This window comes from Mytilus galloprovincialis, chromosome 3, assembly GCF_965363235.1.
Source record: "Mytilus galloprovincialis chromosome 3, xbMytGall1.hap1.1, whole genome shotgun sequence".
In the NCBI taxonomy this organism is placed as follows: Eukaryota; Metazoa; Mollusca; class Bivalvia; order Mytilida; family Mytilidae; genus Mytilus; species Mytilus galloprovincialis.
The window spans coordinates 18876589-18930433 of NC_134840.1; the positions used below are offsets into that span (position 1 = coordinate 18876589).

At 32.6% G+C, this 53845-nt stretch overlaps 2 protein-coding genes across 6 annotated transcripts; one reads left to right on the forward strand and one right to left on the reverse strand.

The window, feature by feature from the left end:
* Window positions 1-5372: 5372 nt before the first annotated feature.
* On the reverse strand, window positions 5373-38529 carry LOC143067336 (tetratricopeptide repeat protein 38-like). 2 transcript variants are annotated; one of them, XM_076240505.1, is made up of 14 exons: window positions 38440-38529; window positions 24699-24776; window positions 23515-23596; window positions 21241-21412; window positions 20350-20523; window positions 19642-19717; window positions 18009-18128; window positions 17064-17123; window positions 13758-13796; window positions 12937-13018; window positions 10053-10218; window positions 7644-7800; window positions 6612-6685; window positions 5373-5531 (listed from the first exon to the last, which is right to left on the reverse strand). In XM_076240505.1, exons 1-14 carry the CDS (start codon window positions 38443-38445, stop codon window positions 5444-5446), a joined length of 1374 nt encoding a protein of 457 aa, XP_076096620.1. In that variant the 5' UTR covers window positions 38446-38529; the 3' UTR covers window positions 5373-5443. The 2 variants fall into 2 exon arrangements, with proteins under 2 accessions (XP_076096620.1, XP_076096619.1); XM_076240504.1 differs by lacking the exon at window positions 38440-38529 and adding an exon at window positions 38296-38438.
* Window positions 38530-38555: 26 nt separating this feature from the next.
* Window positions 38556-44693, forward strand: LOC143067337 (histidine N-alpha-methyltransferase-like). 4 transcript variants are annotated; one of them, XM_076240506.1, is made up of 8 exons: window positions 38557-38690; window positions 40123-40327; window positions 40778-40916; window positions 41620-41722; window positions 42254-42357; window positions 42675-42752; window positions 43454-43630; window positions 44160-44693. In XM_076240506.1, exons 2-8 carry the CDS (start codon window positions 40157-40159, stop codon window positions 44339-44341), a joined length of 954 nt encoding a protein of 317 aa, XP_076096621.1. In that variant the 5' UTR covers window positions 38557-38690; window positions 40123-40156; the 3' UTR covers window positions 44342-44693. The 4 variants fall into 4 exon arrangements, with proteins under 4 accessions (XP_076096622.1, XP_076096624.1, XP_076096621.1 ...); XM_076240508.1 differs by having other exon boundaries at window positions 43454-43543; XM_076240507.1 differs by lacking the exon at window positions 42675-42752 and having other exon boundaries at window positions 38556-38690.
* The last annotated feature ends 9152 nt before the right edge of the window (window positions 44694-53845 follow it).

Genomic DNA, 53845 nt, shown 5'->3' on the forward strand with positions numbered 1-53845 from the left:
GTCAGGTGTTAGACCACCAATTAAAAATCCCTGTTTGTTAATCAAATTTTGCAATTTCACAGCTATCTAAATTTTCTATCTCAAGTTTAACTTCATAAAAACCTGATATAACCTGAATTGTACATGTATCAGCTTTCTACATGCCAATTTTCAACATACCTTTAAGGCCTTATAGGAAAAAACTGTCCTTCGAGTAAAGGTACTCCAAAAAAAAAAAAAAAAAACACCTGGTTTTTTGGATATCTTTAATTGTCATACTATGAAGAGCATTAATCCTCAATTTTCAATGCTGACTCATTGACAAGTAAATTTGAGCTAAAATGGTCTAAATATATTTGTCTTTCATCAAAAGTTTCATTTCTGCAAATTTGATGGTTAACTTAGTTTAAGTAAAAAAGGACATTAAAAGCAATATTGTGTGTCAGTGTAGGGCTACTTTAACATATTAAGTTCGAGATTGGAGGGAGTAATTGGTGGTGTGGTACCTGTCAGCTAAACGTCGACAGAGTAACAGTACTTTAATGAAATCGCTTTTTTGTCAATTCAAGCTCCACAATACAAATTTAACTCGTACATAAGTATTTTGATAAATGCCTTTTAATGGTTGATACATATTCGAGAATTAAAGAAATATATTGTTCATATATAGAGGAAACGACTAAATAAAATTGAGAATGGAAATGGGGAATGTGCCAAAGAGACAACAGCCCGACCATAGAGAGGACAACAGCAGAAGGTCACCAACAGGTCTTCAATGCAACCATATATTCTCGCACCCGGAGGCGTCCTTCAGCTGGCCCCTAAACAAATATATACTGGCTCAGTGATAATGAACACCATAATAAACTCAAAATTGTACACAAGAAACTAAAAGTTAAAATAATACAAGAATAACAAAGGCCAGAGGCTCCTGACTTGGGACAGGCGCAAAAATGCGGCGGGGTTAAACATGTTTGTGAGATCTCAACCCTCCCCCTATACCTCTAGCCAATGCAGAAAAGTAAACGCATAACAATACGCACATTAAAATTCAGTTCAAGAGAAGTCCGAGTTTGATGTCAGAAGATGTAACCATAGAAAATAAACAAAATGACAATAATACATAAATAACATCAGACTACTAGCAGTTAACTGACATGCCAGCTCCGGACCTCAATTAAACTGATTGAAAAATTATGTCTTCATCATATGAATATCAGGCACAATCCTCCCCGTGAGGGGTTTAGTATTATACCATCATAACATATATGAGAAGAACATAACCCGTGTCATGCCAACAACTGGTTTATTAATAATAAATGCGTTTAGTTCCGATGCAAATATCCTATACGTGAATCAATATTAACGCCAAAATACGCAATCTTTAATGACCTGACAACAGTATCGTAACTATATCCCTTCTTAATAAGTCTATTTAAAGGTTTTGTTAGCTTCTGAGGTGAATACTGACATTTTTGTGCTTTATAAAGAATATTTCCATAAATTATTGGATGTGAAATACCTGAACGTATAAGAAGTCTGCATGTTGAGTTATATTTACGAATGATGTCATTATACCGAAGATAAAATTTAGTAAATGTTTTGACTAGTTTGTAATATCGAAAACCCTGGTGTAATAATTTTTCAGTAATACATAAATTTCTCTCGTTAAAATCTAAAACATTGTTACATACACGAGCGAATCGTACAAGTTGCGATATATAGACACCGTAAGATGGTGACAAGGGAACGTCACCATCTAAAAATGGATAATTAACGATAGGAAATGAGAAATCATCTCTTTTATCATAAATTTTAGTATGAAGCTTTCCGTTAATGATATATATCAAGATCGAGGAAAGGGCAGTGGTCATTATTAGTATTAGCTTTATTTAAAGTAAATTCAACAGAATAAATTTCTTTAGTATACATACTGAAGTCGTCATTACTGAGAGCTAAAATATCATCCAAATATCTAAAAGTATTATTAAATTTGTGTATCAGATGATGTTTCGATGGGTCTTTGCTGATTTTTGTCATAAATTGTAACTCATAGCAATACAAAAACAGGTCCGCAATAAGTGGTGCACAGTTAGTCCCCATTGGAATTCCGATAACCTGACGATATGCGGAATCTCCAAAGCGAACAAAAATGTTATCTAGTAAAAATTCAATGGCACATATAGTATCAAAGCATGTCCAATTGACATAGTTTTTTAGTTTATTGCTACTAAAAAATGACCTAAAAGAGTTTGAACATATATATTCACATTCTGGCTTTTTAAATGCCCATTTAATTAGGTGTGTGATTTTTTTCTTAATGAGAATGTCAGGCAATGTGGTATATAGGGTAGAAAAATCAAAACTTTGAACAGATTCAAAATCACAAATAAAAGCATGCAATTTATCAAGTACTTCCAACGAGTTTTTGACACTCCAAAAGTAATCAATTCCACTATTTTCGAAGGCCTTATTTGAAAAATTTATTATCAGGTTTTTGATTGTACCAAGTGTACTGGTAAGAAGAATAGATAATTTAGTAGTGGAACAATGGCTTGAAGACGAAATAAATCTATATTTGTAAGGTGTTTTGTGTAGTTTTGGAAGCCAATACATAGTTGGGACTTTTATTGTTTTTGGTTCTGCTTGTAAAGCGGTAGCTAAAAGTTTATGTTTGTTACAGATGTCGTTTTCTGAAAATGGAGTCAGTTGGAATGTTGGTGAATAGGTGATTTCTTCTTGTAGAACCTCAATGTAAAATTTACGTCAAACAATAATAATATTTTTAGCAGCTTTATCGGTCGGGACAAAAACAAATTCCTTGGCTAGTTCTTTTAGTTTATGTTTGGTACGAGAAATAGGTTTATTGTGGTTATTGTTAAGAGTAAAATGTTCTTTAAAATGTTGAATACGTATATCAACAATGTTTATTACTGAATTAAAAAAAGAGTCCAAAGATTTTTTGTCAGCTTTTTCCCGTTTTATCCATTTCAAACAGTAAGTACGGAGTGAGTCGTGGATGATATCACGACACTCATTCCAATTAATAGTTGAAAGGGGGCGATATTTAGGTCCTTTACTGGGGAATGATTTCAACTCTCGGTCTTGAACGATGTTAAGATCTCCTGTTATAACATGGGAAATGGGTCCATAAATGTATTTGGAATTACTGCAATTACATGAAGTAGGTATATGTTCACTGATGTTAACATCTTTACACAATTTGCTGTAATTAAACACAAATTTCCGGGTAGATTTCTTGTAAATATAACAAATAAGAGGGAGCTCAGTATTATCAAAATATCCAGGAATTTGTTCTTTAACAGAATGGTCGTTAAAAATACCAGCAATATTAACAAAATCAAAACCTTTATTGACATACTTTATTTTAATAAAATGTTTTTTTATGATCTTCAGGACGATCAATTTTAGGATACAGTTTAGAATAACAATATGCCATTATAATTTGAACGATTTCATACTTAGGACTGCTATATGAAATTGTGTTGCAATCCTCTAAAATTTTATTTAACTTATTAATCGGTAATGAACAGAGCTTTGTTAACAGATAATGTCTGCCGTTGTTTTTTGAAATAGAAATTAGGTCCGAAATATTGGTATGATTTGTCCGAAATTTTCTTTGATTGCGATTTTTTCTACGACCATGAGAGCGGTTTTTTCGAACAGTTTTAGAAACAATATCCAAAATGTTAACAGAATCAGTTCTTGATATATTGCCAATTCCCATGATATTATCATTAAGACCGAGAAGGTAGACTGTCTGTAATTTTTTAATCCAATTTAATTCAATTATTTTCCATGATCGTACAAACTTTGAATGAGATTCACCAGGCTGCTTATTTACTACTTCCAAAGGTTGAACTGCTAAATATTTAATAGGATGATTGCGCTTCTTAAGGTGTTGATAAATGATACTTTTGAATTTATTGGGTCTTTTAAAACGATACAGATGTTCTTGAGTGCGTTTAGATAAATACCTTTCAGTTTCACCTACGTACTGAATACCGCATCCCGGTTTGTTTCATGTGAGTAAATAAATAAGACTGTTTGTTTTTCAAGTTATATCAGTTTCAAATTTTAAAGAAAACGTGCGACCATTAAATGTGGACCTTACCGTATTGTTGGTGGAAAGACGGGGACATGTAAGTCATTTTTTGGCATGACACTTATGTTGACTTTAAATTAACAACACGATGGGTACCACATACAGAGTTGATCATGATCATTATAATTCTTTTTAGAGTATGTGTGCTTACAAGAGAGCGGATAAGCTAGCTATAAAACCAGGTGTAGTACATCATTTTCTACGTAAGAAAATACATGTATGGAATATGACCGTTGTTATAATTCGCTTTATGTGTTTTGGCTTGGATTTTGCCATGCATTTGATTATGGACTTCCCATTTTTAATTTTTCTCGGAGTTCATCATTTTTGTAATTTTACTTTTTACACTCGGTCCTGTCAATCTGTTTACCTTTGGTCATGGTGATTTCTAAATTTCTTTGACTAACAATGCTTAGTTTTCCGCTTTGTATTTTTTAATTCATTTTCAGTATTATTATAGGTTGGTGTTTATAATGTAATACTCACTGAGGTGTCTGATTTCATGATTCCCTATTTACAATGTATATATAAAAAAGAAGATGTGGTATGATTGCCAATGAGACAACTTTCCACAAGAGACCAAAATGACACAGACATTAACAACGGCCTTCAACAATGAACAAAGCCCATACCGCATAGTTAACTATAAAGGCCCCGATATGGTATATGCTCATTGTTATTCTCACTGAGGTGTCCGATTTCGTGATTCCCCATTTACCTGGTATATGCTTTTTTTTTTAATAAAAATTAAGCCTAAGGTTTGAATTTTCTTGCAAATGAAAATATGTTAGTCTCATGAGGACACATTGTATTAAATTTTGTTTATGTCATGAAATAATTTAAATACCAAATTTCGTCAATGTCAACAATGCCCGGGCTTTGTTACAACAAAGTGCTATACCAAAGGTCCAATCGCAACAGTATATTGAAATATTTATTAATAGATGTTCGAGAATAAAGACTAGCTATCAAAAATCTTATAATAATAATAATAAAAAAAACTTTCTAAAAGATTTCTCTTTGTTTTTAGTTTGTCGAGTGTATACTTTGTTTAGTGTTAAGGGTTTTTAAATTTATATTTTTCATTTTAATGGTTTTGCAATTGCTCTGTATGGAATGACTTTTTTTAAAGGGGCTAAAAATAGGCAAATAATCTTTTCGTTTGAAATCTTCATTCTTTTATGCAAATTATATTTATGAAACGCTTTATCATTAAATGTTGAGCATTTACAGGATATGCATATCAATAAACTAAAAACAAATTAAATTCATTATTATTTGAGACTGAACAGTATTTTATTTCTAAGTTGATCAACCAACACAGAATTTTCGATGACGTCAGATTGACGTATTGTACATTTTTGCCTTCAGCCTTGTAGTGAGTGGTGAATTTGCCTTCAAACAGTCTCTTTCTGATATCAACATTCTGAAAAAGAAAATAATTGTTGTTGTTGTTGTTATTTTTCGCATGACGTTATTCCCACGTTTATTATACATAGACTGATATACTTTTAAGAAAAGTTGAACAACTTTAATTTTATATATATTGACAAAATGATGTTCATTTTTATTTGATGTTTTGTTTTTAGGTATTTATTTAAGAATTGAATGCTTCTTTTTGTAACTTCATTGGGATGCAAAAGCGTTGACCGAAGTACATTTTGTATGAAGCGCTTCTGCTTCATTTTAAAATGTGTGCTCGGCAACGCCTTTACACCCCAATGAAGTTACAAAAAGAAGCATTCAATACTTATAATTACATTTTTTTAGTTAGGATCATGAAAACACTATTTTTATCAAGTTTTTATTTAATTTACATGTTCACTTTATTGTAGGACATCGTGTCATTATGAATGATACATTTTATTGTGTTATGAAGTTGATTAAGGAATAACGCGTTAAGGACAAAGGCTAGACAAGTCAAGGAATAACGCGTTTGAAAAATAAACCATCACAAATAATTCATAAATCCAGCTACAATGAGTTGAGGAAACATATTTAATACTTTTTAGTGAATATGTAAACGATAAAAATGACAAAGCATGTAAGTTATCAGAAGAAATAATACCAAAACTAATTAGAATGGTACTTACATTTTCTTATGTAGAAAATAGTGGATTAAACCTGTTTTTAAAAGTACCTAAACCTCTCACTTGTTTGACATGTCGCATCAAATTCCACTATATTGACAACGATGTGTGAACAAAACAAAGATGCATAATCGGTAAAAATGTCAAAAATAGGGGTACAGCAGTCAACATTGTGTTTTAATTTTAATCACTATAAAAACAAACAAAAATGTAACAAAGAAGCATAAAATGGCATATAGACCAAGCATAGTAGCAAAGATAAAAGACAAGAATACAAAATGTTACTATAATACAATAACGCAATGACGAGATGTTTAAGTACAGAGCCACGTCATATATGTATACTTTAAGCGCTCCCTTAAGCTTCTGTGTAAAAACAATTGCATCAAATGACAAAATATGTACATATATCCTACCTGGCTAAATTTTGATGTTTCTTGTCATCTGATTTAAGTGCAGCATGGATAATAAATAAATTGAAAACATCTCTCTGAAAATAAATATTTGTGAATATCACAGTCATTTCTTGTTGACTACACATGAATAGTTTTCGGTTGTTATTGGTTCCAGTACCTTTTAAATGTTTAATTTGTTTAATATTATGTTTAGTTTCTTGTTGTCTGATAACATCTGATGAAAAAAGAGGTTTTATTGCTTTAGCCTCCTATGTTTTATAGTTTTTTGGCCAATTTCCTGAATGAAAAACACGATTTCAAAGAAGTATTTCTTAGTAATTTTTTTTCTGATTGCCCTAATTTCAGTTCGGTACACCTTAAAAATGTCTGCTATTGCCATCTATAATGAAGTTGATTTGAAAAATAATGTTTAAAGCTGCAGTTATTTGGGTTTAAATAGATATATAAAAACGGCGAATATGTGACCCCCATTGACAAAATATCAGTCAATTAATTGCAAACACCCTTTAATCTAACTTTTTAGATGATTATTTTCAAACAAACACGTTTTCAAGCTTAAGAATATTTTGCATTTGAAGTTATCTTCATATAGAAATATCAGTATACTTCAAAAACATATAGACCTGAACATAAACTGTAGAAAACATGGAAAGATATGGCGAAAATGAGCACCCCACTCTATCATTTTTTTTTACAACAAAAAAAATAAAATTGTCTGACACGTAGAAATGTGTATGCGCGTCAGACAAATGTAATTGAAATTTGCATTCTGAATATTCATGTCACATTTTTCATTATATGTAAATCGTTCCTTATCAAACAACGAATATTTCAATTAACTACAAAGCTGCGGTCACACCTTACAAAATGCACCGGATAGCTCAAACGGACGCCGAAGGGATAAAAAATGTTTACATACAACGAAATTGATTTCCTGTACTATAAATTAATATACTAGTAGTTAACTTTGTCTACAAAGATATAAAATGTACTTAATTAAATGTTTTTGAAAGTATTAATATCCCATTGTACCTGTGCATTACTTCCCCCTAATTTGACTATTTGATATCGTTTAGGATAAATGATGTTAACAGCATCACTGAACTGTTGGTTCTCGTAAGCTGTGAACGCTTCACACAGATCTAGACCAACTGTGTTCATGGCATCACGTGTGTCACCGTTCCCGCATCTGTAATATAAACACAATTAATAATGCTTCAAAATTATCGATCTGACAGTTTAGTTTTAAGTTTTAGTTTTATATATTCCAGAAGGATTATTAACCAATTGTTGACATCGATTAACCATTGTGGCGAGGCAAAACCAAGAACTTTTTATGTCCAACAACATAACTTTAGGTATTATACACATAGCAAATAAAAATATAAAATATAAAAAGACGAAGATGAGATATGATCGCCAATGAGTCAACTCACAAGAGATCAAATGGCACAGAAATTAACAACTATTATAATAATATGTCACTATTAGGCAATAACTAAAACTCATACCGCATAGTCATCTATAAAAGAACACGAAATGAAAAACAATTCAAAAGAGAACACAAACGGCCTGATTTATGCATAAAATAATATTAAATGAAAACAGATAGGATGTACATGTACAACAACAAATGACAACTACTGAATATCTAACCTGGGACAGTATTGCAACAGTACAATATAAGAACAAACTACAAAAAGTCAGTTAATAAGGACTGTCTAAACTCATTACTTAGATACAAAACAGAAATACATCTAACAAAACACAGAGTGGACATGACCGGGTACTTTAACATCCCACAACAAAAAGACATTAATTACAGATATGAGAGTACTCCCAGTTACTGACAGCTAGTTTAAAGCCAATAACAACTAAAAACACATTTTAATGCATGTTATATATGTTCCGGACCATATGAGTATTTGGACAATACGTTTATGGTCATGTGAGTATAATACTCGTTTGGTTATTAACAGGCCGGACCAGATAGGTATATTTTTTTTTAAAATTACATTATAAAAGTTTCATTAATACAAAAAACTTTATCTAAAAAAACAATCATGGTAACATGACAATGTATTATTTTTATAATTCAAATACTACGTAAAAACTAAATACTGATGCCATATATAGCTAGTTTTCATCGCTAATTACATTCTTGCATGTAGGCTTGGGTGATATTTACTTCCACACGGTATCTGTTTTGCATTTGCAAGTATTGGTTGTGCACGATCCTTTTCATTTAGACCTTTTGTTTGCGAGTGAAAAGCTAGCCTTTTTGTAGCTGCGTACAGTGATACCAAGGTCTTGGGCCATTCCGATAAGTCTACGGTGTTTTAAAAAATCTCTAGATCTCAAATATCGTAGCATGATACCATACTCACAAGATAACTTAGATAAACTATGTTACTTACCAGTGACTTCTTGTGTAACAGTTCATTAAGAAATTTTTGGAATTTATTTTTTTAAGTCGACATAATGCCATTCACTCGTAATAACAAATCGGTAATGACCATCGGTATAAATTGTGTTTATTATGGTTTTGACAAGTAAGTAAAATTAACTGTGTGAAACTTCTAATTTTTATTTAGCTAATCGTTTTATTATAATATAATAATAAAATTACCTATATATTATCTTTTTAATGAACGGTCATACCCTATGAAGAGTTTAGAGGTATTAAAAGTAAACTGTAACAGAGTGTTGATTACCCCAACTATACGCGTATGGTCGGACCATATGAGTATATACCCATATGGTCATCACCATACGCGTATGGTCCAGATACTCATATGGTCCGGAACATATACACACAACTTCATACCAAAATTATGATAGTTGTGTATAAGGTTGGTTTTTTTTAGTTTTTCATTTTCTTTTCCTTTTTAAAATTAAATGTTTAGTGTGTCATTCTCTACTTTAATAGTTTATCGGAACGACAATGCAATGAATAATTTAAAACAAATTTTCAAATTTATCGCTACATTGAAGACCTGTTGGTGACCTTCTGCTGTTAATTTTCTATGGTCGGGTTGTTGTCTCTTTGACACATTCCCCATTTCCATTCTCAATTGTACATGTAGTAAACTTGACCTTTATGTTTTATTTGTCATCACATTGAGCGATTCTTATCGTTCAAATAAAGTTTGATCAAACATTCTACTACTCGGAGTCTCCTTCTTACTTTGTACATGGTATGTAAGTTCTGACAGATCATTTAATATCTTTGAGAATATGTAAAGCAACGTACATGTGTTGTGTGCTAGAATGTTTTGTACGTGTATAATTGTGAATACAAAGATATGTTGATATAAAGAGATGTTAGATAGTACCTCAACAAGATGAGTCATCAAAACAAAAATTCAAATGACTAGTAAAGGGCAACATACATATGCAAATGTTCTTTGTGAAGATAGATCGTCCTTTCAATTATATTACCTTATAAATTCTTTAATTGAATCCTTAAAATTCCTTGCAGATTTTGTATCATCGACTCCGAGGCAAGCCATCATATAGTGTACATCATTGAAACCCAATACGTGGTCATCTAAATGGTTTTTACAAACTTCATTGAAGTCGTACAGCTTTTCCTTTACTGGTACTCCTGTATGGTTTGATTACATTGACTTGGCAAATTAATATTTTTGCATTGTGTGTCAAAGAACATCTTAAACAACAAAGCACGTAAAAAAACATTTTTTTTAAAAGATATAAAAGATAAAAAAAATATTATTTAAAAAAACAACAGCGATAAAGAGTTCAATGCTTTTTTTTGTGTTTTTTTGCTCTAACGATGATGACCGTTTTCCCATATTTAGTATGATTTCTTCTCCATTTAATATTTTTTCTCTCAGTATGACGCGTAGATTGTGTATTTACTTTATTACAACTAGAAATCGCGGGCATTTAGAGCTTGGTTGAAAGTATGTATAAACTGCTGTAGGGAGAATTTTTGTAAATTATGTTTTGTCTGGAGAATTTCGGAAAAGTTATCAAAATTCTTGGAGACAGGACAATTATATTAAGCCCTCTAACTTTTTTTTTTTTACCAAAGTCCGTTATTTTTTGTTTTCTGTCAAATAACATTTTTTTCGCGTTTCTGTATACTATGAACATTTGTATACTATAAATAAAGTATATTTGCTATTAACTATACCTATTTCAAGTTTCTTCTCCAAGGCGATTACTGTTCTATTATATTTAAAGAGTCTCTATCAAGGAGAAAATTATTGTCCTTTCCCCCGAGTACTTGACATACGTCGATTCGTCCGATTCGGGTCGACTCGAGTTAAAAGATTGGTGCGGCAAATTTTCCGATTCGAAGTCAAAACTCTTTCATCGAGTTGACTAACATAAGGGAAGTGAAAACAGTATCTATTGAGTATTAAAATACATTATGTTTCCGAGAAATAAAAGTCCTGATCGGTATGCTTTAGAGAAAAAAAATCGTTCTGAGAAAAAAAATGTTCATTTATAAACATCACCGACAGTTGAACACTATTTGTTTTATTAAAAAAAAAACAGGCAAAAATTAAATTCCCCTGGTCAGTCCCAAAAACCAGTTATTTTGTATCAATGTTTTGTGTTTAATTGACAATTATATGCAAGTTCAAAACCGGAAGTCTTGTATGACTTATAAGTTGGTCCGATGTCGGGAGTAATATCCGGACGCCTTTTGGTGTCATACCACCAATTACTCCCTCAAATTTAGAACGTATGTGAAAGTAGGCCTACTCGGACAAAAAATAGTGCATTTGATGTCATTGTTCACCTAAACTAACCAACAAATTTGCAGAAATGAAACTTTTGTTGAAAGAGAAATATATTAAGACCACTGTGAGCCAAATTTTACCTGTCTAGGAGTATGCATTTAAAATTGAGGATTAATGCGCTCCATGGTATACTAATTTAAGATTTCCAGAAAACCAGGGGTTATTTTTAGTGGTACCTCCTTTCGGGAGCTCTCTTCTTTCTTATATGATTTTGAATGTATGTTGAAAATTGGCATGCAGAAAGGTGACACCTGTACAATTCAGGATATACCTAGTTTCTAGGAAGTTAAACTTAAGGTAAAATATTTAGAAAGCTGTGAAAATTGCAAAATTTGGTTGAACAGATAGGGACTTTTAATTGGTGGAATGACACCTTTAATTTCGTTTTTCTCCCAAAATAACCCAAACTGAATAGTCATAAGAATAGATGACCAATGCGACTATGCATGCTACCTATAGAACACAAAGGCATAATGATAAATTTATTGTGGAAGGAAGAGAAGCGACACACAAAATTAGGTCTTCTCGTTTAATAGTATAGATTACAGAAAATTCAAAAGAAATTTAGTGGAAACATATTTTATTAATTACATGCAGGTAAAGTAATGTACACAAATAGGCATTTACATAATATAATGCCGACGTCACACATTGTCGTATAGACCGGCGTGCACCAAACGTACAGAGAAAAATTACAAAGTCGGTATACGTTTGTTGCACGCCAGAGGACCGCTAAGCAATCGTTAAACGCGCGTTGCACAAGATTGAAGTACATCGAAATACAAAGGTATACGCTTGGTGAACGCTAAAAGTCGAGGAAATTTTTATGCAGCATAAAAATTTTTATCAAACTCAAGCGTGTGTCTAGCGTATACAGGTACGCTACACGCACTTTATATATATACGCTACAAGCGCGTTTGACGCGCTACAGATAAGTTGGAGGCACGTATAGGGCACGTTGTATACGCTTCAGGATCGTTTGACTTTAACTAAAACGTATGCAGGTGTGTTTGTAACAAACACTCCATAATAGAACGTCCAAGATACGACCGGGACGCGTCTCAAATACGTTCAAGAAACTTTTTTCCTTCGTAGCGTGCATTTCATCTACGTTAGACAAACGCCAGGCATACGCAACCATACGTTTCGTAAAAGCCCGATAAACACTTGGGTACGCTTCTCGTACTCCAAATACACGCTTAAAGCTCATTGTGCACACGTTACAGATATGATTGACAGGTTGAATGCATCCAAAATTACTAGCGTATTGGCCGCGTACATGATTTTTAATACGCCCGGCGTAAGTCGGCGCTATACGCTGATGTGTGACGTTGGTATTACAAGTGAATAATTAATAGGATCCAGAAACAAGCAGTTAACTTAATATATTAATCCGTTTCCAATGGAAAATAGAAATTTTGACGGAATCACCTACCTCCCACTACCTTGCCAAAAATAAAATGATGAGAGAAAACTTCAACAAGACAAGGCAAGGCAAAAGAAAACTATGTGTACTAATATTAATATGAAAACGGAAAAATCCTTTTACCTTCGAATTTGATTCTGTACAAAAAGGACACGGAATTAACAATTTCCATTGTTGACTTGGACTGGAGGGATCTTTTGCCTATCTGTATGAATTGATAAAAAAAAATACCGGTTATCTATTTTTTATACTGGTGGTATAAGAATAAGAGTCGTATGATTGCCAATGAAACAACTACTCAAGAGATAAAAGCACATATCTTAAAAGTTAAAATTTCAAGATTTTTTTTAATATTTAGATTTAGATTTCTAATTTGAACAATCTACATTCCACAAATAACTTACATGCCAGAACTAGTAATTGTAAAAATAATCAAACATTCTAAAACTTTATATCTAAAGGTTTTATACACGAATAGTTTATGTTTGTTATATGTGTATGCATACTTGACCATTTGTTCACACATGACCATTCCATGAACCAAAAAGCAAGAGTTTAAACAATGATCCCAAGTATATTTCAAATTGACTTGCATTAACATTTTTACAATAACTAGTATAAGGGTAAGTTAAAAGATCGTTATGTGTTAACAATTTGGGGGTCGAACCCTTGTTGGATTTAACCAATGATTTGGCATTTGTCACTTCAGCTCTGAATCAGCACCATTAATGAGTAAGAACACATACTCGGTCGACTCGGAATCAGATCAGAATTATGTGTCACTGACATTTATTTAATTCCAATAAAATGAATGCATACCTCTCAGTCACATTAAAGAACAAAACTTACAGTAATCTTTTCGTCGCAATAGTATTGCACAGAACATGTAAACGTTACATAGAAAATAAGAATGCTTTGTTAGCTCTGCTATTTATAATATTTACCTCTTTTTCGAAAAGTCGAAAAGCATCTTCAAAGTTACCCTAGGAATAAAAAGATTCAGTTTTATTGAATCATGACTTATAATGTGTGAAATAAAATATCTAATATATAAACAATGAATGATATGTAACTTTCTAGCTTCCCAATTAGAGAAAGTGCTAGGAGTATTTATGATTTGAATGTGCTTCCTAATCAGAAAAGGTCGTAGGGTATATGTTATTTTAATGTGCTTAACAATCAGCTAAAATGCCAGGAGTATATGTTAGTTGAGTGTGATTTCCAATTAGAGAAAGTACTAGGGGTATATATTATTTAAATGTGCTTCCTAATCAGAAAAAGTGTTAGGATATTACCAATATATGTTATTTTAGTGTGCTTAACAATCAGCTAAAATGACAGGGATACATGTTATTTGAGTGTGCTTCCAAATCAGACACAGTACTAGGGGGTATATGTTTTTTAAGTGCTTCCCAATCAGAGACTGTGCTTAAGATATATGTTATTTAAGTGTGCTTCACAATCAAAAGAAATCGTAGGGTATATGCTATTTTAGTGTGCTTAACAATCAGCTAAAATGCCAGGAATATATTTTAGTTGCGTGTGCTTCTTAATCAGAGACAGTGATCAGGGTAAATACTATTCAAGTGTGCTTCAAATAAAAGTAATCCCTATAGTATGTGTTATTTGAGTGTGCTTCCCAATCAGATACAGTGCTAAGGGTATATACTATACAAGTGTGCTTCAAATAAAAGACAAACCCTATGGTATGTGCTATTTGAGTGTGCTTCCCAATCAGAGACAGTGATCAGGGTATATACTATTCAAGTATGCTTCAAATAAAAGAAATCCCTATGGTATGTGTTATTTGAGTGTGCTTCCCAATCAGATACAGTGATAAGGGTATATATTATTTAGTTTGCTTTCCGATCAGAGACAGACTTAGGGGTATATGTCATTTGAGTATGATTCTCAATCAGAGACAGTGCTAGGAGTACATGTTATTTAAGTGTGATTCCCAATCCGAGAAAGTGCTAGGAGTATATGCTATTTGAGTATGTTGCCCAATCAGAGAAAGTTCAAGGAGTATATGCTATTTGAGTATGCTGCCCAATCAGAGAAAGAGCTAGGAGTATATGTTATTTTAGTGTGCTTTCCAACCAGAGAAAGTGCTAGGACTATATGTTATTTTAGTATGTTCCCCAATCAGAGAATGTGCTAGGATTATATGTTATTTGAGTGTGCTGCCCAATCAGAGAAAGACCTAAGAGTATATGCTATTTGAGTGTGCTTTCCATTCAGAGAAAGTGGAGTATATGTTATTTGAGTATGCTGCCCAATCAGAGAAAGTGCAAGGAGTATATACTATTTGAGTATGCTGCACAATCAGAGAAAGTGCTAGGAGTATATACTATTTGAGTGTGCTTTCCAACCAGAGACAGTGCTATGAGTATACGTTATTTAAGTGTGATTCCAAATCAGAGAAAGTGCAAGGAGTATATGTTGTTTGAGTTTGCTGCCCAACCAGAGAAAGTACTAGGAGTATATAATGTTTGAGTATGCTGCCCAAAGAAAGTGCTAGGAGCATATGTTGTTTGAGTGTGCTGCCCAACCAGAGAAAGTACTAGGAGTATATGTTGTTTGAGTATGCTGCCCAAAGAAAGTGCTAGGAGTATATTTTATTTGAGTGTGCTATCCAACCAGAGAAATTGCTAGGAGTATATGCTATTTGAGTATGCTGCCCAATCAGAGAAAGTGCTAGGAGTATATACTATTTGTGTATGCTGCCCAATCAGAGAAAGTGCTAGGAGTATATATTCCAATTGAGTGTGCTTTCCAACCAGAGAAAGTGCTAGGAGTATATGCTATTTGAGTATGCTGCCCAATCGGAGAAAGTGCTAGGAGTATATGTCATTTGAGTGTGCTTTTCAACCAGAGAAAGTGCTAGGAGTATATGCTATTTGTGTATGCTGCTCAATCAGAGAAAGTGCTAGGAGTATATGCTATTTGAGTGTGCTTTCCAACCAGAAAAAGTGCTAGAAGTATATGTTGTTTGAGTATACTGCCAAACCAGAGAAAGTTCTAAGAGTATATGTTGTTTGAGTGTGCTGCACAACCAGAGAAAGTGCTAGTAGTATATGTTGTTTAAGTATGCTGCCCAATCAAAGAAAGTGCTAGGAGTATATGTTATTTGAGTGTGGTGCCCAATCAGAGAAAGTGCTAGGAGTATATGTTGTTTGTGTATGCTGCCCAATCAGAGAAAGTTCTAGGACTATAAGTTATTTGAGTATGCTTTCCAATCAGAGAAAGTGCTAGGAGTATATGCTATTTGAGTATGCTGCCCAATAAGAGAAAGTGCTAGGAGTATATGTTATTTGAGTGTGCTGCCCAATCAGAGAAAGTGCTAGGAGTATATGTTGTTTATGTATGCTGCCCAACCAGAGAAAGTGCAAGGAGTATATGTTGTTTGAGTATGCTGCCCAATCAGAGAAAATGCTACAAGTTATATGTTGTTTGAGCATGCTGCCCAATCAGAGAAAGTGCTAGGAGTATATGTTATTTGAGTGTGCTTTCCAATCAGAAAAAGTGCTAGAAGTATATACTATTTGTGTATGCTGCCCAATCAGAGAAAGTGCTAGGAGTGTATATTCCAATTGAGTGTGCTTTCCAACCAGAGAAGGTGCTAGGAGTATATGCTATTTGAGTGTACTGCCCAACCAGAGAAAGTGCTAGGATTATATGTTATTTGAGTGTGCTTTCCAATCAGAGAAAGTGCTAGAAGTATATGTTATTAGAGTGTGCTTTCCAATCAGAGAAAGTGCTAGGAGTATATGCTATATGAGTGATACGTGTATCTTTCCTTTGTTGCTTACATGTCACACAGAAAATGTCCCTTAAATTTGTTTTTCGTGTACAAATAAACCATATCACCTTGTTCCCGATTCATAAAAAATCAAAATCAAAAAGTTGGTAAAATGGATATTTTCGGCAGTTCACGTTGACAAAAAACTAATAATTTTAAAGCCTGCATTAAAGTATAAAAAGGATTTTTTTTTGGGGGGGGGGGGGGCACAAGTATAATACTAAATTGAGTATATACAAATATCAAAACATGCACGTGCTTTGTTGTCCAATCAAAACAGTTTTATTTTAAAAATCGTTTTAACTGATAACAGTAAACAATTAATTATTTAATAGTATAAACTTGCACATTACTATACGTTTTATAAGTTCTCCCTGTATTATAAGTAACGTTTATTTCCTACCAATGTATCCCCATATTTTTACACTGATGTTACAAAACTGCGTACCTGTTCGATATGATAAAGTCCATAGTGCCAGTAGTTATGACAAGCAGTCAATCCACAAACCTGTCAAGTATTGGAAGAATGTTTTGGGTAAACCACTATTTTCACGACTTTGAATCTGCATATCAAGTTTAATTTATAATTTGGGATTCACTAAGTTTGTTATGTGTAACTAGAAGGTCCCTGTTCTAATCAATTTTCATATTGGATGATGTTAATCCTTCAGAATTTAATTTGAAAAAATTATAGATTTATGTAAAAACATCATGTTTTTTCATTCTATGTTTTATATGACAACATATCACGGAATCATGGTGTAGAGATATCCTACATTAAAAACATATCATTGTTAAAGGCTAATAGTTAACTGAGACAAGCTATATTAATGTTAATTTTTGATACATCGTCTTTTGATTGAGTTAAGCTCTTCCAATGTATATTTTATAGTGTGTCTTTCTATGTTGTGATGTTACACTTTTATTTAAGATAAGGTAAAGGTTTGATACCGTTAAAACGTTTAAACCCACTGCAATTGCACCTGTCCTAGTAAGTCTAGAATCAGATGTTCAGTAATAGTGGTTCATAAGTGTTTCTCGTTTCTCATTTTTTTTTATAGATTAGACCGTTGGTTTTGCTCGTTTGAATATTTTTACGCTTGTTATTTTTTTAGCCCTTTATAGCTTTCTGTTCGGTGTAAGCCAAAGCTCCGTGTTAAAGACCTTACCCTGACCTACAATGTATAATGGTTTGCTTTTATAAATTGTGACTTGGATGGAGAGCTGTCTCATTGGCACTCATACCACATTTTCCGATATCTATATATTTATATATACATTGATATATGTGTAAAGGGAACAGAAAATGCCTAACCTTGCATGTTTTGCATTTTTTCTTTTACATTTGTAACAAACATAATATAACGGATTTGTTATGTTAAGGAATGCTTACCTTCCAGTCATTTTCAGTACTTGACATGAAGTCTAATCCTTTAACATGCTGTCCTGTCATTTCATACACGTGTGACAAAGCATGAGTAGCCCAACCATCATGTTTATTTATTTCTAAAGCCTATAATAGAAACAAAAGGCGATAAGTGTATCATATAAGTGTTTAAATTCATTTTCCAACATGCATTTGAATCAAAAACAACATTTTCAAACATAATGCGATCAGATAAAGCAGAATTGCATTATTTGTTGTATAAACCGATGTTACCAGATCCAACAGATTTTCCAAATAGTGTCCTTATATTTTGTCATGTTACACTACTGTCTCAGATTAGGGTGTAGGTCGGTGCCTGCTAAAACGATTAAACCTGTTGCATTTTTATACATCTGTCCTAAGTGAGGAGCATGTTGGTCAATACACCTTATCGCTAATCCCGGCTGACCCGGCCGCTTGAACTTTTGACGTCAACAACAATCACTTTTCCATTGTGGCGTCAGATATTTTGTTTTATGACGTCAACATTTTACGGGAACCTGTGTGATATCCAGAAATGGCGGACAAATAGCGATAAGGTGTATGGTTTTGACAGTCGTTTTATGGAGTGGTTTTAATATGTGCTTTTTGTTTCTCCTTTTTGGTGTTTTCCACCTTTTCTAATTTTTTAACCGTGAGCATATCTTCCGCCATACGATCTCAAAGTTTACTCAGTAGACAGTGTCCAAGAAAGTTGTCAGTATTTCATACAAAAAAAACTTGATGTGAAGATTTTCCTCGTGTATACCTTATCTTTTAGGTACTATTGATATGCAAATACATCACTGCAAATCAATGACCAAGTGAGAGAGCATCATCACCTTATATCAAATGTTATTTAAAAGGACTCGACGAAATCATAAAACATCTTCTTTTTTTTATATATTAACGTCATAATCTGTTTTTATTTTCAATATGAAAATTAAGCGATGTTGTATAATTGTCAACGAAACACGTTCAACCATACCTCATGGCGTACATAACGTAGTTAGCAACTATAAATCATAAAATCATTCCGCATAGTACGATTAAAAAACACCCAGACACGACAAATGTAAAACAATTCAAATAGAAAATCTATAAAGCCTTCTTTTTGTAAAATACAATAAACAAAATCAAACGTGGTTAAATATGTTTGCGGGAGCCCAACCCAGAGGCGGATTTAAGGGGGGGGGGGGCGCCAAAATTCCTTATTGGGAAAAAATTTGGTTGCTTATATAGGGAATCATTGAAACGTGACTGAAGCGGGCCCCCCTTAGGTCAGTCAGTGGGTCCCCACTTATGTAAATTTCTTGATCCGCCACTGCAACCCTCCAATGACTTTTGAAAGTGGTGTAATATCACAACCCAAGAACAACTACAAGTCTGTCAGTAAAGTCTGCCGGTAAGTCGCACAATTTGAAGTACTAATAACAGTTTTTGACTAGATACTAGTCCCCCTGATCACGAACACAAAAGTCACAAGTTTAACAAACTTCAACACTGAAGGGTTGTCTTTAAACTCCTTTTTATGTATCAAACAAATAATTGACAGATATAATCAGAATGTTATTTCTTGTTATTATATAATACATTAAACTAAAAGATAAAAATGACCTACCTTTTTAGCTTGCTTTTCAGCTTCATCATACAGATGTGTTTCCTCAAGACCGAAAGCATGCATTCCCAAGAGGTATCTACAATGAATCATTTGTAAATGTTATATCGATTGCTGTAGTGCACATCTTTTGTGCAATCACATATATTTGTTCCTGTGAAACACACCGATGAATAAGATCATTTTGATCATTTTTTCGTTCAATGTCCAGCAGTTTAATGGTCAGGCATTTTGTCTGTATACATTGTGCGTAAAGATAATTCTATAAGATGCATTTGGTTCTTTTAAATATCTTAAAGAATTATTTTGATTTTTTTTCGTCTTGGTTTGTTTTGAATACGACTCGCTTGATATTTTTTGAATATAATTATTGTTCAATCAAAATTATATTTTTTGTAATTTTCTCATTTTTCAAAACTCATTTTAACAGGATTTATTCTGCAATCAGTAATTGAACTCTTTAAAAGGACACACACGGTGAGATTGGCTCATATTGAATAACATTTATTTTTACATATTAATGGAATTGCAAAAAAAGTATACGTCAATGAAATAACAAAAACAAACAACACCCCCCCCCTTCCCCCCCCCAAAAAAAAAACAACCAAACTATATGAAAAGATTGCAATGTAACAGTATTATATCTATTGTAGTTTTTATCCTAATGAAGGTAGTGATGTTTTAACAGTATTATTTCTGTTGTATATTTACCCGTATAACGGTAGGGATGTTTCCCAGAAAGGTAAGACACGTGCCACAGAGTCTCTCATTTGTTCATGGGACGACAAACAGAAATAACAATCATGAGCAAATTTCAGCGCCAACATATCAGTAGGTGTCTCAATCAAAATGTCCTCCCAAATTTCACATGCCTGTGTTAGTTTTCTGAAAATGAATTAAAAAACACATGGATTTGAAAGGTCGGTGTAGATATAATAATTAAATCAAAAACTATATAAAAAAGTAATTATCGTTATAATATAAATTCCTTAATGATGTAGATCGGATGCACATGACACTATATCAATGTGACTATATGAAATAATGTGAAGTTGTATTATTGCCATTGAGACAACTATCCAACAGACTCTAAATGAAGCGGATTTAATAAACTACGTTTTTTACTGAAAAATAATGGCTATTTTAGTGGTCATAATCACAGACGTAAGAGTTATTCTAAGTTTGAAACTTGCATCATGGTAATATTTATTGATATAGTGTTGTTACTGTAAACAACTTGTTTGTTGTTATTTGATTAGTTGAATGATTTTTGTTTACTTCAATTTCAGTACACGCAATGTGTGAGTATAGTCTTAGAGCTTCACCACAAACATACAAATGTCATATGATATTTTTATGTGAAAACATTTGAGATAAATTATGGACAGAGAGCCTATCTAACAATCAAAAGAAAAGACATGAACAACACCAACTAAATACTTTCCAGGGCAGGAGCTATTTTCTGTACATGAATTATAAATACACTATTTGATTAATATTTCTAACATGCCTTGCATCATATATCTAATAGGAGAAATAATACCTACGAGACAATATTTGTTGACTGGTAAAGATACATTTATTAAGTTTATATTAAAATACCCTTCTGCCCATAAAGCTACAGCAGACACGTGTTTCTTTTCCCTGTCTGAAATTGCTTGCTTCTTTGCTATATCCAGCATGTAGTTGATTGTCTCTCTGAATTCCGAATTTAATTCCATATTTGTTGAAAGGCCTGATAATTTAATACCATTTTTCACAACGTGACCTAGAACTGCAAATATATACATTTAAGGAATGACTGTAATATTTTTTCTGTCTATGAAGAAATAACATAAAAAATTTGGTGCACACTGAATAACGCGCGTAGCGGGTTATTTAACAGTGTGCACCACATTTTTTATGTTATTTCGAATAGACAGAAAAAATATTACAGTCATTTCTTATAATTTAATTCTAAATTCCGTTTAAAATCGTAGAAAACCATGAAAAAACGTTGATGACGTCACGGTCACATGACTAAATTATGTCTATGGGCTCATAACAAAATAACGTCAGCCAATCAGAAGACGCGTTACATCCAAAATTAAATCATTTATTTATAAGAAACAGTTACATATTTGGATATGACTTAATGTCATCAATTATAATTCCTTATATAAGTAAGAAGATGCACGTGCTTGTGGTTGTATATTATATACTTTTCCGGAATCATCTGTTTCATATGAAATAGACGTTACAACTGGTTTATCATTATTTCATAATTAATTCCTTTGATTATATTTCCTTCTAAAAGAAATATATAGTTTACACGGAATTAGCTTTTTTATTTATTTATTTAATTTCCTAAAAGTTAAACAAACTTTTAGGGAAAACTTCTGTCACAGAAGACCACGGATATATGACACAATCCAGTCTTCCTGACCCAGTTCATGACTCCCAGTAAAGGCTCGTAGATTGTAATTTTTTGCCACGTTGCTATTAGCTTATCTTCGACTTGACAGTCCCTTTCGGATCTTCTTCCTTTTTGTTCTTTCTTTATGGAATTTTTATTTTGGCTACTACTGGCAGTAGTTATGGTGGTGCAGGAATTGCTTACTCTTCCAGAAAATCTGAGTGTCATCTCCGTTTTTTGTTTGTAAGAGATAGTATTTTTTGTGTTGTTTTTATTCGTTTTTTTTTATTTTATATACTGAACGACTTTAAAAACGCAACACTCATTTTGTTCATTTTTTTTTTTTTTACCAATTTTGAAATCTTGTTTGATTATCTTACTACTACTTTTCATGCTTACCATACTTCTTTCTCTTTACCTGTGGTTATTGAACATACCGAATTTGTGAAGTCGCACGAATTTCTTAAATCGAAATTTTGGACCCATGAAAGATTGTTTCAGTTTTCTTTTGCTTTGTGAAACAGTTCTTTCAATCCTTTGCCACACTTAAATCAGTTAAAAAATGATGCATCTCCATATTGTCAAGACTGAGATATTAAAAACTGAATCAGACCTGAAGAATACTGCAAACAGGAAAACATAAACGTGCTGCAACCATACTCTATGACTTCAGAAACTCGTTTTACTGTCCTTCCGACAACGATACAAGTAGACAAGATTTGTTGCTGGCAATCAATGAACAGATCAACGTGAAGTGACACTGTAATGTCAACAGAATTTGATTACGCAACGTCATTTGCCAGACATGTTTACGGCCACAACGTCAACTGTCATTACGTACAGATGCATGCCATAAATGTTTCCAATCAACTGAATTGCCAAAGAATCAACTGAAGGAAAACCTTTAAAGCCCTCAAGTTCCAATCGCATAATTGCCAAAACCAATTAATGGGTCGAACAAATGCAAAACCAGAAGGTGTCAAACAGAACCCAAAACATGTCAGACAGAATTTGTTGACCTATCTGACAATCGCTTTGGCGTTTGTAACAGGCAGTCATCACTTTTGAAGGTTACACATTCATTCAAAAATAACTACAAAATAATCTAGCGTTTCTAAAGTCGGTCAGTATAGTCTTGGTGTTTTTATCCTTTGGCTACGAATTTGATTGGCACTTTGTATAATTTTACTTTCTTTGTAAAAAAATACACAACTATGTTCTTGTGGTTCCAAAATATAGCAAAAGTGATAAAATAGTATTCAAATTATCGTCACTCTCAAACTAAGTTATAAAGCTTTTATGATAAACACTATTTGAAAGAAATGATTTTATTTCAGCTAAGAATGATTTTTAATATCAACGCAAATTGAATTCTGATCGAACGAAGCATGAGTTATGGTGTCTATTCTACACCTTGAACAGGGTTTAGTGTGGTAAGTGCCATATTAAAGCATATTACACACAATTCTATAATCCTTTACCAAAGTCTTGATCTGCATCAACCATTTTATTTATACTATTTTCTATTCCTCCTAGTGAACTGTCTTCGTACCATCCCACGTACTGAAAGTGAACAATGTTACGAATATATGAATATGGTATGAATTTTGTTTAATATATAGTGATGATATTTGATATGATTGTAATATCCACCAGAGTACAAATGAAGAAGATTTAAGCAACTATAATAGTTCACCGTATTTGACCTTCAACCATGACCAAAAGCCACACCGTATATATTCTGCTATAAAAGTCAACGCCAAGTCCATGCTTTTTTATTTGAAAACCGAATGTTAGTCGGACGTTAAGTGTTTTATCAGAAAAAGGATTAGCAAAGTAGAACGTGTGATGGTCCGGGTTTTGCCAATAGTAATGTTAAATATGCTTATCAGAGCATTTAACGGGCTTTAGCCGATATTAGCATGTCGGGTGGTGCATAATCCATAGGATGAGACGCCTACCATGTCAATGCACCTTTTTTGTCACAGTTAACAACTGTCGCATTAATTCATCATATTAGAGCTTTACGGCTGTGCAGATGTATAAAATTAATGCAAGGTAACTTTTATGTCCCTACCCAACATTTCAAGCGGCAGTCAAAATTCCTGTCCTGTTCACGGGTCAATCCATTACAGAACTTACCTCTTTGATCAATTATCAATTGGTTCTCGTCTTGAATGTGGATAAAATATGTAGTATGCAAACAACAATTCGGTAAATGTTGTAAGAAAACTAATGAAGCTAATAAACTTTCGAGTTTTGGTGTCTTCGTTTATTGATCGTGACATTAATTTACAACAAACACAGTATTTAGTAGCACTTTCATACCAGTTGAGATGGTAGAACAATGTTAATTTATTGTGTTTTTTTATTGTTTCCATTCGGTTCCAATTTTTAAAAGTAAACTTTGTCATACATGTGTTTGCTTTCAGAATTAATTAATACTTTACTTTAATTAAACGTTCGTTTACTTTTTTCCATCAAAGTGTTCCCTTTTGAACTTGCAATATACAAGCCCAGACGAATGGATAGTCATCTAAATTAACCTCGAAATGACAAATGTAAATCAATTCAAACAACCTGTAATAAATTGGAAAGGATTTTGCGGAAGACATTTGTATCCAATATACAGATTTTTTAAAAAGTTATTGTTAGCTTTTCTTACTTGAGATAAAACTGCATCGAACATTTTACTAGCTTCATCACTTGTAGTCGTAATTGGAACTCCTTCATTTGCCCATTCCTTTAAATAAAGTGTACACGTAAATTTGTGCATTTTAAAAGTAAATTGCAATAAAGATTTCTCCACACTCAGCTTAAAAGGTATTTAATATATCCATTGATATATGTAAAATGATTCCGTCATAAAACAAAGCGACAACTGAAATATTTGAGTGTCCACTTGTCTCAGCCCACAACTTTAATGTAAACATAAGCAACATAACGGCTACCACTTGTAACGCAGAACCGGCTTAACCTTTCGGAGCACATGCGATCACACCGGGTTTTGTTTAGGTTCGTATTGTTCTGTATTTAGTTTTCTGTGTAGTCTTTTATCGATAGGTTTAAATTTTATTTTTGGTCATGGTATTGTCTGTTTTTCTTCAACTTTATAATTTTGATTGTCTCTTTTGTAATCATAATATAATCTACCACTTTTATAATGCATTTTCAAATTGTCCCAAAAAACAAACTTTGATTTCATCAAAATTAATATTACTCAAGGAGCTAGGAAAATCATTTCAAGCGGCAGTCATCCGCATATGCAACCTTCTTTTTTTCCCAACAGAATGGTTTTGGATTTTCTAAACAGCAAACAGTTTTACTGAGAATTGTTTAAAAAGAAGAGACTAAAGAGAGAATCAAAACACAAAAGTCGATGAGAGTCCACACAATCATGGTAAAAACGAAAAAAGAGATAAAAATACGTCTGCGCAAAAAAATAATATAAGAAAAACCAACGACTACTGCACAAAAAAAAAACACCCCAACAAACACAGGGAGTGACATCAATCTTACAATTGTTATCGCTAAATTGTTTTGGTCATCCGCATATGCCACGCTCCTGAAACCACTTTATTAATTTAGTTAAGCTTTACAGGAAAATCTTCAGGTGCATCTGCTGTAAACCAACTTTTTTTCGCGAGTGATTTAGTTTCGAACCTTTCGCAATAGAATAAATTACACGCATATAAATCGTCGAAAACTATAAAACTTTGTTCTTCCCTTTTACAAATAGGTCATTAGAATGGGTAAATTTCTAAAATAAATTTGCTGCAAAGTCGGCTACAAAGGGCAAAACGAAAAATAAAGTATAGGCAGAAATAAGTATGTTTACACTCTTGTACCTATTTATATAAACGAATGGACGATGTTATAAATGGTATAAGACAATGTATTCCTAAACTGGGTATCTTCTTGTGAAAAGATTTATCAAAACCCTTCACATAATCCTCAACACTTCATGGTACTGTTTACATTTTACCTTAATTTCAACTTTAATCACAAGTTAAAGAATGCTTATATAGGTTACCTAGACACTTTCGGAAATAGGTATGAGTATTTATAAATTTTTGGATGCATAACTTTTGGGCACGTTAATATTTGATTAATTTGATTTAAGAAATGCAAGATAACATGATGTTCAACATGTCATGTTGTTTTTTTTGTTTTGCAACAAAGTTGATTACTAGCTATTGAGTTCAATTATTTCATGTTCTTTTTGTTAAACTTCCCTTTGATGAACATTCGATCTCACTCATTTGAAATATGAAAAGCTTCGGATATGGCAAAAAGCGGTGTTAAAAACAAAATTATCCAGCTGTTTGGTTGGTGGTCCACGTTTCTTGTGTTCGCTATTTTCGTATTTTAAGGGCATACGCTACAGTTTTGATCCCATAATTAAAATTTGATGAATTTGAAAAATATGCTATTTTTTACCTGATTAAATCAAATATGTAATAAAAAATATATCTGCATGTGCTACTTTTTGAATAAAATGAAATCAAAATTTCAGACAATTTCTCAAAAATCGGATATTTGGATGAATTTTCTTTCCGACAGAAAGGCATATTTCTTTTGATTAGAAATAACTAAAATTTATCAAACTTTCATGAATGTAGAAAAAAACGTCACTTTTTCTGTATATTTATCAAATTTAAAAAAAAAATGCATTATTGACTTTTTCATGAAAATTGGAATTAATAATCTTCATACGTAACCAAACCGAATGTCATTTTAAACACGTGTTTTCAGATCACAGCAGAATTTCAATCTTCACAATCCTACCAAAAAAACCGTTTTACGTTCATATTGATCATATTGTTGTAAAATGAATAAAATAAAATAAGTGTTTTAGAATACAATAACTATCTTAAACTGGAATTGTTTAACGCTGCAGACAATTTGATGAGAATGGAAAGATAACAAAAAAGGGTCAATTGATTTACTTTTTTGATTTGGAAATGAGTAGACTTTGGCATAATTTGCATCATTAAAGAGCCATTAATTGTCGAAATGTTCATCTCGTGCAGTAAAACTGTTATTGTAAATGGTACTGTATGGGGCAGATATTCCTAAACATAATAATATTTATTCTCATAAACCATAAGGTACAACGGTACAGAGATATACATACATACAGCAATGAAAACAAACTTATTTATAATAACATCTTATACACAAACATACATACACACAGGCATACACTAACTATCGTTAAATACACACATACACATATATCAGTATGTACAGAATATACAAAATGGGGGTTATGTTATTGCCTAGAGAACAAATGATTTATTTATTTGGCGTATAAATCTACATAGTTTTTCTAATTTAAACTTGTTAGTACAACTCATTATTTCTTTGAATTTCAAAATATTTGGCCTTTGCCACAAATTTTTTTCAATTAGTTTTTTTCTGTCATTTTCAAATAATTTACATTCAAGAATATAATGATATTCGTCACCAATACAGTTATTATTACATTTCAAACATTTTCTATTTTCCCTATCTATACATGTATATAGGTTTAATATTTCCAATTAGCCAAATATCGGGCAAAACGCCGGAGTCAAATATGAGATTAAATAGCTTCTCATAGATCGGAAGAAATAAATCTGCAGTAGATTTCATGTATTCATTTACTGCATAATCTTCACCGCAGGCTTTGTTATTCTTCAGATTTTTAATGCATTTAGCTATTTCTTCTCTGGAAATGTAGGCATTAATTTGATCGTTTAAATGATCAATATCAACATTATCAAATATATCTGTACTAGACATTTCTCGATTAGGGGGTTCTTCGACCGTTTGGTTCAGTTTTTTAAAAAAGTCGAATAAGTCCTCGAGCGGAAGATTTGGTTGCTTTTTCTGTTTACCCCTATTCAAAAGATTCCAATACTCTTTCGGGTCGGAAGTTTTCATATTTTTAAGTTTACTACGCATTTGCTTTCTATACTTTTTACTATTCGCATCGAGTGTCTTTTTATATCGTTTCTCTGCTTCTGAAACCTCTCGTTTAAGTGTATCTGTTTTTCTAAACTTAAGCTTTCTTTTTAGTTTACGATAGTTTTGTCTTTCGAATCTACATTCTTCGTTAAACCAAGGTTTATCTCCCTTAGGCTTCTTATTTGTAGATTTTCGTTTTTGCGTATCTTTTCGGGAACCAAAAGTATTCTTTGCACTTTCGATAAAAAGATTGCTGAATTTGCTAACAAAAGAATTAACTTTATCCTTATCTAAATTGTCACTCAAAGTTTCTTCCAAATCAGTATACAAAACTTGAAGTTTTTCTTTATCTATATTATCAACATAAGAAGTTTTTTTTTGACACGTCCCACTTTTTAACTCTACAGCCAACTGAACTATCGCATGTATTGTCAATTTGGTCATTGACAGCGGTAAATTCATTCATGTGTAAAGTAGTGGTAATTGGAGAGTGAACATCTGAGTATAAACGTGAAAACTCTTTAACTTTAAAGTTTGATACAAATTTAAGAAAATCATAAGTCACGCTGGGTATGGTTGTCCTGCGAGAGAACGTTCTGTGCTGGTGATTTGGTCCTGTCAGGTGCTGGTGGGTCCTGATTCTGTGCTGGTGGGTTTGTTTACATTGTATCAGAACGGCAATAAAACGACTCTTTTGTTGCTTAATTTTTCTCTGATGCGTCATAAGTACCATGCAAAGTATATTACAACAATATTATATTGCAAAAGTCGTGCAAGTTCGTTAAACGGAATTGTCCTGACGCTGTGCTGGTGATAAGAAAAACGGTCCTGTTCTGTGCTCCTATGTCCTGGTTCTGTGCCTTTATATTTAAGTTAAAAGTGGCATATATTCAAGATCATTGATGCTGTACTGTTATTGACTAATTAACTGTTGTCTGCTTTCTTGAAATTGACATTGTTGTGAATATGTTTACTGTTATTATGAGAGAAAAAAATACCCCTATTTTTTTATTTTTTTTTTTCAAATTAACTGTAATCTTGTTTATTGGCCTGTTAATGGAACCCTTCTTGCCTCCTTTTAAGATAAGAAAATATGTTTACGACTTTCGGGATTACGATCATTTTGCAAGATCATATATAAGCTCACCTGTGTCGAGGGGTCGTGTGAGGTTCATGTATTGTCTTGGTGTCCGCAATTACAAAAAGATCTTTTCTGAAATTACTTGACCAAATGTTACCAAATGATTTTTCAAGAGTGAATCTAGATAAAACAATATTCATCAACAAGCATGACCACTGTCTGTTAAAATGTATTTGAGTTTTTAGTGACAGCCGATTCCATTGAGTATGTAGGCAAAGGTAATATCTTTGGTTAGCTTGCTTGTTAGCTAAACCGTGAAGTCATTGTTAGGTAAGGTGTACTACCCTCCTTTCGAAGAAGCCTGGTCCTACAGACAGAAAGATGTGTCATTTGTCGGACTAGTCTACTCTTAAAGTAGGGTAGTTTACATAACCTAACAATGACTTTTCTGTTCAGCAAGCAAGATAACCAAAGATATTCCCTTTGTCTACACACTCATTGAAATCGGCTTTAATATTGCAAAAGTTCAAGCAATTAGGGCAAAACTTACCGAGTAATAAAAAATCAAAAGGCCAATGTCTATCTACCTTGCAAATTTCAGAAAATTCAGATCAGATAACGAAACTGGGTCCAGCAACATTTATAAGCAATTTAAGATTTTGACCCTCACAGTTTCCATTCACCACAAATATTCTCGTTACAACGAATCATTTTAAATACAAAAATACCAGTTGCAGCCTTTTGTTTATCTATTAATATATGTATACGGATAAAGTTACTAAAGGCAGCAGGGTCACCAGGGTGAGGAGTCTATGTCATCTGAAATAAATGCTAAGCATAGATCTAGAAAGCGACAGATAATCATGACATTAAAAAAACTCTCTTCTTTTCGACTTTTTTCGAACAAATTGACACATAAAATGAATTATATAGTATTTTTAACTTGTGTTCAATTCATTGGTTACACCTTTTACTAGGATAACAATCCTGTCAAGTATGAGCTGGGTAAAATATTTCAGAAAAGAAGATGGAAATGTGAAAGTTTCCATGCGTCAGGTGCAACAGTATACGAACAGCTAACATGCCTCGTCAGGATGGAAGCTAAAAAGTCCACGAAAATTTGATTTAAAACCTTTATTTGTTCCAACAAAGTTATTGAGATTTTGTTGAGGATTTAACCATCTACGACAACAAGAATTTTCTTTTTAGAATTTACAGCTCTTCTATAAATATATGCAAAGCAAACCATTGATCAAATTGCTTGCTATGATTGTTTGGATATTTGTAAACTACAGGTAAGTAGTCTGTTTACTATATACTAGAATTTGTTTGGACAATAAACATTGACTTTAATTCCTGTCAGTTTGTATTTGTCCAATCAAATCCCAGTATGTATTGAAACTCCGCCTACCTATTGTTTGAAAACATCCAAGAAAACATAGCAAGCAAGTCAATCAAAGTTTCTATGCTTTTATAGAAGAGCTGTACTATATAATGCAAAGAAGCGTTTAAGTCTTTCGCCAAAAAATACTATCAATTTCTTTTTGTCCTATGTAAACTTCCGTACCATTTCCTTCCATTCATGATCATTAAATTGAACTGTAAAATATTTCTTGGTACCTTCTTAATTCCTTTATAAGTCTTATGTAAACATAATTATGACAATAACTGTTGTGAGCACAAGATTCACTGCACACTTTTAAAGTTCTGTTTCATCAAACATTAAAAAGTGAACTTAAGTTTTGAGACTTTTTAAATCGACACGATTGGGATTTTTGTATATGAGAACATGGTTTATTTATTAGTTGAAAATGCGGCTTTGAACTAGCTTTCAGTACCTGCGAGCATTCGTTGTTCAGTAATGTGTGTCTTTGTGTTATTATTTTATGTGATAAGTTGTTGTGTTGGTACACCACTGTAACAATGAAGGAGGAAATGAGGAGGGTTGGTTGGTAGGAAGTGGGGAGGGGTATGCGGAGCGCTAACAAACATGTATATGCGGCATAGGCTTTGGTCATTGTTGAAGCATCAATGTAAGGGGCATTTAATATCTTAATAAAACTATTCTTATTTTAGATACTATATATTGTTATCTGATATTGGACGAAAGATGTTGCCCTTTTATGTAATTATGTAATACAAGTTACGATCATTTGAAAACACACATTAAACAGTCAAATGGATGCACAAGAGCTAAAATAGGAGTCATAGATCCTATTGACAACAATTATCTGCCCAATTTTATTGATTTTATAACATTTGTTACAAATATGACCAACTTCTTATCCAAAATTACCAGCACCGTATCAGGACCCACCAGCACAATGACAGGACCCACCAGCACAGTATCAGGACATGAATAAATTGAGAAAATGCTAAATTTTAATAAATTTCAATGTTTTTTCACAAAATAGTTTTGTCGTGTGGATTGCGGTATAGAAAGCGGACTCTATGAGCATTTTTGTTTTATTTTTTCAGTTCTAGATTTTCTGAAAATGAGCATTTTTGTGTTACGCTTACTGAAACAGTTTAGAGGGTCAACTTTTTAATGGTTTACATATGAATCCATAAGAAACAAAATTGAAAAATCTCAACTGTTTTCTTCCATTTTATATGAGTGAAAACGTCAAAAATCATCATTTTCGTCTTTGTTTACATTTTTTCATTGATCACCAGCACCCGTCAGGACCGAATCACCAGCACAGAACGTTCTTTCGCAGGACAACCATACCCACCGTGTATGTACAAATACAGTAATCAATAACGCTGGTATTTTTACATGTTAATTTACCAAGATTCTTTATTTCTCAAACACCATAAAATTACAATGGTACAAAGAAGTTCATCAAAAGTTATATAACATAACACAAACAAAATGACAAGATGAGATGAAAATATCAAATCAAATAAAATAAACAGTATAGTAGAGAAGAGTGGTGATTAACCAGGAAGACTCACTTGAAAAGTTATAACCCTGATAAATTTGCACAGCTTTTTCAACTTATTTTTTATTTTTAACTGAAATAGTTTTTCAAATTTTAGTATGTTACATCTGTGCAAGAAAAAAGTATCCAAATATTGTGCTCGAAAATTTGCCAAAGAACTACACTGCAAAGTGTAATGAAATTCATCACCAATCTCGTTACAATGACATAAGTTACAATATCTAAGGTTTCGCTCAATCTTGTTCCATCTACCAGTTTCGATAGGTAACTTATGGTTACCCGTTCGAAATCTACAATATGTTATTCTATCTTTATCACTTAAAATATTCAGATATTCCTCAAATTCAAAATTTTGTTTGTACAATTTGTAGGCCAAACCTTTTGACGAACAGTCAATATCAGCTCTCCATTTCTGTTGAAACTGATCAAATAACTTTTGTTTTAAACTAATACCCAACCACTTAGAATTAAAATTTCCTTGTGACAACCATATATTGCTGTATCCACATTTATCTAATATATCTTTAACGTATTTCAACCAATCTGACCTAAATTGGTTGTCAGAATTTTTCAAGAACATGTATTTGTATATTATTTTATACCCCAGTCCCACTAGGCCACGATCGCACTACGATCTGTGAAAAAAATGCAAATTTTGATGATCGTGGTACGATCGTGTAGGTCGCAGTAAGGTCGTACCACGGTCGTGGTGAGGTCTTCAAGATCGTGAAGAGCGTGACCAACTTTGAACATGTTCAAAACAATCGTGGTGCGGTCGTGGCGAAATTAGGTCGTAGTATAGAAGCGTAGTGAGAGCGCACTAAGATCGTAGTAAGACCGCAAAGGTCGTTGTACAATCGTAGCGAGAGCGTAGCGAAAGCGTGATTCTATTCGGAGAGATTGCGCTACGATCTCACAGCGACGTTATCACGACCTTACTAAGACCATCACGTTCTCACCGCGACCGAACTACGCTTCCACAACGACTTTACCACGCTGTTCACGACCATAGTACGATTCTAGCACGCCCTTGCCGTCCTCATCACGCTCTTCTCACGACCTTACTACGTTCACACTACGACCATCATTTTTATTGTCATTTTCACATAAAATATATAAAAAAAACTCCCTAGATTTTGTTTGTCTGAATGTATTTATCCATTTGCTCTAACAGCTCAACCATGCTTCTCGTTTTTATATAGATTAGACCGTTGGTTTTTCCCGTTTAAATGGTTTAACATTAGTATTTTTTTGGGCCCTTTATAGCGTGCTGTTCGGTGTGAGCCAAGGCTCCGTATTGAAGGCCGTACCTTGGTCTATAATGGTTTACTTTTATAGATTTTTACGTTGATGGAGAGTTGTCTCATTGGCACTCATACCACATCTTCCTATATATATTGACACATCTGTGTCATCTCTGCTATCGTTCACTAAAATATCGTCATTTGAGCTTTATGGACCAGCAATAGGTTGTAATTTAGGTTTGATTGGTCGTTCCGACATCTCTTGATGACAAGTATTATACTACTTATGTGTATAGTATCAGTTTAATTAGGTCTGGAGCTGGCATGTCAGTTGACTGCTAGTAGTTTGTTGTTATTTATGTATTATTGTCATTTTGTTTATTTTCTTTAGTCCCATCTTCTGACTTCTGACATCAGACTCGGACTTCTCTTGAACTGAATTTTAATGTGCGTATTGTTATGCGTTTACTTTTCTTCATTGGCTAGAGGTATAGGGGGAGGGTTGAGATCTCACAAACATGTTTAACCCCACTATTTTTGCGTCTGTCCCAAGTCAGGAGCCTTTGTTAGTCTTGTATTATTTTTAATTTTAGTTTCTTGTGTACTATTTGGAGTTTAGTATGGCGTTTATACTTTGCTCCCTCTGCCTCTACATCAACCCCTACCACCATGCCCACGTGTTCTAGTAGATTTCGGTGGCATGACTGTATTGTTTCCGAGAAATCTCCGTTTTAATCAGAAATAGAAGGAATGGAACTATATTGATATGAAACACGATATTGACGGTATTGCTGAGAACGTAGTAAGATCGGGGTATGAACGTAGTATAATCGTGGTAAGAACGTGCTATAATCGCAGTAAGATCGTGTTGCAATCGGATAACTCGTGGTATGGTCGTAGTGAGAACGTAAAGAGCGTAGAAAGATCTTTATAAGCGTAGTGAGGTCGCAGAATAAGCGCGGTTTGAACGTGGTTTAGTCGTAGCGGGATCGTTGTAGAAGCGTAATTAGGACGTAGTAGCATCGTGAAAGCAACGAAAAGTAACATTTTTATGCCGCTCATACCGCGACCTCACCACGATCTAAATTTGTTTTAGATCGCCGTGAGCGTGGTGCGATCGTGGTCTAGTGGGACTGGGGCTTAAGCAATCCTGTTATCATCCCCATTTACCATTTTTGACCAAAAATTAACCATACGCAGCCGTTTATATAAAGACATGGGATAAATACCAAGTTCACCATAAATCATAAAATTGGGTGTCGACTTCTTGAGGTTTAATAATAGTTTACAAAATTTTAAGTGCACTTTTTCTATAATATCAGTATTACTGAAACCCCAAATCTCACACCCATACAGGAGAATTGGTTTCACAATTTTATCAAAAAGATCATATTGTGATTTCACTGACAAGTTGTGCAACCTCCCCTTTTTCAATACTTCATACATTGCTTTATATGCTTTTCTAACTAAAATTTTCTTAGCACTCATAAAGCTACCTGTTCTTGAAAAATTCAACCCAAGATATGTCAATTCATTGACTATCTCCAATGCATTTCCGTCATATGTAAAGTTAATATTTTTGGGTAATCTACCACCAGAAAAAATTATAATCTTAGTTTTACTTGTGTTAACTTTTAGTTTCCAGGTACTGCAATATTCAAAGAACATATCTAATTGCAACTGTAGATCGGATGCATTATCCGAAAATAACACTGTATCATCTGCGTACAATAACACAAACAGTTTTAAGTAGATATCAAACTCATTCTCTATTTCATCAGTAATACAATTTAAACCACATACATTTTTTTCTGCAATAAACTGTTGAAGATCGTTCATATACAATGAAAATAAAAAAGGAGACATATTTTCACCCTGTCTTACACCGATATTGCATGAAAAGTATTCTGACATTTCACCATTATACACAATACGAGATTTAATACCAGTGTACATATTAAAAATTACATTATACATTTGATACCAGCTTGATTCTGACATAGTAAACAAAAATCATCAGAAAATTTATTCAAACGTGAATTCAAAATAGAAGTAAATAATTTCCCAAAGCAGCTTATAACTGTTATAGGTCTAAAATTGCTAGGATCGTGTTTGTTACCTTTATTTTTAAATAAAGGTATTATATTTCCGGAAAGCCAATTATCAGGAACAGTTCCACTGTCAAATATAATATTAAAAAGTTTCACAAACACCTGTGACATAACACTAAAAGAGTGTTTTAAATATTCATTTACAATCATATCATCACCAGAGGATTTATTATTTTTTAACTTTCTCAAAGATTTTTCAATTTCCTCGTCTGTAATAGGTGAGTTTAATATAACATTTAAATTTTTTACGTTGTTCTGATTTTCTAAAACAATCTCCTCATCTTCAGAATTTCCTAAATTTAAATTCTTAAAATAATCAAACAAAATATTAATAGGTACACATGGATTGTTTCCCCTTTTACCACCGTTCAAAATTTTCCAGTTTTCTTTCGGGTTAATCGATTTTAAGTTTTTTATCTTATGTCTAATTTTCTTTCTATGTTTCTACCAGATTCATGTTTATCATCACCAATGCGACCATTAACAATTAACAGGTCGTTACCTTTACATAATTCTAATAATTTCTGACCAGAACGGTTTTTTACAGTATCCATACTCTTTCTTTTTCTGTCAATATTAAGAGTCTCTAAGCAATTTCAATTATCTTCTATAAATTCCGAAAAATCTTGCTCGTGTTCATGTGTTTCGATCTCAAAATAATCTGGTTCATCTGCAGTTCTGCCATTAAAATCGCCCAATAAACAAATATATTTAAAATTTTGAGAAAAGCTACGTATTTCATTTTCAACTTTATCGAAAGTATCTGGCTGGTGATATACGGAGTTTTCTGGTGGGATGTATACTATACCAAAGACAACATCCTCATCTATTTTTGAAAAAACCGAAGAGAGTTTGAACCAGAATGTATATTTTGAATCTGTTTCTAATAGTTCTAAATAATTATTAAGTTTTTCTTTATATGCTAGAATAATACCACCAGATTTTTTCCCATATTTTTGTCTGTTTTTCATATGAAAAATAAAACCAGGAAGATTTATTGTATCTAAATCATCAGTCTTTGTTTCTTGCAGACAAATTATATCATGATCATATAAAAGTTCACAAAATTCAGGGTACTGAAGACGCTTATTTATACCACAACAGTTCAGACTTAAAATATCTAATTTACATTTGTTTTCAATAATACAGTTTGTGTCACTATTTTCTACTACAGGATTGTTCAATACAATTTTTTCACTCGGTTTGGCTTTTGAAACATGTAAATTATTTGTATTTATAGAGTCAACTGTACATGAATTTACTTTTACATTACATTCATTTTCATCAACCAACAGAGGTTTACTGTTAAATGCTTGCAATATCACCAATTATTATACATTTATCTATGTTACAACAATTAGATAACAGACTTGAGTTAGAGTCTCGTGAGTTATGTTGTTCTCCAAGGTATCCCTAGTATCCCCTGGGAGTGGAACAGGATATCTGATTTTTAAATACTTTCTTAAGAATAGAGAGATATATAAATGGAAAGGTAAAAGAAAGACGGAGAAAGATATACATGTATCTGCAGATAAAGCATTGTGGAAAAATATAAGGTTAATTTACACTGGGATATTAAAGGAAACGATTAGAACTTGAGCTTTAAAAGTTTGTAGATTTTTTAAATACATAATTTTTGAGTATTACTAAGATAATGTTAAAGTTTTAGAAATGCAATAGTATATACATGGCGAATAAAACATCCTATTTTTTGTGTATTGAAAGCAATGTACACAATCTTTTCAGTTAAATCGAAACATGTCTTTGTGTTAACTTTTCCTGTGACGAACATGGAGGAAATAATATATATGTTTTACTTTCCTGAATATGTCCACCATATGATATGTAACGGTATGGTGGTAAGCCTCAATATAAAACGGGAAATCAAAAACACTAGTGGAGATAACAAATAGCTACGGAGATACAACAACGTGCTTGAACATGACACATTGACCTTCAATTATCTTGATTCCTCCACTAATGAAAACTAACCGACACGAAATAGCATAATAAAGCTGAAAGTGGCGTTAAACACCAATCAATCAATATTATCTTGGTCTAGACACGTTTTGATAACTTATAGACCACACAAAACCTAACAAAACATCAAATTCTGATCAGACAGAACAATCAGAGAGAGAGAGAGAGAGAAATCCTTTACTAGATATGTTTGTTATTTGTAAAGATATGTATATTTTTACTTGTAAATTAATGAAATGAAATTATTTTAAATCTGTTTAGAATTATAATTGCTGAACGAGGATGCTAATTTGCGGCGGGAATACAAAAAATAAACAATCAATGATAAATCACGATAAGGAATAAAATCCTCATTTGGACTCTTAGTTCCAAACACTTCAGAGGCGGATTTAGGGGGGCCCAGGGGGCCCGGCCCCCCTTTTTGGGAAAAATTCGGTTGCTTATATAGGGAATCATTGAAGCGTGACTGGAGCGGGCCCCCTCTTAGGTCAGTCAGTGGGACCCCACTTATGTAAATTTCTGGATCCGCCACTGCACTTCAACTGCCACCAAATATTGATGCTTGTGTTCTAATACTTGTAAGCTAAGTAGCAAAATTAAGAATTACCTAATCAAGAATTGGTAAATAAGTAAAGAAAGAAAAATGATTAAAATTATTTGCGATTTCGAATGAATGAATGAATTTTGAATGAATTTTATTCTCATCAACTAATAACATAGTTATAGAGACAATAGTATATACAACAATATAATATACAGTGCATGTATTAAGTAAATGATATACATTAACCAGGAGAGACTTTCACATTAACATGTCATTTTTTCTAATCAATAATCACGAATTTGATTTAACGTTTTACACATTTATATTTGCCTTTCTAAAAGTTTGTAATTAGTTGTGTATATCTTTTGGACAAACCTTATTTATTAGTATAACAACAGAACTAACCTTACAGCCACGCCAATTTGTTCTCATCATCTTTAATTTTTTCAAGAACGTTTGACTTAGAAACAATAAGAACAAAGTAATATTCTTCAATCAATAAACGTTTTTTTGTTATAGATCTGCTTGCTATGTAATTAATCAACCTACCCACATTTCAATCAAGTTAAGATCCGCCTTAACGCTGTCTATCAGTTATATTTTTTTGAACAATTTCTATGTGTCACAAGACACAACAAACTACAATATTTTAATGCGCATGACACATTTGAAACCAATTTCATAAGCTCATAATCAAAAGTGCAAACCTTAAAAATATTTTCAAGTTATTTTTATGATCCAGGATCTATTCGTGTGTAGGTTGTTCCACGAATTACAGCCTTACTTTCATTACAGATTGAGTAAGTACTATATGTTGTAAGCAAAAAGTGTTTTAAGATATATAAAATACTTAAAATATATACAAAGATCTGATATGATTAAGACGAGATTGACTTTTTATGTAGGAAGAGTTGCATGTTTGGCGTTTTTTTAAAACTGCACACGAATTATGTTTAGCTTTGTTGGTTCAACAACTGATAAAAAAAATTCCACATAATTAACTGTTCATTACACCGCAGTCCAGCCCACTGTTCAAGGTAACGGGGGAGGGTTGGCGCGACCAAAAATGTTTAACCTCACCACAATCTGTATTTGCCTGTTCAAAGTTAGAAGCCTGTAATTCAGTGGTTGTCACTTTTTATGCATTTTTTGTTCATTATTTAGTACATAAATCATTAAATTAATTTTCTCGTGTGTATCATTTTACATTTGTCATTTATGGGCCGTTTAGGTAGCTGAAATTGCGATATGAGTTTTGCTTATTATTGAATACCATGTGTTCACCTATAATAGTTGTTAACTTCTATGTCACCTTATCTCTGGTGGAGAGGTGTATCATCATACTCCATCTCCTATATAATAGAAGCTGGGTTCTACATGTACATTTCAAAATTTAAAAACAAAAATTATCAGCAAAACAAAGAGTAACTATAGTTTGTATTATTAAAGTCCTTAATAACAATTTGACGTTGGTATCACCAGATGAACGATACAGGCACAGTTGTACCTCTAATTGATAATGATAATACGAACAATAAACTGTAATCATCCATTTTCTTCTACGGAAGCCATATATGAACAGATTACTCTTTATGTTCTATTTCCGAAATCGATGTAGTAGATCACAAAATTTTACATCCGAGATCTCGATTTAGTAATTCCGGCTCGGATCTCGATTTGACTTCCGAGATGTTTGTCAGTAATTTTGATTCGTTCCTTGACGCAAAAAAATAATTGAAGTGTTTCCCTTCTGGGTGTCCGTGAAACTTTGTTTTCTAATTAATATACTAATGTTTTTATGTCTATCACACGGAAAGTTAATTTGAAAATAAAAATAAGATTTTTTGAAATAATTAATTTGATAGAAATTTATAATTCTCCAATGACCATGACAGTATAATGTCCACACATTCTTCCCGCTCTTACTTTCTAAAGGCCATAATTTTCGGAGAGGACACGAGGCCTTGTGATATGATCCGCTTTCGGTTATTTAATCCATATCATAGTGTGTAAATTAGAACCGTACACTTAGGTCAATGCTACAATTAGATTATCATTGTATAAAATATATATCAGAATATTCATATTTAAGCAGACGACTGCTATGATTGACGTATATATTTGAACGACAAAAGTTGGTCTCACTTAAAAGTTTTTCTAAATGCTTTTGCAAAGAAAAAGATTTCTAAATAGTAAGGTATTTTATAAATAAGTATTTATGATTATTCAAAGGAATCTTCGACGCAGTGCGGTTTGAAAAAATCCGATGGATGTTGTAGAGGAATTAAAACGAGGCTTAATTGGTTCAAAAAAGTTTGTACCTTTTTGGTATAAATTCGACGAAACTGGATGCAATTATTACAATGAAAATATTCAGCATAATGAGTACTACTATCTGCATAAATCTGAGAAACAGCTGATCAGTGAAAATGTTTTGGTAGGTAGTATTTTGTACTATGCAAAAAAATCTCAACAATTAATTCAAATGTATAACGCTATAACTTCAGCCTTGACATTGGACATCTAAAAAAAATTACATTTCTTTAAGTTGGCATATTCTAGAACTAGGGAAGTTCATTTTTAGGTAAAGACATATTGTCACCAGTTGCCAGTTAAAAAAAACACAACCGTAATGTTGATTACTAAAACTCCTCTATATACGTTTCGCTTCAACATAGTCCTGTTTAGAGCTCTATAAAAAATTGAAAGGTAAATTTGAATAAATTTATTGTGTATTTCAACTAACTCTCTAAAACATCTATTGTTGTATATGCAATGTTGGTTATAACTTCAATTTTTTAAATTTAAACACAATATTTTATTTTTAAATAAATAATGTTGTCAGGTTAAGACCTGCTGTCTTCATTGCCATCTTACTTTTTTCTAGGATTTGATGAATACGGTAACACAACCATTTTTACTAGCTGACTTGGGCTGTGGAACTGCAGAGAAAACCAAATACTTCATCGATGAATACTTAACAAAAGAGTCAACACTGACGTACATGCCAGTGGATATATGTAGAGGTTAGTCGTCAAAATTATCGATACAATTATTTTATAGCCTGAATGTTTTTGTACACATTGCAATTTTTAGAATTGGAGTGGTATTTCAATTTGAGGTATAATTCAATTAGAAAGCAATATTTTTTCTGGATATTTTTGTTACTATCTAACTTCTATTTCATTTCTAAGGGGTACAAAAATATTTTTAGGGTAAAAACTTTTCGTTAGACAATCTGAATACAATCAACAGTATTTTACATATGTCATAAGTTGATAAAGAAAATGATGATAATGATGGATGACGGAATAATTTAAGAGTCCAGCAGCAAATCAAATGCACATTTAGGACGCGAACACGTTATTCTAATTTTATTATTATTATTGCTCTCTTCTAGACTGACACGCTGAGTTCTATTTTCAAGGTGCTGGTTCACATGGTAAAAGTCTGTAGGAAAACTTTTCACTCTACCCGAACATAATATTCCGACTCTTAACTAACACAAGGAAACTAGACATTTCGCAGTCGTAATATTGAGTAAACTCGGTAGTGCAAAGTGTTTTACGTACCACAGTGTATTTTATTTATTTTAAATCATATGTTTTACCCTGATGTTTATGAAAACAAACAATAATTCACAAAACAAGAATCCATATTTAACCTAGAAACTTCAGTAACAATTATATGACGTTAACCAATTTAAATCAGCTCCTTGTTTTATTTTAGATTCTGTCGAAACTACAAGCAGGACTCTGTCTGAGACCTATGCCAAACGGTTGACCATTGATGGAATTGTAGGAGATTATCATACAGTCATTCCAAAAGTATTGTGCGTATCAACAAAAATATATGATGCACAAAAACACATACTTTCGACAGGCACTTTTCTCATGTTTTTTCTGAGACAAGTGCATGTGATACCTAAGGAACAACCATTAAATTTCAAAGGGGGAGGGGTGGGTATGTTCTTTTTTTGTATAAACAAAACATATTCTGGTCCTATAATTGATGAAAACAAATAAACTGGCCAAGCAGAAAACAAACAAAAAAAATGAATCAATATATCCCCCATAACGTATAGTGGTGAAAAAACTAATTTGATTAATAAGGTTGAAAAACTAAACTTAAAAAAAATAAACCCCTTTGAATTAAATGGTTTCTCTTATCTTGTTCACATTGTCTAGTTCGTCAGTACACAAGATTGAAGAAGGTAAACATGTTATCATAATAAAAAATAGCCTTGATACAAATATACGTAAAATTGTTCCATAAAAAAACAATCATTCTTTAGTTGACTAAACGATCATGGATGTAACTACATATTACAACAAACATTAAAATGCTTTAAACTTTTTTTCAGAAATTACCCTGGACAAAAGTTAATAGTTTGGTTGAGTGGTTTATTTAACCTCCCTTATTCAGAGCAAATCGCGCTGCTTTCATTGACTTCACAGCGTCTTAATGGTAATTTTTGTAGATATAAACTGGTAATTTTGTCACCTGATGACAATGTTCAAATCAAGATAATGCAAAGTGAAAATCTTCGAAAGTATCACTAGATATTTATAAAGTAGAACCTCGGGAATTTATGTATTATATATATATATATATTTTAAAAACATATGCTATGCATTTAAAACATATTTTCAGCGTATTCTGTATTTTTTTCTTTTTTTGATAACTGAATGTTAACTTTGGGGATAATCAACGAATCAAAATTGAGCAGAAAAAATAGTAGTATGTATTGTTTGTTGGTTGTGACATTGAATATTTTCCCTTAGATAATGACAGATTACTGGTAACATTTGATATAACACAGGAGAAAGAAACCATAGAAAATGCTTACATTGATCCATCAGGTTTGTAATGTGTTGATATACATTTAATTTGTTTAAAAAAACAATAAGACTAGATTCTTAATAAGGCACGTGGAGTGTTTATTAAACACCCCCGTTACATATACTCATCTATCCAGTTTTTTTCCCAATGACCCAGTCGTAGTTTATGATTTAATATGGAGCTCATTGATGTTAGGACTTGTATAATATTATTCATTAAGGAAGTTCGCTGCTCAGTTTCAAAATAAATAGCTTTCCATAACACTATATATATTGATAGGGGATAAATTGAGAAATCAAAAAAGCAAAAAAAAATATAGGGTCAAAGTGCTTGTTTTCGAGATATTAGCCATTGGAATTTAGGCAGGAAAATGTTCTCTCTTGATTTTTCATAGCGTTATCATTGACCAGTTAAAGTTCTCAAAACCTATTGAAAAATAAACAGGATTTTATTAGACTTTTACAAATGGCTTATAATTATACATGTAAATGATTTATGAAAAGAAAAATGGGGTCCATGGGCAATATTTTTTAAGGCATTCAAATGGATAAAACCAGAGGATTTCGAAAATCAGAGAAAAACCCAAAACATGACAATCAAACATACTTGATAGTGTTTTGCTTAAAAAAAATGAAAATAAAGATAAAAGACATGTATCGAAAGATAAGATTGCGAACCGTTTGTAACTCGAATAAATCAAATGAAGTCTTTTCATTTACAGGATTTCTTGCAAAAGTCAATTTGAATGTATTACACAGACTTAACAAGGAGATGGGTGCAAATTTTGACGTTTCGCAATATAAATACGAAGGTGAATTTATACTGGACAAAGACCATACCAAACCAGGAAATATGCATAGATGGTTAAGGTCGCTTTGCAAACAAACATGTTCGATAGGTTAGGATTTATAAGTAAATTTAATATGTACAATGTTTAAGGTCAATGCATTGTTAAGACATTGACAATTGTGTCTGAACGAAGAAAAATGGCTCGAGAAACGTACATTTTGTAGTTTACTTGCACATAATAACAAGTTGTATCTAGCTAGATATGTATACTTTAAAAAGAGGTTACCCGTTTATATTATCCTTTACAATTTAATGCCTGAGCTCTCAGTGATGAATGGTGTTTATGATTATCTTCATCCCTTAACTTTTACTGTATGGTCTTAAGAATACTATTCTCATTTCCTTCTTTCTTTTATGGTCTTCTGTTGATGATTAATTACTTGGCGATAAATCTCGTACTTTTTAAAAAAAGTAATGTATCACAAATCAAAAATAAAGCAAATATGTTAACTAAGTAGACTGGATTAGGCATAATGCCTGTGCAAATTACACATTCAACTATTTTCCTTTACCATAATAAACAAAAAATATTTTAATGTTAACGTGTTTATTCATTTTAATGTTATGTTATATTACAGATGGTCTAAACATGAAAGTTGAGTTTGAAAAGGGAGAAAAACTTCAGCTGAGTGAGGAAGGTGGAACAAGTTATAAATATACAGAGAATCAATTAAACATATTATTTGAAAGATCTAATTTGAAAATAGTCAAGCTGTGGAAAAATAAACACTGCGCCATGGTTTTGTTAAAAACCTCATGATGACCTTTGATGAAAAGTCTGCGATCGAAGTGTCAATGACAAAATCTCATTTATAGTCCGAATTATGGTTGAATCATTTTAAAACAGTAATGCATAATAACTCATGATTGTCTTCAGTACACTACATCTTTTGTCCGTCGTTGTGAGACATTTTTCTATTAATAATATATTTATATTTCAAAATAATTACATTAGATGTATGTTTCATTATGATATTTTATTCTGATTGGCTAACTGCACATCACGTGTTATTCCGTAAGCAGTTGCATTGCTCAATACAATTTTTCATTCATGATAACACGTGGTCCAACAATAAAGTGCACAGGTGAATTAAATAAAAAAATATATAAAATTCGTGTTTTCATGATTATAGCTAAAAAATGTAATTATAAGTATTGAATGCTTCTTTTTGTAACTTTATAGGGTTCTAAAAGCGTTGACCGTACGCACATTTGTAGAATGAAGCGCTTCCGCGCTTCATACAAAATGTACTTCGGTCAACGCTTTTACGCCCCAATAAATTTACAAAAAAAAGCATTCAATTCTTAAATAAAAGAAATGACATGCACTGATTGTAGTTCAATGAATAAATACACAAATATAAAACAGTTTGAAATGGATCAGGTATTTACTATGATTGCCATATCTTTGTTAGTTTGAATGTTCCTTTTGGATCTTTCACCTCTCTTTAACATTCCGGACCTTCTTGGTGTATCCTATTTTGACAGTTTTTTGGGGGGTTTCTCAATTTTGTGACTTATTGTAGACTGTTGTTTTTTTCTTTTCATCATTTCTTCCACTATTTTGTCTGTTTTTGTTAGCAGCTTTATTGTCCCATTGATATGATCCATCTCTTTTGCTCTCTCTCGATCTGATATATTATGTCATTCTTTATGTGGGTTATTTACATTGCGATTACACAAACATGCCAGTTTCAATTAGGCATTCCTCTATACATGTATATTTACCCAACTTCCTCAGGACAGATTTTCAAATTTTGTAAATATTGTCAAACCAGTAACTATTCTAACAGCTTGTAGCTGCAGACTTTCAATATTATTAGCATATCTTATCTCACAATTATCCTAGGCCTCAGTTGAATATTAAAAGATTGGTCTTTAATTTTTCTACAAAGTTGATACTTTAGTTTTCTCAGTATATTTAAATGTTTCGGTACACTGATACTCCGATTGTTTATATGGTCCGAGACCACAATTTTCGTTGTTCACAAATATAGTCCCTAGTGTTGACAGTGGGTTACTTGCCATGAATTTTTATACCCCTTCCAAATTTATTTCTCTATGTTTAATGCCTCAAATTGCATGTAGGGGGTGAAAGTACACTGTAAAAAAATTTGGGTCCAGAATTTTAAAGAAAAGTAGTGATTTGGTCCAGCTGAAAAAGGTTTAAAATTAGCTCTTCGGAAGCTGTCAAAAGATTTCAAGACGCCCTATACATAAAATTGACCATATTTTGAGTTAGAACTGATGACGTTTTCTATAATTTTGATATAATTTGTCCCAAAAGTAGTACAACACACTCTAAAAAGTTTCTTTGAGAAAGCGCAGGTGGGATTTTCTTTATTTTCATTTATGTTTTAAAAGAAATGCACTACGAAATAATTGTGGTCTCGGACCATATGGCTATTCCACAAAGGATCATAGCAAACCGTAACCCCAAGGTGTTTGTGACATTTTGTTATAGTGATTTCTTTATCATTTAAGCAGAATTTTAGATATGATGCCTCATTACTTGAAAAAATCATTATTTCTGTTTTGTCTGGATTAAAAGACATAAGCCACCTTCGTCCAGCTCTTGGAGGTCACGACCAATAACAGTTTTTATATGACAGTTCTTCGTTGTGCCCCGAGAAGTATATCATTCCTTATGCTTTTAAGTATTTATATGCCCCTCGCTATTAAATGTATATGTTTGAACGTTGTTGTGTTTTTGGTGGATGTTGTTGCAAAGTTAGTTTTCTATGTTGTGTTTTGTGTGCTGTTGTTTGTATATGGGTCTTTTTCCTTTATAGGCATGGCTATGTCATTTCCTTTATAGGTATGGCTTTGTCATTTCCTTTATAGGCATGGTTTTGTCATTTCCTTTATAGGCATGGTTTTGTTATTTCCTTTATAGGTATGGTTTTGTCATTTCATTTTCCTTTATAGGTATGGTTTTGTCATTTCCTTTATAGGCATGGCTTTGTCATTTCCTTTATAGGCATGGCTTTGTCATTTCCTTTATAGGTATGGCTTTGTCATTTCATTTTCCTTTATAGGTATGGCTTTGTCATTTCCTTTATAGGCATGGCTTTGTCATTTCCTTTATAGGTATGGCTTTGTCATTTCCTTTATAGGTATGGCTTTGTCATTTCCTTTATAGGCATGGCTTTGTCATTTCCTTTATAGGTATGGTTTTGTCATTTCCTTTATAGGTATGGTTTTGTCATTTCCTTTATAGGTATGGCTTTGTCATTTCATTTTCCTTTATAGGTATGGCTTTGTCATTTCATTTTCCTTTATAGGTATGGCTATGTCATTTCCTTTATAGGTATGGTTTTGTCATTTCCTTTATAGGCATGGTTTTGTCATTTCCTTTATAGGTATGGTTTTGTCATTTCATTTTCCTTTATAGGTATGGCTTTGTCATTTCATTAATAGGCAAGGCTTTGTCATTTCCTTTATAGGTATCGCTTCGTCATTTTCTTTATAGGTATGGCTTTGTCATTTCATTTTCCTTTATAGGTATGGCTTTGTCATTTTATTTTCCTTTATAGGCATGGCTTTGTCATTTCCTTTATAGGCATGGCTTTGTCATTTCCTTTATAGGTATGGCTTTGTCATTTCCTTTATAGGTATGGCTTTGTCATTTCCTTTATAGGTATGGCTTTGTCATTTCATTTTCCTTTATAGGCATGGCTTTGTCATTTCCTTTATAGGCATGGCTTTGTCATTTCCTTTATAGGCATGGCTTTGTCATTTCCTTTATAGGCATGGCTTTGTCATTTCCTTTATAGGTATGGCTTTGTCATTTCTTTTATAGGTATGGCTTTGTCATTTCCTTTATAGGTATGTCTTTGTCATTTCCTTTATAGGTATGGCTTTGTCATTTCATTTATAGGTATGGTTTTGTCATTTCATTTTCCTGTGCTATTCTTTGTATATGGGTCTTTTTCCTTTATAGGTATGGCTTTGTCATTTCATTTATAGGCATGGCTTTGTCATTTCCTTTATAGGTATGGCTTCGTCATTTCCCTTATAGGTATGGCTTTGTCATTTCATTTTCCTTTATAGGTATGGCTTTGTCATTTCATTTTCCTTGATAGGCATGGCTTTGTCATTTCCTTTATAGGCATGGCTTTGTCATTTCCTTTATAGGTATGGCTTTGTCATTTCATTTTCCTTTATAGGTATGGCTTTGTCATTTCATTTTCCTTTATAGGTATGGCTTTGTCATTTCCTTTATAGGTATGGCTTTGTCATTTCCTTTATAGGTATGGCTTTGTCATTTCCTTTATATGTATGGCTTTGTCATTTCATTTTCCTTTATAGGCATGGCTTTGTCATTTCCGTTATAGGCATGGCTTTGTCATTTCCTTTATAGGCATGGCTTTGTCATTTCCTTTATAGGCATGGCTTTGTCATTTCCTTTATAGGTATGGCTTTGTCATTTCCTTTATAGGTATGGCTTTGTCATTTCCTTTATAGGTATGGCTTTGTCATTTCCTTTATAGGTATGGCTTTGTCATTTCATTTTCCTTTATAGGCATGGCTTTGTCATTTCCTTTATAGGCATGGCTTTGTCATTTCCTTTATAAGTATGGCTTTGTCATTTCCTTTATAGGTATGGCTTTGTCATTTCATTTTCCTTTATAGGTATGGCTTTGTCATTTCCTTTATAGGTATGGCTTTGTCATTTCATTTATAGGTATGGTTTTGTCATTTCATTTTCCTGTGCTATTCTTTGTATAAGAGTCTTTTTCCTTTATAGGTATGGCTTTGTCATTTCCTTTATAGGTATGGCTTTGTCATTTCATTTTCCTTTATAGGTATGGCTTTGTCATTTCATTTAAAGGTATGGCTTTGTCATTTCCTTGATAGGTATGGCTTTGTCATTTCATTTTCCTTTATAGGTATGGCTTTGTCATTTCATTTATAGGTATGGCTTTGTCATTACCTTTATAGGTATGGCTTTGTCAATTCCTTTATAAGTATGGCTTTGTCAATACCTTTATAGGTATGGCTTTGTCATTTCCTTTATAGGTATGGCTTTGTCATTTCATTTTCCTTTATAGGTATGGCTTTGTCATTTCATTTATAGGTATGGCTTTGTCATTTCCTTTATAGGTATGGCTTTGTCATTTCCTTTATAGGTATGTCTTTGTCATTTCCTTTATAGGTATGGCTTTGTCATTTCATTTATAGGTATGGTTTTGTCATTTCATTTTCCTGTGCTATTCTTTGTATATGGGTCTTTTTCCTTTATAGGTATGGCTTTGTCATTTCATTTATAGGCATGGCTTTGTCATTTCCTTTATAGGTATGGCTTCGTCATTTCCCTTATAGGTATGGCTTTGTCATTTCATTTTCCTTTATAGGTATGGCTTTGTCATTTCATTTTCCTTGATAGGCATGGCTTTGTCATTTCCTTTATAGGCATGGCTTTGTCATTTCCTTTATAGGTATGGCTTTGTCATTTCATTTTCCTTTATAGGTATGGCTTTGTCATTTCATTTTCCTTTATAGGTATGGCTTTGTCATTTCCTTTATAGGTATGGCTTTGTCATTTCCTTTATAGGTATGGCTTTGTCATTTCCTTTATATGTATGGCTTTGTCATTTCATTTTCCTTTATAGGCATGGCTTTGTCATTTCCGTTATAGGCATGGCTTTGTCATTTCCTTTATAGGCATGGCTTTGTCATTTCCTTTATAGGCATGGCTTTGTCATTTCCTTTATAGGTATGGCTTTGTCATTTCCTTTATAGGTATGGCTTTGTCATTTCCTTTATAGGTATGGCTTTGTCATTTCCTTTATAGGTATGGCTTTGTCATTTCATTTTCCTTTATAGGCATGGCTTTGTCATTTCCTTTATAGGCATGGCTTTGTCATTTCCTTTATAAGTATGGCTTTGTCATTTCCTTTATAGGTATGGCTTTGTCATTTCATTTTCCTTTATAGGTATGGCTTTGTCATTTCCTTTATAGGTATGGCTTTGTCATTTCATTTATAGGTATGGTTTTGTCATTTCATTTTCCTGTGCTATTCTTTGTATAAGAGTCTTTTTCCTTTATAGGTATGGCTTTGTCATTTCCTTTATAGGTATGGCTTTGTCATTTCATTTTCCTTTATAGGTATGGCTTTGTCATTTCATTTAAAGGTATGGCTTTGTCATTTCCTTGATAGGTATGGCTTTGTCATTTCATTTTCCTTTATAGGTATGGCTTTGTCATTTCATTTATAGGTATGGCTTTGTCATTACCTTTATAGGTATGGCTTTGTCAATTCCTTTATAAGTATGGCTTTGTCAATACCTTTATAGGTATGGCTTTGTCATTTCCTTTATAGGTATGGCTTTGTCATTTCATTTTCCTTTATAGGTATGGCTTTGTCATTTCATTTATAGGTATGGCTTTGTCATTTCCTTTATAGGTATGGCTTTGTCATTTCATTTTCCTTTATAGGTATGGCTTTGTCATTTCATTTATAGGTATGTCTTTGTCATTTCCTTTATAGGTATGGCTTTGTCATTTCCTTTATAGGTATGGCTTTGTCATTTCCTTTATAGGTATGGCTTTGTCATTTCATTTTCCTTTATAGGTATGGCTTTGTCATTTTCTTTATAGGTATGGCTTTGTCATTTCCTTTATAGGTATGGTTTTGTCATTTCCTTTATAGGTATGGCTTTGTCATTTCCTTTATAGGTATGGCTTTGTCATTTCATTTATAGGTATGGCTTTGTCATTTCCTTTATAGGTATGGTTTTGTCATTTCATTTTCCTTTATAGGTATGGCTTCGTCATTTCCTTTATAGGTATGGCTTTGTCATTTCCTTTATAGGTATGGCTTTGTCATTTCATTTATAAGTATGGTTTTGTCATTTCCTTTATAGGTATGGCTTCGTCATTTCCTTTATAGGTATGGCTTTGTCATTTCCTTTATAGGTATGGCTTTGTCATTTCCTTTATAGGTATGGCTTTGTCATTTCATTTATAGGTATGGCTTTGTCATTTCCTTTATAGGTATGGTTTTGTCATTTCATTTTCCTTTATAGGTATGGCTTCGTCATTTCCTTTATAGGTATGGCTTTGTCATTTCCTTTATAGGTATGGCTTTGTCATTTCATTTATAAGTATGGTTTTGTCATTTCCTTTATAGGTATGGCTTCGTGATTTCCTTTATAGGTATGGCTTTGTCATTTCCTTTATAGGTATGGCTTTGTCATTTCCTTTATAGGTATGGCTTTGTCATTTCATTTTCCTTTATAGGGATGGCTTTGTCATTTCCTTTATAGGCATGGCTTTGTAATTTCCTTTATAGGTATGGCTTTGTCATTTCCTTTATAGGTATGGCTTTGTCATTTCATTTTCCTTTATAGGTATGGCTTTGTCATTTCCTTTATAGGTATGGCTTTGTCATTTCATTTATAGGTATGGTTTTGTCATTTCATTTTCCTGTGCTATTCTTTGTATAAGAGTCTTTTTCCTTTATAGGTATGGCTTTGTCATTTCCTTTATAGGTATGGCTTTGTCATTTCATTTTCCTTTATAGGTATGGCTTTGTCATTTCATTTATAGGTATGGCTTTGTCATTTCCTTTATAGGTATGGCTTTGTCATTTCATTTTCCTTTATAGGTATGGCTTTGTCATTTCATTTTCCTTTATAGGTATGGCTTTGTCATTTCATTTATAGGTATGGCTTTGTCATTACCTTTATAGGTATGGCTTTGTCAATTCCTTTATAAGTATGGCTTTGTCATTACCTTTATAGGTATGGCTTTGTCATTTCCTTTATAGGTATGGCTTTGTCATTTCATTTTCCTTTATAGGTATGGCTTTGTCATTTCATTTATAGGTATGGCTTTGTCATTTCATTTTCCTTTATAGGTATGGCTTTGTCATTTCATTTATAGATATGTCTTTGTCATTTCCTTTATAGGTATGGCTTTGTCATTTCCTTTATAGGTATGGCTTTGTCATTTCCTTTATAGGTATGGCTTTGTCATTTCCTTTATAGGTATGGCTTTGTCATTTCCTATATAGGTATGGTTTTGTCATTTCCTTTATAGGTATGGCTTTGTCATTTCCTTTATAGGTATGGCTTTGTCATTTCATTTATAGGTATGGCTTTGTCATTTCCTTTATAGGTATGGTTTTGTCATTTCATTTTCCTTTATAGGTATGGCTTCGTCATTTCCTTTATAGGTATGGCTTTGTCATTTCCTTTATAAGTATGGTTTTGTCATTTCCTTTATAGGTATGGCTTCGTCATTTCCTTTATAGGTATGGCTTTGTCATTTCTTTTTCCTTTATAGGTATGGCTTTGTCATTTCATTTTCCTTTATAGGTATGGTTTTGTCATTTCATTTTCCTGTGCTATTCTTTGTATATGGGTCTTTTTCCTTTATAGGTATGGCTTTGTCATTTCATTTTCCTTTATAGGTATGGCTTTGTCATTTCTTTTTCCTTTATAGGTATGGCTTTGTCATTTCATTTTCCTTTATAGGTATGGTTTTGTCATTTCATTTTCCTCTTATGAGTTTGAATGTCCCTCTGCAAATTCTCGCCTCTCTTTCACTGATGAAGATAAATCCAGAAAAAGTAATTAGGCTATGAGGAATTTATCACGTGTCATTCTCTTTAATTTGGGGTATACAAAACAACTTTTGTTATTTCCATTATTTCACCAATATTTCACAGAACAAAAAATGAATACGATTGTGTTGTCTTTGACAGTTGGCAATCGTAATGTCAGTTTAGACATACTATACAGAGATTTAAAAATAGGTAATAAAAACAATAGAAGTTGAAGCAAACGTACATAATCTTAAATTTATAAAAAAAACATTTATATACGTATTCACTTGCTATAAAAATAAGTAGATGTTATATGTTTACCAATGAGACAACTCTCCACCACTTCCCAAAAGAGACCAATGACACAGAAATTAACACTTATATGTCACCGTATGATTTTCAGCAATGAATAACCACTATTGCATAGTCAGCTATATAAGGTCTCGAAACGAGAAATGCAAAGCAATTCAAACGAGAAAAATAACAGACTTATTCATGTACAAATAATGAACGAATAACAAATATAGTCGTGGTCAACAGCATTACCGCAAAATTAACGATGCATATTCAGTTTGAAGCCAATTTTTCTCCGGGTACCACACAAACTTGCAAGCCGAATATTTGTATATATGGAAGAATGTCATAAAGATTAAAGTAACTTGCGGTAAGTAAACCCCTGACTTAAGGATTGAATAGTAATACACAGATTGTAAAACGTTAAGGCACGGGCATAGCGAACGAACTGGAATGTATAATCAGCGTAAGACGGTATGAAATAAACATAAACTTCCAAAGCAGGGAAACAAAATCATCTGTTTTGTCATATTTTTTAGTGTGTAAAGTTTCTGGTGTAACAATGAAATATCAAAATCTAAGAAAGGACAGTTATTGAATGTTAATATTTGATTTTCTTTGAGGTAAATTTCAGCAGTACATTTAGAGAATTCTTGTTTAAATAACAAAAATAGATCATCAATATAACAGTTTAAGTGTTTAAATTGAATTAAGACTATATTGTCAAAATGTATAAACATGTTGTTAAGTAGAACATGAACGGCTTAAATCCTTTTGAACAGTGAATAAATATCTAGATTATTCTAAAGTTGATTAAACTCCAAAAAGTTATAGTTTATTTCACTATTTTCATTTATTTTGTTACAAAAGGTCATGATATTAAGTTCTTTGGTAATTGTTCAGGAAACAGTTAGTCATTTTCAATATGAGAGTTAACCAAGTATAATTATTTCGACCAATTTCTACATTTTGAATATAAATTTAAAACGCACTTGTCCTACAATCCCCCTTCCCTTTTCACGAATGTGACCTACCGAATTAGACTTTTACCGATTTTTTAATAACATAAGCAACACAACGGGTGCTACATGTGGAGCATGATCTGCTTACCCTTTAGGATCACCTGAAATCACTCATAGGTTTTGGTGGGGTTCGTGTTGCTTAGTCTTAGTATTCTATGTTATGTCTTCTGTACTATTTTTTGTCTGTTTGTCTTTTTATTTTTAGCAATGGCGTTGTCAGTTTATTTTCTATCTATGAGTTTGACTCTCCCTCTGGTATATTTCGTCCCTCTTTTTGTCCTACTTTCATTCCAGATATGTAGTTGTCCCCAGGGTAAATCCCCCAACAACCTCGTTTTAATTATTCTTTGTAGAACCTACTTCAAACACGCAAAAAATGTCCGAGACTGACAT

Excerpts from the sequence above, each read along its gene's own strand:
- LOC143067336 (XM_076240504.1), bottom strand. The coding sequence starts at position 38,325 with ATGATGAGAACAAATTGGCGTGGCTGTAAG. Across the intron at positions 19,718-20,349 it reads ACATCCCTACCGTTATACGG|ATACCTCTTGGGAATGCATG; the intron begins GTAAATATACAA and ends GATTCATTGTAG. Across the intron at positions 13,797-17,063 it reads GACTTTATCATATCGAACAG|GGTAACTTTGAAGATGCTTT; the intron begins GTACGCAGTTTT and ends TTTTATTCCTAG.
- LOC143067337 (XM_076240506.1), top strand. The coding sequence starts at position 40,157 with ATGGATGTTGTAGAGGAATTAAAACGAGGCTTAATTGGTTCAAAAAAG. Across the intron at positions 40,917-41,619 it reads GCCAGTGGATATATGTAGAG|ATTCTGTCGAAACTACAAGC; the intron begins GTTAGTCGTCAA and ends GTTTTATTTTAG. Across the intron at positions 42,358-42,674 it reads GACTTCACAGCGTCTTAATG|ATAATGACAGATTACTGGTA; the intron begins GTAATTTTTGTA and ends ATTTTCCCTTAG.